At 40.3% G+C, this 71,972-nt stretch overlaps 2 protein-coding genes across 2 annotated transcripts; both read left to right on the top strand.

The window, feature by feature from the left end:
- The first annotated feature begins 16,883 nt into the window (after window positions 1–16,883).
- On the top strand, window positions 16,884–41,705 carry Sec24AB (Protein transport protein Sec24AB). Its single transcript, XM_080286202.1, has 13 exons — window positions 16,884–17,340; window positions 20,546–22,362; window positions 28,044–28,196; window positions 28,920–29,081; window positions 29,546–29,657; window positions 30,429–30,628; window positions 31,279–31,449; window positions 32,880–33,082; window positions 33,468–33,652; window positions 34,310–34,596; window positions 34,795–34,956; window positions 36,830–37,113; window positions 38,544–41,705. The coding sequence occupies exons 1-13, from the start codon at window positions 16,884–16,886 to the stop codon at window positions 38,653–38,655; spliced, it is 4,305 nt and encodes a 1,434-aa protein (XP_080142328.1). The 3' UTR covers window positions 38,656–41,705.
- A 3,176-nt stretch (window positions 41,706–44,881) lies between these two features.
- On the top strand, window positions 44,882–56,113 carry Vps50 (vacuolar protein sorting 50). Its single transcript, XM_080286029.1, has 8 exons — window positions 44,882–46,463; window positions 46,710–46,954; window positions 47,650–47,810; window positions 48,095–48,209; window positions 49,649–49,858; window positions 53,423–53,569; window positions 54,451–54,624; window positions 55,871–56,113. Exons 1-8 carry the CDS (start codon window positions 44,882–44,884, stop codon window positions 56,111–56,113), a joined length of 2,877 nt encoding a protein of 958 aa, XP_080142155.1.
- The last annotated feature ends 15,859 nt before the right edge of the window (window positions 56,114–71,972 follow it).

The raw sequence follows: 71,972 nt of genomic DNA, 5'->3' as shown, positions 1-71,972 counted from the left end.
ATAGTTGTTTTTAGTTGTAAGATTTGTTACTATCTCATACACTAGTTTTAAAAACTTACTGTAAGAATTAGCTAGTTTTCATGGAGTGAGAATGCTTTACAGTACAACATTAACCAAAACACAGTATGTAGATCTGTTTTTTATATATGGTATTATTTTAGATGACATTAATTCCAGTGTAGTGTTAGAAGTTACTGTAGCCTCTCTCTCTCTTGGTAGATGTTTCCTCCTCATACTGAACATATGGTACCAGGTCATTGAGGTAGCTAACCAATTATGTCATCATAAAGAGTTTGTTGCCATTACAATTTTAGTTGGTTGTGTGCATAGAAAGCCCATCCATCCATCATCCAATCTTTTATTATGCCATCAGCCGTGTAGGGGTCCATAGCTAAGCTACTCAGTCTAGACTTTTAAGGTCAGGGTGACCAGCCTCACTCTTTCCTGAGTGGCATTAAGTGAACATGTAACCCCTACCATTCCTTAGATGTAAAACCTTGCAGGTTGCATCAGTTGGAGCACCTTAACCCACTAGACTACCAGGCATCCATTTGAAGTGCTGCACAGTATTCTCTGTTAAAAACTGAATTTTACTTATGCTTGCAAACCAGACTGTGAAATAGAAAGCATTGTGCCTAGTGGTATGAGGTGATATTAGGAGGTACAGTAAATGGATATGTCCTCAGAGACAATTTTTTACAACTGCAGGGTAGTTGTGTTTTGATTATGAATGTCAAATAAGAGTGTCAGATTGAAGTAAGTGTATGTTTTATGCATTTGTGAGCCAATTCAGTGTTATAAATTCGTGCATTATTGGCATAGATAAATTCATTATATACGGTAACATCATTTTTGTCAGCTTATACCAGGGATTGTATGCCATGTGCTTCATTGGTCATATGTGAACAGTTGATTAGTGGTAGGTGGGGACGCTTACCATCCACTCACTTGATGTAGTGCTGCTCTCGGATGACTGCCCATTCCTCTCTTCCTTCTGTCTCTCCCTCCTTCCTCATCTGTCCTTCTTTCCCTCATTCTTTCCTTTTCCTTCTGTCTGTGGGTGACGTCGCTGAGTGAAAAGCCAAATGGTTTCCTGCCCACCATGGTGGGCAGTAACTGTATAACCAGATTATGACGCCTGGTGGTTTAATGGGTAATTAAGGCACTCAAACCGAATTGAGCCTGTGTAGGTTTATATCCAAAGAGTTGTCGGGGTTTATAGCTCACGTAATGCCACTCAGGGATGTGTAAGGCTGGTCATTCATTTTAAATGTCAGGACCAACTTGCCTAGTCCCGGGCTCCCACGCTCCTTATGGGACAACACAATATTAGAAGATGTATGTATGTAATGAATTACTATGACTTTAGCGTTCACGGTCTTGGTATATTTCAGTGGATTCTGCTCAGTATTTTTAGATTTAACTTCAAGGATAGTTTACATCGACTTTTGCATTGCTGTATTTCCTTTTGAATTTTAGCACACATTACTGACATATCATCCCAGTGATGTTAGACTGCATGCTAAGAAACAGCTCCGTGTTCTATTTATAATTCAAGCTGAACTATCAAGGCTTAACTGGAGTGAAATGAAAGTCAAAGTTTTAGGTGTGGGAGTACTGTATGTTGTTTATGTAATGTAAAGTTGTGATATGAGTGTAGTGCATAGGTATAGTATTGTGATTTGTAAAATTTGTAGTGAAGCATATAGTCTGAGGTCAGTCAAAGGAATGCTTTATCAGTGATATGTATTGTGGTACAGCCATTGTGAAGCATAAAGGCTTTATGTTGTAACTGGAGAAACTTGAGTGATGAATGCTTGTATTTTCATAAATTTTCAGCATAAATATCTGTGCATAGTGCAGTGGTATGGTTATGTATGCTTAGCACAGACACTGATAAAATTAAAGATCACTAATCATAAAGTTACTGTACTGTACTTTGTTCATAAATGAATGCAGTACATACCAAGTGCCCTATTAGTTCATGGACACATATAGTGGCTGAGTTTGATGTGCTGTAAAAAGTCTTTGACTTGTGAATTCCATGAGGTCAAGAGCATTTGATTTATGGCTTGGAATATTCACATAAAGATTCTGAAAAGGGACAGTGTCTGGCCTTAACCCCTGAAGCGCGGGTCGTCGCGTTTGCGACGCTCGCAAAAAAGGACATAACGGCGGATCGTCACGTTTGCGATTTGAGTTAATTTTGAATAAACGCGGGCAAGGATGTTCCAGCTGGTTTTTTTTATCAGTACCACCACCCTTTAGCTACAATTAGCATACTTTACCTTTGTACTACTGACCTCCGTTGTTGCCAAGTATCGCGTTTTTCCCCCCTCCCCCCCCCCCCACGGCCCGGCCAGCCTGGCTGTGATATATGGCAGCGCTCTGACTGCTCAGAACTGTAAATCTGCGCTCTCCTCTCACAAGCAGTTCATACTAATAGGAAACGCTTGTTTCCCCAGTTGTCACACTAGCTTTTTTTTGCGCGGTTTGCCCCTGTTTAGCGTCAGTTTACCACAGGCTTTCACAGTGACATTATGGCGAGTTCTAGCTCTTCTGAGTCAGTGCGAGCGGCCGACAGGAACGAGAATAAAGTGACGGGCGTAAAGCAGAATAAAATGCGCTCCGCGGTGATCTTTTGGGAAGTAATATGATTGAAAATAATGTAGTATATGTGTTTTTAGCTGTGAAAATGGAAATGTTTGTTGAGTGACGGGAAGACCGCCGCCGCGCTGCATGTCGGCCGTACACTTCGTTGATTTTAGCCTTATTTTCAGTGCTTATTGTACAAATACGGATTCCAAACTACCTGTACGTTGTAGTATAAAGTTTACTGTGACAGATTGAGGCTGTGGTAGAGGGGAAACCGGGTTGCTGGACGTGTGAAAGTGAAGATTTTGTTACTCAACTTTGCAAATCTCCACAAGTCCTTGGGTAGTCCATGAAGGCTCAACACCTGTCTCTGGAGAAAGCTGAATGTAAGTACTATCTGCCATAAAGAATTATAATGTTCTAGGGTTAATCTCTGATTTTTGGCAAATATTTTCCTACAGGTACTGAGACCGCGATACAACCCCGCCACACGGGAGGGGTTGGCTGTCCACGGCCGCGCTTTAGGGGTTTAAAAAAAAAAAAAAAAAAAAAATCAGCTGTCCCTAGTGCATTAAATTTATGATGCTTAATCATTATTTCATTTGTACGAAGCATATTAACTATATTGTGTTACTTTGTTATACATTGTACAGTTGGTTCCTTATATTTTAATGTGCAGTATGCAATAACACTTTTAATAGTTGAGAAATTAGGGCAGTTTAGGAGGAATATGTACAGATACAAAGGGTATGAACAACACTGTATTCCTGCAGTTTTGCCAGTATCGCATAACATGTAATAATGGGAAAGTCTTAGCTTAAACTGTCAGCTGAGTTCCCTATTGAAGAACTATATTTCTGCCAAGTTCTTAGCCATGTATTTATTTAGTGGTACAGTACCTTCCAGGATTGATGATAATCAACCACCTACTTCCTCTTTATGAATATTATGTTACCAGTGGAGTCATAACCTTGTCAGCCAGGGATATCTTCTCACTTTATTCTTGTATATTCAGCTTAAGGTAGTGGTTACTTTTTTTTTCTTTTTTTTTTACCGTAGGAATTACACACAGTTTTAATAAACCTCGTAGGTTATGAGAGGCTTTTCCAAGGCTAGTAAAAGCTTTTTGTAGTAGCAAGATTAAACTAAAGTGAACATTACCTGCATTCGTGGGGTTAATCCTTGCCAATTTTATGGGGGAAATTGACAGTGATAATAGAAAATATTATACAAATGAGTAAAGATACACACCTGTACTGCAGTGTAGCTGTTCTGTGATGTACTGTTTGAGGTGGTATATTGGAAGGTTGTTACTTATGCAGTCCTATGATATTACTATATGTTAAATACTCTAGATATTAATGTTTTAAGGGTAGTATGATGTTGATATTTTAGTGTACCAGGTATTGTAGTGTTATGTACCAGCCTATTGTGATAAGTATTTTTCAACAAAGTAGAGATAGATTTAACCATGAGGTAGCTTACAATGTTCTGCCATGACCAGTAGTTTACCAGCACTTCCTTGCTGACTATTGTGATGGAAGATGCATCATGAAATATTTTTATCTAGTATCAGTATTGAATGAAAGAGAGAGAGAGAGAGAGAGAAGGCTACTATCTAACAATTGGGAAAGATACAATGCAAGCAAGGAATTATTGGCAAATGTTTGTTCATGGTAGCTCATTGTTTATCATTATCTTTGAAATATGCATGTGGGTTTTTAAAATATCATATCCAGTGACAGTACTTTATGTATGGTACGTAGCCAAAATTTTGTACCATTATGTGTACAACTTCAGCTGCATATCAGATAAGCACAGTGTTGTTTCCACAGTAATATTTTGTTTTATTTTTCAGTCATAAATCATGAAATAATGGTGTTGTATATTAATATCCTTGATGCATGCAAGTGGGCATTTAGTTTGCAGCTTGGGGTGTTGTCCTCCATTGGGTTAACCCCTTTCATTTGATGACATTTTATGTTATTCTTCCTAATGAAAGACAATTATATTCAGCCCCTTGATGTTGGAGGGTTATTCAAAACTGTATCCAACCCATCCAGTTTAGAGAGTCTCGTCTGTCATGAACAAAGTTGTCGAGATAGCATAAAGTTGCAAATGTCATCATATAAGGGACCTTATATGTACTGGGGTATTTTTTTTCTTCACTGTGTGGAACTCTTGCTTCATTTGTGACATTACATGGGATCACCTGAAGTCATGCTTTTAACATTTTTAATTAGATATGTATGGTATATTTTATTAACCATTACTACACTAATTTCATATTATACAAAGTGGACAATTCTAATTATTTTTATTTTTTTGTGTGTTTACATATTATTTATTCTAATAAGCATCTGGTACAGTTGATTTAGTGATTTCCCTTTGTAGATACACAAGGAAAATACTAAAAAGATTTCCACAAATGAAAATGCTTAAGAGGTGGAGCCAGGATTGCTTGGAGCTTGAATGATGTGTGACCCATTTTACTGGCCATAGCGTTGATAGTTCTCCCAGTTTCATTTCTCTTTCCCTAAATTTAGATCTACCTCTTCCATCTCTAAATAGAAATAAGGGTCACGGTGGTGATGATGATGATGATGATGATGATGATGATGTGGTTGCTCATGTTGGAGTAAATCAGTGAGGTCAAATAATCATTACTTTAATCATCATCATCGTCATCATTCCAGTATAGTTTCCTCTCTTCCAATGGGATCAAGAGGATTTAGAAATAGGAAAAAACATATACAGTACATAGATGATTTCCAAGTGAAATGGCTCATGTCTTTATATGCTCACCTTAGCTTTAACATTATTGGTTCTCATCCCATAGATGATTTTATCTACATGTATGCTGTGTCCTCATTAAGGTACCTCTGTGCCACCTGTTTTGTAGAGCCAATCAATTGACTGCCAGGTTTGACAGTGGATGCAACTTTTTTTGTATTTCAGTCACCATTTGTTCTTTATCCATGCAGCTTTTTTTTTTTTTTCCATACTTTGATTTTTCACACACTGACTTGACCCATTGAGCCTGGGGATGCCTTTTTCAAATTATTTTTGCTATCTCCTGATAATTTTATTCTGCTTAGGATAAACGTTTTGAACTGGAGGGGTCAAATATAACATTATTATGGTAAACCCCTTTCACTGAGAGGTCTTTTCTAAGATGTACAGCACTGTCTGGCAGCAGTAAGCACATAATTGAAAAGGGCATCATCTAGATTCAAGGGGTTATTGTGTTAGCACTCTAGTAACTTCCACATAGAGAGAAAGAGTAATTTCTTGCATTAGATCCCAAATTCTTTCCCCAGCTCTTCCCCTCCAGCAAACATCATGTTGCCGCAAGCTAGTGGAAGATGCCTCTGTCAGCTCACACACATACAGTTAGTATATTTAAACAATGTTTTATGATATAATGTAAGATTTATATGTTGCTGAATACCCTGTATGCAAATAGTTTGAATACTTGAAGTTACTTTGCCCTGCATACCATACTGTAAATATTTTTTAAGACATGGAATTTACAAGAGCTGTTCTTTTCAGTTATGTGTGATACTGATGAAAATACAGTAAATGAAAAGAGAGAGAAACAGAATGGAGCTATGGGAAAGTGATACTACTCAGCAGACAGCCATCACATTACTTCCTGTATAGAGAGCAGAGCTTTTTAGAGGGTACAGGTAGTCTGTGGCCAACCATTGCGGTGATCTCAATTTTCAAATAGTTTATACCCCAATGGAGATATTTATGCCTTTCAGTTCTGTGATGTAGCTTTCGTGTTATCCAGCTATCTCCAGGTTGTTTTGTTGACTTTGGAGAAAGCATTTGTACTGATGAGGTGTCTTCTCTAACTGCTTCACAGCTGATTTCTGGTGTTAAAAAAAAAGAAGTGAAATTAACAAGAACAAAATTTGAAATACATCACTGGACTGAAGGGATGTATGATTAGCCGTGCAATGTACGTACATTCTATAGGCTTTTTAGTTGCTGAAAATATTAGCTGTTGGTTTACCAGGTGAAGGCTTTTGAATCATGATTGGTGAATACACATAGTGGACCAGAGCAGAATTCCCATCTCCCAGAGATATTTTAATTTGTTGGATTAGTGGTCCATTGTAACTGTTATAATAATTACTGTACTTTTCTTTTTTTGTTATTGCATGTTGTTTCAGACTGATAATCATGTTTATTCATATATATATATATATATATATATATATATATATATATATATATATATATATATTTAGTACAGTATAGTATGTTTATATAATATAATGTTTGGTAACAGCCTCATGTCTCAGCTATGTGTTGTCATTGGTTGAAATGAAACTGTTATACATGGAAAATCCTTTGCTTATGAATCCTCTAGCATTATGTTAACCAATAACTTGTTGTGGTAAACTGGGACAGTATATACCCTATATATGAGGAAGGGGAGTGTGAGCTGGGAGCAGGACAACATGGAGGCGATTTGTTTGTGGCCATCCGTTATGGGATTACGGCTTCTGGCAATAGACAGATAAATAGATATACCTTGTGTCCTGACTACTTGGTACTGTATAAACAGTATGCTGTTTGGATTATTTTACTGAACTTGAGACTTCTTGAAGTGGAGATGCTTCTTCAACCTTTTTCTCTTTGCCACACCATTGCATCATTATGTCTTTTCTCTTACTACTTTGTTGGTCATTGCTCCTCTGAACTGTGTGCTTGCATCCCTCCACCACTATGCTTGGTGCATAGCACCCATCTGGCAGCAAACACCTTTCCCTTTTCTGTCCAACTTTCTAATGCAAGAGTTAACTGTTACTCCCAGTCCTTCGTGTATGCAACAGGTCAGCTCTGGAACTGTATTCCTTTGTCTGTATTTCCTTAAGGCCATTTCACACTGGATGTGATACTAGCTACATTGTGGATGGGAAGCAACATGGCTTTCATTTGCATATGTTGTTTTGAGTGAGACTGTTCAGACCAGATGCGATGCTTTGTAACGGTTGCAGGCGACATCGCTTGCATAGCTTTCCAGATTGCTGCCTTCGTGATTTTTCTCGGCATAGCTCCCATCATGCATGCGCACGAGAGTGCTTGAGGAGTCAGTTGCTACAGTCTGCCAGTCTGTCCTTCACACTTAGGGACTGCCTGTAGTTTGTATCTTGTTTCTGGATGTTTCATTCAGTCACTGGTAAGACTTCATTAAACTGAGAGGGAGACAGTCTAAAACAGTGCCTGAATTCTTCCTCATCACCTGAAAGTACTTAAAAAAGACAATGGTGTTCCCCCAGCTTTTATCTTTTGTCACTTCTCTTGTATCCATTTCTTTTTAATTTTCTTGGTAATGGCTAGAGTGAGCAGTAATAGCTCCTACTCCTTCCTCCTCCTCAGAGGACCACTCGGTACATACTGTCTTCCATGGCTCCAGTGATACAGCTCATTGCAACATCCGCAACTTAACTCACTGACATCACTTCTGGTGTGAAAAGTCACATCTTAAGCATGGCCAGCATACGACCGCATGGGGTAGTTAGCATTGCATCCAGTGTGAAACGGCCTTAATGCCTATACCTTCACTTGTTTAAATGCAGCATGTCCAGGCATCTTGAAATGAATGGATCTTGAATTTGGATCTCTCTTATTTTGTTTTTATTTCTTCATGCAGGGAACAATCTTGCAGGCATCTAGCTTTTGGTTTCTTCTTCCTTTCATTAAGAAAAAAAAAAAAAAAAAAAAAAGGTGTAAGATGCAATATAATCAGGGAAAAAATGCTAGAGAGTCTTCATTGCAGACGAAAGGATGATCTTTACTGTGCATTTATTTATACAAGGAAGGAGGAGGAACCAAAGGTTAGAAGCCTACAAGATTGTTCCTTCCAAGAAGAAGAAAATAAATAACAGCTTGTTTTGCTCACAGCTAATTCTTGATATGTATAATCTGGCAACTTTATAGATACTGTATGGCTTCCATATATTATTTTTTTTTCTTTTTTTACGGGAGAGATTGGTGTTAAGAACATTTGGCATTTAAAGATAAAAGGACTATAAATGACAATATCCTTTAAAAGCAAGAGGCGATATTGGTAGGTTTGGTACACTAATGGGCTTTACCATTGATTATACAACGTCAGCAAACGTAGCTCCTGTTTATCAGTCCAGGGAAGTGCATGTAGCATAATAAGTACGAATTCAGCATAACTTGTGGCCGACAGTAATCATAGTGGTCTGTTCCTACGTCCCTTTTTCCATTATGTGTATGTCATATTTTGTAGGCGTAGGATACAGCATAGTACCTCTTCTTAAGCAGTTTTTTAATGCCTGTTACACCTAAATATTAACTTGTATGTTATTTCAAACTTGTCAGAAATATTTGCACCAATAACACAGGAGAATATTAAGGGTAGCATACGAAAGAAATTGCCGAAATCGTCCCAAATGTTATTATACAGTAGGTGTATTTCATTTTTAAACTTTTAGAATAAAGTAGATGTGGAGTTTTTCTGATCAGGAATAAGTTCAAACAGTCATACTGCAACCTGCAATGAGTGTATAGCCTACGGATAAAGTGAATGTGTGTGTGAGAATCATTGACCGAGTGCGAGTCCAAGGTCGTATTGTGTAATATATATATATATATATATATATATATATATATATATATATATATATATATATATATATATATATATATATAATTGAAACCTTTAGATTGACTGGCTGTGGTGTGTGGAAGTCAGTGTGACAGTCACCTACACTTGAATTAATTACAGAAAATAGGCTTGTGTAAGATTGGTAGCCACCGTGATCAGTGAGTTACAGGACCCAAGGGCTTAATAGTCAGAAAGGACGTTCGGTCCCAAAGTGCTACATGCTCCAAATGAAGTCCTATAAATAAGCCTAGAAAACGCCCTGTTCCACATACACATGTGTGCAAGGCGTACTTTTGCCAAGGTCGATTACGTGTGACTGAGGAAGGGTGATTGAGGGTATGGTTAATAGTGTCAGATATCATTCATCTTAAATCGACACTGAAATGAGGCAATTTACAAGTAATGAAAGCTGTGCACTCGTTATCATGAGTGCCAAACGATATTTTTATTCCACCAAAAACATATTTACGTATCGACAGTCAGATTGCTGCAAAACACAGACGAGAAGCTGGATGACTACTTTTCAGTCCTAACTGTTTGGTAGAGCACAGATCTCATAATTAGTTTAATAGGCCAGGGTCAGCCTGCCAACTTCAGGGACACTCGGTTGCAGTGCCCGTTATTCGACCCCAGCAATCAGACATTAGTATTTTGTAAATATATGAGGTCCCTGATTATGTCTAGTAACAATGAGGCATCAGTGTAGGGCATGAGGCCACATACAACCATAAAGTAAGGAGAGGTTATGCGAATTTCCCTGGTCCAGCTGAGCACGATGGGTAATGCCACGATGTCCGAGACAGCTCTGATATCACCTTACCAATTTAATTTCCCCCGCCGTAATACTGTACCCTTATAACCTCTTGTATTCTGAGTTCCCATGGCTAGGGTGCTAGATTGTGAAGTATTTTGTAAACTTAGGAGGTATGGAATGTCTAAATAAGGCGTAGGAGGGTAAAAATATGGAGATAAATTAATGTGTGGGTGTATGGCATGTCCACGTGTGACGCCTGCGCACTTCATGCTGAGGTCACTTCCGGCACACAGCTGAGAGTTGTGTTGACGATGGGTCGGTGATGGACAACAGAGATCCTACTCATTCATGTACTCATTTGACCATTTAGCGGATATATAGAACCTAAGATAGTTTCGTAGCACGCTCTTTCATACACGCAAGGTAAGAATTTGAGCTGAAGAGAGTGAAAGTGTTTCATTGTTACTCATAACATCGTACGTCTCGTATGAAGGTTAATTCTTCAGTGATCCTCGCTGGATTCTACGGTTTAATGAATACATTTGACCATTTAGTGAACGTTTAGAGATTCATGTAGGTTCATAGAACCTTCCCCGAAGCACTTGAGTAAATAGTACGAAGTAAAAGCCGAAAGTGGGCTATTCGTACTCGTTACAGTGCCACCCCGAGAAAAGACCCCCTGTTCCCCAGTCTTGCCAGTATCACTAATTTTCACATTCCTCAGCGGTTTTGTTGGTAAATACAGGTGTTGATGGTTTTGTTCAAATAATCTTACGTACTCAAGGCGGAAAATTTGAGATGGATCGACTCAAGGGTCCAGCAGTGTTTGACAGTTCGGGTCAACGTGTATGACAAGTACTTTTTGTTGATGGAAGAAGTAAATTACCTGACCAAAGTCTGCTGGTATCAGTGCTGAGGGATACTGTTTGGTATGTATATTAATGGTGTAATTACTGTAACTTGTTTTTAGGAGCTATGTAATTCATGGTGTGTAGCCTTAGGGTGTGTGCAGTTGTTCTGTACCACACCCAGTTAAAGATAGCAAAACAAAAAGTTCAGATGTGTGCTGTTTTGGTTGGTAGATTTTACTCAGGTGAATTTTTTGTAACTTTAGTTATTCTGTAAGCCAGTTTTTAATGGGTTGGGTGAAAGTCAAGGAGAGCACCTCTTCATGTAGGATAGGTATTTTATAAACCATCTTTAAATGAATTAGGTTAAAGTGTAGGAAAGAGTCCCATCAAAATCAAACCTGGTAATTAGAGTCATCTATCCACCATTCACTCCTTTATTTCCCAGTTAGGAGTGTAGAGGCCCGAGGGTAAATTACTTAGTACCTGCATTTAAGGCAGAAGTGACCTCCTTTGAGCAGTGAACTCCAACAACCCCTCTCATGCAAGTCCTCTTGGGCCATATGCAGTAGAAGCACCATAGCACACCAAACCACTGGGTGTATTTTCACCTTCCTCGTAGCCCTAAACTTGCAAGTGGCCAATATGTAGCCAAGCTTAAAAGTACACCCGAGTAGTTTCATTCTGCTTATGAGTTGCTTCATAATTTTGAAGGCCGTATGAAGTCAGTCTAACAGTCTCCTGAGCTGAATAAGCAGAGAGACAGCAAGTACATAATTAAACAGGACATCATGTCATCGTCAAGTGGGGTTGGTGGAGGATTAGTGCCCCTCCCTGTAAAACAATTAACTCTAAGCCCTTGGCCACCCTGTCTGGGATACATGGCATCTGGCAATGAATGAATCATGTCATCATGATGAAGAGGTTTATGACAATCCATTGAGTATCAGGATTCTTTGTGTTGATATTTTTGTCTGTTGTGAGGGGAAAAAAAAATTACGGTACTCAGGTGTGACCATAGGCTACTTGTGACAGGGTTAAATTAAGGCAGAAGTTATTGAAGGCTGATAACATATCTTTACTGTGATAACCCAAGCTATACTAATGGCCTCCACAGTTTTGCTCTCTGTTCAGTCAAGGTTACTTATGTTGATAGGCACACACTGAAGTAAATCATTGGGTTGTGTTGATAAGTAGCCCTTATGCTGATACAGTATATGCATATTGTTATCGGTTTTACTTTTATGCTTTCATTTTTTTTTTTTTTTTTTGCCTCCTAACTACTCCATTGATTAATGGGAGAGTAGGGTTTACATGGCAAATGTTATGCAGTGATGAAAGGCTTAACCCTGATGACATTTTGACAGGTCTTGAATTAAGCTACAGCATATTATACAGTTGTAAATTTGTATTGTACTACTATACTGGTTAACCCCTAGGCTGTGGCGGCCATAAACATTTCCTATGTCCCTGGTGTGGGAAGAATGGTTTCATCATGTGTTTTGATCCACTTATACCTAACCAAATATGATAACATTTTAGCCAAATAATGTTTACGCTCCACACTAACGATTTTCTACCCACTGCTCAAGCAGAAGCATGCAGTAGGCACGACAAATGACCAAAAATTTCACAATATTTCATGCGTCTCTTTGGGAATGTACGATGCAGTATACCGATTGGCATTTCCGGAATGCTATATGCAGTCGAGGGGTTAAGGTAGCACTTTGGACTGTTGGTTATGATTTGATGAAAGTAGCTATAACCAGATATTCGCACACTTGAGGTTACCAACATTCCCAGTATGCCCCTTGCCATTTTTTAACAAATACAGTATGGCTGGCAAGGGGCATACTGGGAATGTGGGTAGCATTCTTACTCTTCTTCGTCTTATTAAGTGTGATGAACGAGGTTACCAACAATAAAAAAATCACTTCTGTTCCCACTTCAGAACAACCAACATACAATCAGCATGCTGAAACAATCAAGAATTTGTTTGAAACTAATACAAAAACCTATGCTGAATATGGCTATAAGATTCAAAAGAAGATATCTAAAAAGCAAATACATGGGGTTGCCTGTAGGACGGATGTACAATAATCAGATTCACCATTTCAGCCACACATTTATGTTCAGGAACACTTGAACCAAACGCTGGACCCATCTTCAGAAATAAAATTCACTCTGAAGACGAAGGGGAGCTGCAAGGCTTGGTGGATGAGTTTGAGAGAGTGTGTAAGAAACGGAATCTAAAGGTGAATGTAGGGAAGAGTAAAGTGATGGTCTTTTAGAGAGGTGAAGTCCGTGAATGTACAGCGAGGTTGGATGGTGAGGAATTGGAAAATGTGAGTACGTTTAAGTACTTGGGTAGTGTGATGAGTAAGGATGGAGGTTTGGAGGGTGAAGTGCTTGAAAGGGTACAGCAGGGAAGAAAGGTTGCTGGTTCTTTGAAAGCAGTGATAAGAAACAGGGAAGTGAAAAAGTTACTACATGACAGTATTGTGATACCAACTCTAACGTACGGAAGTGAAGCTTGGACGTTGTTGGAAGGACACAAGTCAAGAGTGAGAGCAGTGGAAATGAGTTATTTAAGAGGAGCCTGTGGAGTCACATAGAGAGACAGGCTGACGAATGAGGATATAAAGGAGCGTTGTGGTGTGGATGTGGATGTGATAGGAAGCGTTATGAAGAACACACTGAGGTGGTTTGGCCATGTGGAGAGGATGGAGGGTGAAAGACTGACGAAGAGAGTGTATGTGAGTGAGGTGGAGGGGGAAAGAGGGAGGGGGAGGCCGAGGATGAGATGGAGGGATGGGGTGGAGAGGTATATGAGAGAGGGGGGTGTGAGTTGGGAGCAGGGGAGTGAAATGGCAGGGGACAGGGCGACTTGGAGGGGATTTGTTTGTGGCCACCTCAAACGGGATTGAGGCGTCTGGCAATAGATAGATAGATAGAACATCTAGTCTTGACCAGAAGTAGTGATGATGACATCAGAGGCGATTTCTGTCAAGAACAAAATTATCCTGAGTGTCCCGTTGGAGAAGATGACAGCTATGGACAACAACAAGACGGCGACTTGACCAGAACACCTCTCCCAAACACGTAATCGCCTTCAGTGCCACAAAGCTGAGATGTTCTGTCAGACAAAAAGGTTTCAGCACTAGAAGCAGGATTAAATAGTGTTCTAAATGCCAAGAAATAGTGCATGAGAGGTGTGTGAATAATGGTGATCTGAAGAGAGAAATCGGGTGTAATAACTGTATGATATTTTCACGCATGAATGTTCCCCAGGTCACAGAAAACAGAAATCAGAGGATAACTCAAGTAAGTTGTATATCTGCTCCTCACCTATCACAGCATGTTAGAATTGGATTAAATGCTCAAGCTGTGGAAATTTAACACACACATTGTACACGTAACATAAACCAACCAAAGTACCACACTGTATGACATAGAAATTACTGTATAGAAATTTGTAGTGTGTGTTCTTTTAAGGCTTTACCAAACCACAATGAATATTATATAAATATTCGGTTCAGTACCAGATTTTTCACGTGTGAATGAGGCAAGCCAGACTGAGCAGATTAACCCATTTGAATGCTTCAAGAAAAAAGGATGTACCTGTAATATAATTCACGCAAATGCCAGATCACTCCTCCCAAAACAGTCAGAGCTGAAATTACTCACTTGTAAATGTAATGTGTCTATATCAACCTGTCAGTAGGCACTAACTTAGTACCAGATGAGCTCAAAGAAGCACTAGTAACGCCTCTTTATATAAGAGGTGACAAACTAGATTCAAGTATCTACAGACCAGTTAGTATATATACTCTGCATAGTATTGAAGGTTCTGGAAAGGGCTGTATATACACAAATCATAACCTACCTAAATGAAAATGACATTTTTTATACCGGTACATTTCAGTCAGGCTTCAGTGGGGCATACTCTACAGAAACATGCCTCATTCGCCCTACAAACAAACTGCAAACCATGGGCATAGGATCTGTTGGTTGGTTCAGATCATACCTCAGCAACAGAAAACAAAGAGTAAAAGTTGATGAGTAGAGTCAGAATCAATGAATATAACTTGTGGGGTGCCACAGGGAAGTATTCTTGGTCCACTTGATACTGTTTTTGTGCAATGTCAATGACATGATTCTGAGTGTTAGCTGTAAACTTACAGTATGTTATGTGCAGATGACAGTGTACTTTTTGTATCGGGAAGGGATCCTAAAGTAATATCAGACACTTTATCCAAAAACCTTGAATAAAAAATGGCTTATAGACAGGAGACTATCACCACATATGGGGAAAACAGTCTATATTATTTGGCTGAAAAAAGGAAATTACAAGTAGCGGAGAATTTCCAAATACTGTACGGTAAAGTGCAATTCAGGATTTCGGCAGCACCTGTTGTGAAACATTTAGGACACAGACTGGATACTGCTATGTCTGGGGATGAAATAATGGAGTCAGTAGTAAACAAATCTACCTGTAGATTAAAATTCCTTTACAGACAGGCAGGAAGCTTGCCAACAGCAACAAAGCAGACCCCATGTCAGGCACGTGTACAATGTCACACAGAATGTGCGATATCAGCATGGTACTCTACCCTCAGGAAAATATCAAAACAGAAGCTCCAAGTCCTTCAGAACAAAATAATAAGGTATATACTGAATCTAGAACCTACGGTAGGTCACATGTAGGCTGCCACGAACTATGTGAACTTGGAATGTTGTGGGTAGCAGATAGGGTCAAACAACTGAGACAACACCATCCATCCATCCATCCATTGCCAGACGCCATGTATCCCAGACGGGGTGGCCAAAGGCTTAGAGTTAATTGTTTTACAGGGAGGGGCACTAATCCTCCACCAACCCCACTTGACGTAGGGATGCCAACAGCATCTGGTGTTCCCAGGCGGTCACCCATCCAAGTACTAACCAGACCCAACAATACCTATAAAAACATTTACCGATACAGTATTACGCCTGAATATCTAAGGGAAAATTTTGTAAAACTCTAGGGCTGCTTGCCATAATACGAGAGGCAGAATGTTAAATTTTGATGTCTATCTATCTATCTATCTATAGCCCGACGCCCTAATCCCGCAAAGCTTGGCCGCAGACAAAACGCCTCCAAGTCGCTCTGATGTACCAAGCATTAAAGGTCAAGAATTGTGTAGCGACATTCTTTTATGCAGCAAGCAAAGACTGGAACAGTTTGCCTCACAGTATAAAAGCAAACAGAAACCTTTATTCTGCCAAGAAAAATCTGAAAAGATACGTTCAACAGGCAGCCTCTGCGAGAGATGTTGACGTTCCAGTATTTTTGTACTACCGTACTAGCCATTTCATAGTCAGCTTTAGTTTTAAGTATGTTACCAACAAACAATGTTCATCATTTATTATAGTCATGTGCAAATTAATATAAGCTAAAATTACCTTTGGAATAAGACTAACTACTCCTTCATGCCCCCAGCAAATCCTGATCCCAAAAGAAGGACCTTCATGGAAATAGGCTGTGCCACTGAGGCCTTATTGGGTTATCCATGGCTGATACTTACAAACACTTGTTCAGTGTTTAATGCACCACTCTGTATATGCCGTATTGAATAAAATTATTCTTATTATTATTATTCTTATTCTTATTATTATTACAGTATTATTATTAGTCTCCTCTCTCTCTCTCTCTCTCTCTCTCTCTCTCTCTCTCTTTTATAGGTACTACACACGGCTTATGAAACTATTCAGCACTGCTCATGGTCTATAGCATTAGGTACCACCATTCATTTTTTGTCATAGCAGTGTTTTAGCAGTGAAATTAATCCCTTCAGTCTGAGATATTTATTCTGGCTAATGCCAGATGATTTTATTCATCTTGAGGAGGGGGGGGGAACCCTTCCTGGTAAAAGTTTAGTCAGGATTTTGATGAACTGATGATATACTGGTTTCATACTGTATAAATGTGAGCCATGTGGAATCCTAGTAATTAAATTTATCGCTTAGTTATCATGTATGTCTGTTCCTCAGGATGCAGCAGCCACCACCATCAGTGAATGGCGGGGGTGGGGGTCAGCAGATACGATACCCTGGCCCACCTGCCCCACGACCCTCATTAGCCCCAACATTCCCCACCACCCCTGGCAAGCCTGGGGGATACATGCTGCCAGCTCAGGCCCCCATCAAGCCAGGTGGTCCCATGAATGGTCCACCAGCCGGTCCTCCACCCAGACCCACAATACCTGGGTCAGATGTGAGGCCTCCTCTGGTTAATGGACAGCCAGGTCCCCCTTTAGGTCCCCCTGCCTGGCCTCCTTCACGGCCACCCCCCAGGCCACCAGGAGCATCACCTAGCAGGCCCTACCTTCCCCCACCCTCGGCACAAATTCACAAGCCTCCCACCCCCACCATAGCCACAGCCACCACAGCCTCCTCTGCACCATTACTGAATGGTTATCAGAGACCCTCGCCCCCTATCGTCCTACCAGGTAAACATTCTTGGCTTACCACATTTCATCCATACATCATACTTTTCATTTTACTTTTGAGATTAGTTGTGAACCTGAATGAATTGGGATTGTGCAGCATTGTCCAAACCCTGTATTTTAGGTGCATTATATTTGTGATTGTCATCTGAGTAAAGTTACTAATAACTAAAATAGAATTAGTTTATTTATCATATGTGTGATACATTACAAATATCAAAAGTAATATATTAATAAATTGATTGAAAGAACCTTCGGAATAAGACTGCCTGGAGAACTCTTCTTTCTGCATTAGCCTATGCTGCAAGTAAATAGCTACTCTGTGGTGTTGTTTATTGTAATTTAGCCTCAAGGTTCTTCTGAACTTGGTTGGAGAATTCTTGAAGTCTATTTTAAGAGTACTGTACAGTACATTCAGTTGTGCCAGTATATACAGTATTGTGTTAAAGTATTGTAATATTTGTCATTGAAGAGCCTCAGATTTTTAAAAATACACTGTCCCAGAATGAATATGCGCATCATCAAGTGTTTGTGTAGCTAGCAGATCAACAGATAGTGCAATAGTTGTCATACATACTTGTACAGATATTGGTACTGGTACTACTGTTGGTTGCTTTCCATGTCCTGCTGTTGGTGGGTTCTGTATTTCCTTTAGTTCTCATAGGCTACATGTGTAGCTGAGTTGCTTTCTGTAGTATGCAATCCTCCCTTCTGTTGCTTGTCTCTTGAAGCTGCTTAGTCATGGTCAATATATCATTTATTTTCACACACCCTGAAATTGCATCTGTGTTTAATGCTGCAGACCTCTTTCAAGCCTGCATTAGATTGGATTTGCAGTGAGTACATTGATGACATGTAAAGCATTTATTGACCCTGGCTTTAAGTTTGAGAACCCTTTGACCAGTACCGAGAATTGTAAAATGCTTTCCTGATGGTTAGGGTTGTTTTCAAGATTTGGACACTCAGGCAGTCCATGTGTATAACTCAGTGATCATTCTGTCTATAGCCAAATGCCTTACTTTCGGTGAGGGTGACCGTGAATAGGTCATGTCCATGTCATTCTGCTTTCCGCCATCATGCTGCCAGTTTCCCCAATTAACAGGACAGCTGGTGCAGGAGGGGGGTGTCTCTTCGTGGTGGCACTGAACTAATTTCAGCTTTGTAACCCTTTTATACAAATGCCAGTCATGTCCTTCCTCATCTTCTGAAAGGGAAATGGTGGACTGTAGGAGGGAGACAACTTCCATATACAATCTACTGGGGTCACATTCAGATGAACCTTGGACTACTAACACTAATATGGATACTAATACTAATACTACACCATTTGTTTGGATATAGGCTTGATTATTGGAACTTTTCGGTGACTTATAGGCCTAATGAGGGCCGCCTGTATGCGATTGCAATGAAAAATGAACCGATGGAATGTAATAAAATCTGGTCAAAGGGAAAATGAGAGTGCAACTAATCCTTTGCTTGCTGTGGGTGGGTTCCTACAGAGGCACTATCTAGCCATTCTTCTAGCCAGTCCTCCCGCCAACCCTCTCCCCAGCCCCCTCACAGTCTCACCCCCCAGCTTGACCGTATGGAGAGGCAACCCTCACCCCTCCCTGGCGGCTGGAGTAAGTCCTGCTTGGCTTCTTCCTTCCTCACCCCCATCACAAAATTACCTTGTATTCTTACCTCTCTTTGTATTGCCTGTTGTTGGGTGGCCTTGCCTGAATTTTGTTGCTTCCATCTTCCTTACTGGTACTTTGCATGCTTGCTTGCTGTTGTTACAGTTTTTTACCTTAATTTGGCTCATAATTTCATCCTTTTGCAGCTTATTTCATGCAGCTAAGTGAGAGAAAAAGCTACTGCAATGGTAAGGCTCTGCATCCTTTCTATAGCACTTTTTTGTGACCATCATCGTCTTCTTGTGTTAATCTCTGGTCTAAGGATTGATGGAGAGAGAGCAGTTTTGGGCCAAGTTAAAGTGAAAAGAGCAGACGTTTTTTTGCCTCTTTTTGCATTTTCTGTTGTTAGGTGTCGTCTTATGGACTTCACGGACTTCTTCCATCCAGACCTACTTGCTGTTTTTATTCCTGCAAATTTGAATATTTTTTTTCTCTTTATTTCAGATGGCTGGTTGGCTTACTGATTTTTTGTGTGGGTAAGCACCCAGCCTTCATCTTGAATGCAATTATTGTATGTTAGGGCACTCACGCCTTTGATAAAAACTGTATTTTGTGCCATGGGTTATATTTGTTACTAAAATGCAAGTAGTAATTTTATCTCATTTGTGAGCTTATGCAGCATGGAGGAAAATGTGTTACAGACAGTTTGTGTGTAAAACCAGCACTGCATGTCAGAACATGATCTGCAGACCATTATACCTGCTGTAATATATGACAGATTTACATGTATTTTGCCAGTTGCCTCTACTCAGTCTGGTTCTTACAGTTGGTGTAACTACATTGTGTAAACTGTGCTTTCCAACTCCAGTTTTAGTGAACAGCGCGCTGTGAGAAGAGGTCAGACCCTTTCAGGTCAAAGAAGAATGTTAATACAGAGCATTGTGGGTAAAAGTTTATTGGTCACAAATAAGAGTGAGAAGATTGGAAAGGTTTATCACTAAGTGGCAGAACAAATTTGGTTGATGAAGACCATTCAGGCTGTCCATCAACTTCAGCTTTAGCAAACAGTGTTGATTATGTAAATCCCCACAGCAAGATGGTGTAATTTGATAACTACCTCCAGAGTTTTGACTCTTCTAGAGAGAGATTATTCTGGCTGAAAGGGCTGGATACAGCTTTCATTTACCCTTTCACTGCTTACCCCCTGATCATGATTTAAACTGTCTAGTGCTTGCAAGAATAAACTATAAAATGATCTTGCTCATGTAAATGGAGTAGCTAATACCCTGAATCAAGAAAACAGACTGATTAAAATTTCTCGTATTGACAGTAGGATAGACATCAGCTGTGGGTCTCCATCCGTTTGATGTCAGGGAAATTCCTAAAATTGCTTTTATTATTGAGTATTGGCAGGGTGTTTCCTCCCCCCTCCTTTTTTTTTAATTGCCCTTCCCCTGTAAAAACCCACTGTTGACATAGTAATCATTTCCATTAGATTTTATCCATATGTATTCATGGTACATTGGTTAGGAATTGGTTGCTAGCATTTCATTAATTCAGAGTACTGAGAATGTCTCTTATTCCCCTTCCAGCAACAAGTGGATCTTCCAGCTTGAATGAAGTTCCTTACCCAGTCACATCCCAAGCCAACCCCAGCCATTCCCAAATTGGGGAGGGGAGTTCTAAGATGTCCCCACTTGTGTCTCCGAGGATGTCCCCTGTTCCAGCCACCACAGCCTCAGTCAATGGAGCTCCCACCACTGTGCCTCAATCCTCCAACACTGTGTCCAGTGATTCCCCTACCAAGGACCCGCAGTTAAATGCATCTGTGGTTAGAACTCCCAAACCATCTCCTGCTAATAGTGTTGGTAGTGTGCAGCAGAGTCATTCTAGTAATACATCTGTGGTGGGTAGTGTTCCTGCACCAGTCAGTGGGCATTACTCTGTAGCATCCAGCAATACACAACAGCCTGTGAAGCCCCCTGGTGCAGGTGATGCCCCCCAGAGAAATTCAGATGTTCCTCCTGGTAGTAGTGCAAGTGGTTCTCAGTCCATGGCCACAGTAAACTCAGCAGGATCTCGGATAGTTCCTCCTAGTCCTGTTAACATGTCCTCAGCACCCCAGTCTAGTACAGGGGTTTCCCAAACAGCTACATCTTACAGAGCTCCTGTACCTTCACCTGTTGCTGCCCCAGTGTCCATGGGTTCACGCATGGGTCCCCCTGGAGCATCGTATGCCTCACCAGCATCAGGAAGCTCAATTCCAGTAAGACCCATCCAGTCACCTTCCACGTTTCCAGTCATATCAGGTCCACCCATGCCTAGACCGTTACAACCACCAGTTTCCATGGGTCTTCCTCTGCCATCAGGTGCATCAGTTCAACCCCCGTCAACATTGATGGGACCCCCGTCAACATCGATGGGACCCCCACCAACATCGATGGGACCTCCGCCAACATCGATGGGACCCCCGCCAACTTCGATGGGACCCCCGCCAACTTCGATGGGACCCCCACCAACTTCGATGGGACCCCCGCCAACTTCGATGGGACCCCCACCAACTTCGATGGGACCCCCGCCAACTTCGATGGGACCCCCACCAACTTCGATGGGACCCCCACCAACTTCGATGGGACCCCCACCAACTTCGATAGGGCCTCCACCATCATCGTTAGGGCCTCCGTCGTCATCTGTGGGGACTTCAACCTCATTTGGGGCACCACCAATGATGATGGGTGCACCATCACCATCAGGATTGCCCCAAGCAAGGATGGGTGCTCCACCTACATCTGTGGGTCTCCCACCTTCTTCCTTGCGGCCACCACCACCTGTAATGGGTCCTTCAACATCGATGGGTCTTCCTCCAGCATCGATGGGTCTTCCTCCAGCATCGATGGGTCTTCCTCCAACATCAATAAGACCTCCTCCACCATCAATGGGTCCTCCTCCAACATCAATGGGAGCCCCTCCTACATCAGCTGGATATAGGCCAACAGTTGGGCCGCCACCTACAGGACCTTCCTTGGCATCAACTCATAAAGGACCTATTCAAAAGCAGTTACCTGGGCAGGGGCCCCTGTTGCCCCCACAGCCACACTGTCAACCTCCGTATGGCTCCATTGGTCCAAATATGAACCAGTTATCACAGCATTTAGGGGGATTGTCGGTAACGCATGATGGCTGGAATAAGGGTTGGGGCAGACAGCAAATTGACTTGCTACAGAATCGCCAGATATTGCCTCCTAATGGTGTGGAACCCCCCAAGCCAGTGCTCGCTCAAGAATATCTGCCCAACTGCTCACCAGACATTTTTCGGTGTACTCTAACCAGAGTTCCTGAAACAAAGTCAGTGCTACAGAAGTCACGGCTACCCTTTGGCATACTCATACACCCATTCAAGGATCTAGAAGTAAGTTGTGCATGTCTTTTTTTTTTTTTTTAGGCTATAATAAAATAGATTGTTATAATAATATCAGAGTTTCAAATGCAGTAGAAAATTGGAAAATTCTTCAAGGTTATTTTGTGTGTCAACCCCCCCCATCTGTTATGTCCATCCATCTATCTGTCTGTTGCCAGAAGCCATAATCCCATAAGGGGTGGCCATTTGACCTATGAGTTATTTGTTTTACAGGGAGGGGCACTAACCTTCCACCAACCCACTTGTTGACACGTTGGGAGCATGTATGGTTTGGGTATATGGTTACCACCCAGCGGTTTAAATGGTTTCTTGGCTTACAGGAAACCATTTGGCTTGTCACTCAATTTAAAGCCACCTGTAAAGGAAAGAAGAGCAATAAGAAGTGACAGGAAAGATGGGAGAAATAGGAAGAGAGGAGGGCAGGCACAGAAAAAGAATGATAAAGGCTAAGGAAGAAATAGGTAGCACAACATTAAATGGCTTGTGCAGCCATATTAATCTAGCAGTGTTAGATCAAATATAGATCCCCATGAAGTAACCAGCATTATAGAATGTGCTTCTTCCTACGGAAAAGTGACCAAGCTTCGATTTTGATATCAGTTTCTGCTAGAATGAAAATAATAATGTAACCCAATCTAGCATCTTCACCAAGGGGCTGATGTCGTATAGAAGTCTTACTCCTAGAAAATTAACCCCAGGTGAGTTTTCCTTGTGGTCAGATTTCATTATGATACTGGTACATGATCTGTTCCAATAATTGATGATAATTTCCTACACTAGTGGGGGCAGGGTGGCTCAGAGGTAGAGCGCATGACTTGAGATCGCAAGGTTGAGAGTTCGTGCCCTGCCCGAGTAGCTGCTATGCTGGGAGAGGTAGTGCTTGCCTGTCACCTGGCTTGGCTATATGATCTATCAAGTTCTAGCCCGGGGAATTAATTCCCTTCCTACACCGGTATTTAAATTGTGTTATGTACAGATATGTTATGTGCTGGGGGTGGGGCTGGAGATGTCCTTGTGGTTAGAGTGAGGAATGGTTGGAAGAAGTTCAGGGAGCTGTTGCCTCTCCTGACATTGAGTGGGCTCTGCCTTCATGATAAGGGATCTTTGTGTGCAGCATATGTTAAGAGTGTAATGCTGTATGGTAGTAGGACCAGGGCAGTAAAGGGAGAGGATATTTGCAGGCTCAGACATACAGAAGTGACAGTGATTAGGTGGATGTGCAGTGTGTCCCGGAGTACGAGGCCTAGAGGGGCTAGGCTTACAGTGGGAGATTTGAGGGGTAGGATGGGGCTGGAGTGTTTTGGTGTTGTGATGAGAGGTATATTGAGATGGTTTGGGCATGTGCAGAGGATGGGGGATAATAATTGGGTGCAGAAAATGAGAAGTTTTAATGTTTGGGGTAGATTTGCGAGAAACAGACTGAAAAAGACCAGGGACGTGATCATTGAGTATGACCTCGGGGATAAGGGACTGAATAGGGAAGCTACCAGAGATGGAGCGGTATGGAGAGCTGCCATTAGGTGACCAAGGCTGATACATGCAAGCATGTTGGGACCTTCAGAAACGAACAAAATGAAACAGTGCTGACATGGCAGGAAGAATCAGATTATTCTGAATGAATCTGAAATACGGTAGTTGCAGTATATAGCATCACTCTGACAATACCCAGGTACTTACAGTCAGGTACTGATATTTTGTACTCTGTTAATTGCTAAATGCCCTCACCATTATAAGAGTTTTATTTATTTACATATTTTAATTTTTTTTTTATATACAGTACTTTATACTGTATATGGCAACCAGAGTTGCATTCGGTCCCTGGTAGCTACATATTAGTGTCACTATTGGTACTGTATTTAGAAGTTTATCATCCTAAGTAAGACATCCACATTGTTTTGCTTTACAGTAAAACTTCCTTGTATAGTTTTTAATCATATATAGTCTACTTTGGCCAGTGTAACTGAAAAAGTCCAGAATAACCAGTAATTAGTTGTATTGTACCATACAATTTTTAAGGCTAAAAGCTTAATCAGCTTTGTTGATATGCATATGGATTTCATTCTGCACTGTTTACTGGCTGTATTTTTCTTATGCATTATTGATAATTGACTTACTGTAGAGTATTTTGATGAACTTATTAGATATGCAATCATGAAATGTGAAAGGCAAAGGAATGGTAGGCCATGAAGAAGATAGAAGGATAGGACTGTTTTACTAGTACAGCACACCCTGGTTTTATGATGATGTGTTTGAAAAACTCTATTGCTTAAGAGGTTTTCATCTATCATCCAATCCTGCGTTGCCCCACGAGGAGCGTAAGAGCCCAGGACTTGGCAAGTTGGTCCTGACATTTAAAATAAGAGTTTTTCATATATTGAAATAAATCATAGGTTCAGTGGGGATACATGTTTGACCAAGTGTCATCCACCCAACAGAGTTCAAGAACAGGTTTCCAACCCTACTAAACTGTTGTTATTTCACTTCACATGCTGCTTACTATCAGAATAATTTTAAAATTAGTTTGTAGTGCACCATTACTGGTACAGTAGATTTTTTTTTTTACTTCATTGCCCATCACTTGCTGCTTGAATTCCAGCACCACATTATCGTTCCACCGCTGACACCAGCAACACAGTCAGTAGTGACAGACTTCCAAGCCCATCTTGGAACAAACATATGGCTAAACTTGTGTCTCTACAATTGTATAAGTGAAAATAGTTATCATACATTGATCAGGAGGCTTTGTAGGGATCTTAATGATTGTATAATAAAAAATACTATTCATCATCATCATCATCATCATCATCATCATCGTCATCCAGACTGCCTTTGCCACCCTGGGGCAGGGTGAGGAGTAGCAATGTCCAGACAGCCCAAGTTTGCCAAGTCCAGTGGGCTATGTTTCCATTCACTCATCATTCAAGTCCCCAGAATCCTGGCTGTATCTGATATGCCAAAAGCATTCACTACATTCTGTAGCTTCACATAAATGTATGCAATAGAGTCAATCAAAAATTACTATTGTATATTGAATATAGGTCCTGACTTTTTAGTCATCACATCAGCGGTTCTTGCATACCAGTTCATCATAAAATGAGGGTCTGCTCGTTGTTTGTGGGATGGTGGCTATGAGTGGAGTGGAGGACCTCTGTTGATGAAATCTTTAAGTGTCTGGCAACAATGCATCTGGTGTTATTTGGGTTGATATCCTCTGGCAGTATATAGATGGACCACCTCTCTCTCTCTCTCTCTCTCTCTCTTTCTCTCTTGCTCATTCTCAGTGTGAAAATGATGGTACAGGCTCAGAGGAAGGGGGAGAGGTAAATGAATTGAGAGAGGAGATCCAGTTTGGAAGGAGAGAGGTAAGGCACAGAATGAGCATGTGGTGTCCCCCGGAAGGTGGTCCTATAACTTTGTACACCAACATGCATGATGCTAGAGAGGGACACCTTCCTGTGGGGGCACCAATATTGAGTAATAAAGGCACCCGGTCAAACAAACATCCCTCAGCTCTCTCCTCATCCACCATAAGGAGGATGGTGGGCTGTAGGAGAGGTGCATACTAAGCCCACAGTCCAGTAGGTTCACATTTTAGATGAATCTTCAGGCTATAAGTACATTACTACTACTGTTACCAACATGCATGTTAGTCAGTATACTGTGCAGTACACCAGTTCCCAACTTTGAATGGCACTATGGTAAAAACTAACTACTGAACAGTACCACATGATTTGTGGAGTTTAACATTTATGCAGGTAAATTGCTAACTACTGAACTCTGGCTGTGGTATTGTGGAAGTAATGTAAATGAATTTTTAAATGAAAATCTTAAGATATCAATAATGCAAAATGAAAACTGTGCTGTGCCAGCAGTGCAACTTGCTGTTACTAACAACAGTAGAATTGGGCTGACCTGTGACAAAAATTATCAGTACTGCACTTAAAAATATGACTTACTCTTGTGCAATATATGTCTACCTCTGGGCATAGGTTTAACAGCCTGCTTCTTGAGATGCAGCAGTGCCATACACTTTCACATCTCACCATTTTCGCTCTAATACCCATTGCCCTCAGTTGAATACATGCTAGGGCAGTCTCATCCAGGACTGGCGCATTGATATTAGTTGATGTTTTTATGACATGCTGGTGGGGCTTGTGGAAGATCGATAAAGTCTATTTTAATGAAATTCAAATAATCAAACTGTTCCCTACCCCAGTGCAGAATCAAGCTTTAGTAAATTAAGACAACCAACAGCCTCCCTAACCACTCTGCTACCACCTCCCTAATTACTGTATTGGCTAAGTACTGTAAGGGAACGTATTGAGCTTGTAATTAAGTAGGTGTTGCACTTAATGCTGTGTGGAAATCAAGTTCATTGATGGAAAAACTATTTTGGTGTTAACAGTTTGGATTTATTTGCAGTTGGAAGATTGATCACTGTTGGTTTTCATGAAAGAATTTTCATTGTTCAGTACTGTACTGTGGTACAAGCTGTGCTGTGTACCTTATGCAATTCTGCCTTGAGATTTGTATTTATATAAGGAGGTGGGTGGGATGGTGCTTTAAGGTTCCTTATCAAAACACAGACTATTTTTAAGCTTAGAGAAGTTATGTAGTACCAGTCTTTGGGTGTTGTGAGTCTAAAGGAGGAGGAGGCATGCTACACCATGAAGGTGGATGGATGTTATGGTAGGTGGGGGCGCTCACCATCCACTCACTCGATGTAGTGCTGCTCTCGGGTATCTGCCCTTTCCTCTCCTCCATCCTTCTTTCCTTCCATCCTCTTCTGTCTTTCCTTCATTCTTTCCTTTTCCTTCTGCCTAGGGGTAACTTTACATTCCCTCTTCTTTCTTTCCTTCATTCTTTCCACTTCCTTCTGCCTGTGGGTGACCCTACACTGAGTGACAAGCCAAGCGGTGTCCTGTACACCAGGAAACCATTTTTTTACATAGCTGGGTGGTAACCATATAACCAAATTTAGGCGCCTGGTGGTTTAGTGAGTAATTACAGCGCTCCAATCGGATTGAGCCGGTGAAGGTTTATATCCAAGGGATGATTGGGGTTTATTGCTCACGTAATGCCACTCAGGAATGAGTGAGGCTGGTCACTCTCATCTTAAAATGTTGGGACCAACTTGCCTAGCCCCGGGCTCCTACGCTTCTCATGGGGCAATTAAGGCGTGGATGATGAATGATTGAAAGTATGTGATGTGGGAAAGTGAGATATGAAAGTTAATGAGGGTAGAGAATTAATAGGAAATCAAGTAGATTGGATGAATTACCAGTATGCACAGATCACATGACATAAGTTTAACATGCATATTTTGACAATAGTTGTTGGAGAGACTTCTGGCAGATGTATATATGTAAAACACATGTACTGTATTGTAAAATGTACAATGGAAATTGTTGGTCATGTAAGGTGGAGCCAAGACTTGGATGGGGGAGGGGGGCTTCAACGGAGCATGCTATTGATAGTTTTCATACTTTCATACATTTTCTTTATTTACTGGATCTTACATCACCTTATCCTTAGGTGGGAAAGTCGTGATGGTGATGGTGATGGTGGTGGTTGTGTTGATGTTAGTAAGTGATGGTGTTGGTAATGGTGATGATGGTGTTGGTGGTGGTTTTGTTGCCATTGATGATGATGATGCTTTACCATCCCCCCAGCATCTGCCTGTGGTGAGCTGTAACACCATTGTGCGGTGTCGATCATGTCGGACGTACATCAACCCATTTGTAGTGTTCAAGGGAGAACGACGGTGGGAGTGTAACCTTTGCTTTAGAGTGAATGAACTTCCTGAAGAATTCCAGTATGACCCTGTAAGTAATGTTATTTCTCTGCTTATTTCTTACCATAAATGTCTGTCTATGTGTATCTTTCTATCTATCTATCTGTCTATAGTCAGATGCCTAAATCCTTTAAGGGGTGACCACAGGCGAATCAGCTCCATGTAATTGTGTCCTTTGGCATCAGGCTGTTCTCGCTCCAGCTCACAGCCCTTTCACATAACTGCTTTATCTCATCCTTGATCTGTCCTATCCCCCTCCACCTCACTCACTCTCTCCTGGTCAGTCTTTCATTCTCCATCTTCTCTGTATCTCCAAATTATGTCGAAGTACTTTTCCTAATGCTTTCTAGTTGTGCACTTTGCTTTTGGTATTTTTCATTAGTAACAGATGTTCATCCACATTAATTTAATAGAGGATTTCATTCTGCTCCAGATTATTTTGTATAGCTAGCTCAGTTGTGGAAGAAAAATACCTTAGCTGTACTTTTTTTCATAGCATTTCATAGTAACTAGCACGATACTCTGCTGTAAGTCTCTTATTACAGCTTAACATTCAAGATAGAGAGATAACACTTTGAGGCCAAGTTAAAAATGGACAGAGTCCATGATAGTTTTGATATGGTAATTTCCTCTTACATGCATTTGTTTTGATTTCTAATTATGAAGTTGATAAAGGTGCAGCCAAATATCAGATGATAAATCATTTTGGCTGGGAGGTACTGTAGTTACCGGTACTTATTATTATTTTTTCCAGGTTAGTAGAACATACGGTGATCCTTCAAGAAGACCCGAGGTTAGAGAGGCCACCATAGAATTCATTGCACCCCAAGAGTATATGTTGAGGCCACCACAGCCAGCCACCTACCTTTGGGTGTTGGATGTCTCAAGACAGGCTGTTGATACTGGTTATCTTAAGGTATTTGCCAACCAGTGTTTGTTTATTGAGAATTCAGGATATTACCTGTACTGTAAATATTTGGTAATCCATAAATAGCACTGTTTCTCAGGCTTTTCCTTGGCTTCTGGATCACACTTCACCCCATCCTTTGGTGAAAGAAGAGGTGTGGATGATGATTTATTTAGTTTTATTTATTTATTACCTCTGACAAGGAGGTTATGATTTCACCCCTGTCTGTTTATGTGTTAGTTTGTTGGTTGGTTTGTGAGCAAGATTACACAAAAACTACTGGATGGATTTCCACAAAACTTGGTAGAAGAATGGGCCTTGGCCTAGAATACACCCTATTAAATTTTGGTGGTGATCCGGATAAAGGTGTGGATCCAGGAATTTTTTTTAACTTTCTTTAACATTGCGAGATGGGATGTTGGCGGAGGTATGCGGTACTGAGTGCCATTCTAGTTTGTTTGTTTTTTCCACAGGTTGTGTGTGATACTCTCTTGACGCAACTGGACAAGATCCCTGGTGATAGACGGACGTTGGTTGGCTTCATTACTTTCTCAAATAATGTCCAGTTTTATTTATTGGGAGAAGGTATACTTTTTTTTCCTCTGTCTGTGGGGTGTGTAGTGATAGTGTATTAAATTTGATATTAGTATTGGCACTTTATGCTTTCTTTCAGTTTACAGTACAGTAGTCTCAATTATACGAAATTCATGGGACTTTCAAGACCTTGATTAATCAATTTTTACGTATAGAAGAATATAATACAGTAATATACAGTACTGTCTGTACTGTACCTGTACTTAAAAACACCCTTATCCTCATAGAAGTTGTATATGTAATATCACATAATATACATTCAATGTAATATACCTTATTGTAATACATGCAGCCCATGGCCTGGGTTATGTCTGAGTTAGCCACGAATTTAAGAAGTTTGTCTTTATATTTACTTATACAAAGTGGTAGATCCTACATTATATTCCTTCATCAATTCACTTCTGCGTACTCCTCGTTCTGCTGTATCTTGTTATGTATTTCTGTTTTCTGTTTCAAAGTAAGAACAACTCATTTTCCTCTACACTACCACTTGTTATATTGGTTGTACGATACCCCATCCTTAAGTGATAGGGGGGGAAAAAAAAAAGTCAGGATGATGATGGTGATGACAGTATCGTGTGTGATCAGAAATGGTATCGAGATTGTACTTTATCTGTGCATGATCTTGGCACTGTAGTTGATGATGTGGGATATTTTCATCATTAGATATTGTGTACATTGGTGATAAGTAGTGTTGCAAAATGGTTGTGTAGAATTATGATACTTTGCGTTTTGATTTGGTTTTTGTATTTGTCTTCATAGATCAGAAACATGTTCAGATGCTTGAGGTTGGTGAGATGGATGATGTTTTCGTGCCAAATCCGGAGGACCTTCTCGTGAACCTGGAACAGAGCCGCAACCTGGTGGAAGAACTCTTGGCTACATTACCAGAGGCACACTCGGCCTCTTATCAAACCCAGTCTGCCCTTGGACCTGCACTTCTGGCAGCTTCCAAACTAATAGTTAGTGGCTGATATTTTTTATTGACTTTTTGATTGCTCTACTTTTGTACCAGCAGGATTAATGGGTGTGACTTTGCCCCATCAGTGGGTAGGATTATAGCTCTTTCATGGTAACTAGGTCCATATTTCTGTCCTTTTTAGGCCTATAATTGGAATGTTTTTTGATCTGTCAAGTGGAGCCTAGGTTCCAGGGGTGTGAATGGGAATGTGTGAGCAGACTTTGATTAGTATCTCATTCTATCAAGTTTTTTCTGGCTCTTTTGACCCTACCTCTTCCTTTCTTGGGACGGGAAAGGTCTGAATGATGATGACGATGATGGTTATGTAGCTTATTTCACATAGCTCCGTGGCATTAAGTGAAAATACTGTGCTTCTACATTCTTTCCGTAGCGCTTCACTATTAGCATGTTCTAGTGTTACTTCATTGTTTAAACTAAGCATTCAAAATGGAATTATTGCAATTTTAGATCGAGTATCTCAAGTATATCAAGTTTTATCTGGGTCTCTAGACCCTACCTTACCTAACGTTGGGATGAGGAAGGAGGTCTGAATGATGATGGAGTTACGAAAAAAAGAAGAAGAAATCAAGCTGAAACTAAAGCCCGTGAATTCCATTCGTCACTGGTAATTGTTGACATGTAACATTTCAGGGTCCCATTGGCGGGCGCATCACAGTCATGACCACAACACTGCCCACAGTAGGACCCGGGGCCTTGAAAGCACGAGAGGACCCCAACCAGCGAGCTGGGAAGGACATACAGAATATGGGCCCTGCCACGGACTTCTATAAGAAACTCGCCTTGGATTGCTCAGGACAACAGGTAAGGAAAGAGTGAGTCATTCCCTATTGAAACATTATACCCACATGCAGAATGGGTTGTGAAGAAAGGGAGACCATTTATATGTGATGAGAGAGAGAGTCATCTCTTATTGGAAAACTCTCTCCACACATAGGCTGGGTTGAAAAGAGAACAGTCGTATCTGAGGAGGGTCCAGGTCAAACTGAAACTTGCATATTCTTGGTCAGCATATTCAAATGTGTGTACTTTATAATTTTTTCATTTGGACAGACCATGATTCTAGGGATGTGAAAGAGAGTGTAGCTCATTAATTGGGCAGATTTTGGTTAATTTTGCCTTTTACTTTTCATTTTTATCATCATCATCTGGACCTCGTTTCCCACCCTAGGGCAGGGTGAAGAGTAGCAACGTCCAGACAGCCCAAGTTTGCCCAATCCAATGGGCCACGCTTCCATTCACTCATCATTCAAGCGCCCGGAATCGTGGCTGTATATGATACGCCTAATGCATTCACCACATTCTGTAGCTTCACATAAATGTATCCGGTAAGAGTCAATCCGGATGCTGTCACGTTAAAAAGGGGTGCCAAAATCTCTGATCATGCACTTCTTCTCACAACATTCATCCAGCCAGCTTGATCTCTTGTCAGTCCCCAAGCCTCACTAACTTCCATACCTCTCTTCCTCAAACACTCATCCACCATATCCCTTTACTTACTACAATAAACAAATACTACAATAAAGTTGAACTGTTCAGCTTCAAACTAACACAAAACCAACATTCTATCTTGAAAAGTGTATTTACACAGAGCAAACTATTCAGCTTCAAAATAACACCAAAACCAACATTCTCTCTTGAAAAGTGTATTTACACAGAGCAATCAGAGAAAGATATCATGCCGCGAAGATTTAGGTCAGCGCTAGAGCGGTTGACTCTAGCACGGACATAATCTGCCTGGTCCAGAAACCTGATAGGGTTAAATTGTAATATGCACACAGGATTATTCTCCCTGTAGTGCCACCTTTTTTTATTTTCACTTTTAAAAAATTAGGATTTCTACTACCTTTCCATGTATAGCCTATGGTTTGTTTATTGTAACCAAAAGGTTTTTATATTGTCCTCTGAAGAGAAAAGTTTATTAATTTATTTCTGTGAATAGCTGATCAGCAGATATATTTAACCATTTCATATGGGGGGGGAAACACATATGGGAGGTTTTATGTGAGGATTGCAGGGGCTTGAATAATACTGTTTGTGAAGGAGTTTCAGACCCATTTCACTGGGTGTGCTATTGATGCGTCTTCCAATTTTATACCTTATTCCTTGTTTTCTGACTCAGGCTCATTCCCCTTCCTTAAGTGGGAAAAAGGCAAGATGATGATGATATGAGATACAGTTAACTTTCTTCTTCTTTTTCCAGGTTACAGTTAACTTTCTTCTTCTTTTTCCAGGTTGCGGTGGATTTGTTTGCACTGAATGCTCAGTATATAGACCTGGCCACACTAACAGGCATGAGCAAATTCTCAGGGGGCTGCATCCACCACTTCCCTAATTTCCATGTTACCCGGAACCCTGCGTCTGTCACACCTTTTGTCAACTGCCTCTCTCGATATATTACCAGAAAGATTGGTTTTGAAGCTGTTATGAGAATAAGGTTGGCACTCTTTTTATTTTGGGTTTCCCTCAGTTCGGCAGAATTGTCAGACATAGATGAGAATATACTGTAGCAGGTTGTTAAGTTATCCTCTTTTACCTTGTCTGCTGTCAAGTCCACATTAAATTACAAAGCAGTAGCCTGTTCAGTTCCCATGATACCTTCATATTTTACATGACCGACTGTATAGACAGTTACAATATTTTGTAACATATCCTTGGCATATAAGAAAAACTGCCTTCACATGACTGACAGTGAGAAAGTTGATGATCTTATTTAAGCACTTTTGGCTTTTAGTGTCATTTTGTATTTTATGTGCTGAAGAACTTATTTAGTGCTCAGTTCTCCAGATTTGTGTGCTGTATAGCCCCTTCTTGCATTACAGAGCAACAAGAGGTCTGGCAATCACCAATTTCCATGGCAACTTCTTTGTACGATCAACGGACCTGCTGTCACTACCTAATATAAACCCGGATGCTGGATTTGGAATGCAGGTCAACATTGAAGAGCCATTACATAGTATTCGTACAGCGTGCTTCCAGGCTGCCCTTCTGTATACATCCAGCAGAGGTACATACACACTTAATTTATAATTTGCATCAGATCATACATGTATTATTCGACAGGATTTCATCTTGTACAGTAATTGATGGTAGAAGGTTGGCAACCATCAACACGGGCGATACCACCACGAGAGTGAAGTGGGGCTACAAGTTTGGTAATTGGTCATATAATTGTCACTTTTTAGGCAGAAAACTCCATCACAGTTAAGTAGAATTGCAGTCGAAGCCGAGACTCTAAAGTTTTTACTAATTTCATTACTTGTCTGTGAAAGCATTTCAGGGAGACTTTTAAAGCCTTAGGGGGCAAGATGCTACTAGTGAGCTGAATGGAATTATCTTTAACTGAAACAGGAAGGGGTAATTTTTCTCAGTTCATTATTGTGAATTGGTTGAATTGACTGTAGCTGATAGATAGTACTGGTATAAAGTGCATGAATGCCGATGTGTGTGCTTGTGAGGTGAAGTTGGAGCTACGAGGGCCTGAATGATGAGTGAATGAGAGTGTGGCCTATTCAGTTGGGCGGATTTTAGTTAGTTTCTCGTATCTTTTTTTTTTTTCCCCCCTAGCTTTCAGGATCCAACCCCACCCCATCCTGGGATGGGGAAAGAAGTATGGATGTTGATGATTGACAATGGGTTTTTGAAACTGATGCTGTTGTTGCAGGTGAGCGGCGTATCCGAGTACACACGCTGTGCCTGCCAGTGTCACCAAATCAGCATGAAATAGTGACGGCAGGGGACCAGCAGGCTATAATAGGATTGCTAACTAAGATGGGAGTGGACCGATGCCTTTCATCCTCCTTGTCTGATGCCAGAGATGCCCTGGTCAATGCCTGTGTTGATGCCTTTACTGCCTACAGGATGGGCCTCTCCAGCCCAGCTCATGGTGCCCTGGAGGCTCCACCAGCACTCACACTCATGCCACTCTATATCCTTGCTGTTGTCAAGTCTGTAAGTACTGTACTGTAATTGTTTTAAGACTGCTTTAAATAACACAACACTGTACTGTCATCATTGTCATTTTTGTCATATGTCAACAGGGGCAGAGTACCAACCATTTCTTATTCTGGGAGGCTCAGTATATATATATGTATAACTTTAAACTGTGGCATTGTATCATACTGAAAGTTGTCATGCATTTCCTTTCAGATTGCTTTCAGAGGCGGCCTTAGCACAAAGTTAGATGATCGTCTGTTTGCCATGTGTGAGCTGAAGACACTGCCCCTGAGACACCTTATGACATTCATATATCCAGACTTGTATGCCATCCACACACTCTCAGAGAAGGGTGCAATCAACATTGATGACCAGGTAAGTCCCATACAAGTAATTCACAATTGTGTTCTTTGCATGATAAGAGTTCAGTCACCATAACTTGGCAGAGATTTTTAAAATTTTGCAACACCATCACCCTAAATGTCGTTACTGAGCAGCCACGCCCTGGGCTCTTACACTCCTATTTATATGCAGGAAAATGGAATTGGATGTTGTTGTTGTTTGCATTTTTAATTTCAGAAATGCAGTGGAAGAATAAGACTATACAATGTTTTTTATCCTCCTGATTCGAAACTTGTGACTTGTATTCTATTTTAATGTTAATCTTTTGCAACAGATCAACTCAGGATGGAAGGATAGCAGTTTTAGGGGAAGTTAAAGTGGACAGAGTATATTAAAACAGCAGTTATTTCTCCCTCTTTAAGTACTACCTTATGTGAGGTTTTTCAGTAAATGCATCTGTTACATGTATTGAGGACTTGCTTTATTGGTAAATTGTTTAATGAGATTATTCTTAGTGCTGAGTAAAGTTATCTGGCATCAGCAGAATGAAATTATCAGGCGTGCCTTAACCAGTGAATCGGTTTGTTGAGATCAGTATTAATCCATGTAGAATATCATTGTCAAGTTCTTTCTGGCTTTGTGAACTGTACCTCACACCACCTTGGGATGGGAAAGATCTGGATGGTGATGATACTAAAAAGGTTTCCCTAAGCAGAACAACATAGGTATTAGCAAGAATGAAGATTTCAAATGTGCCTCGACTACAAGAAGGGATAAGAGAACTCCTCATATTGATTGAAATATCTCTTTGTAGGTGGTCCCCCCAAAGGAGTACAAGGATAGGCATACCCCAGTTTAACAATGCAATTGGTTAAGTCAAAACCCATCGAATGGCGGGGTATCGTATGTTGGGGTAGATTTATCATGTAATGTATTGGGATGCGTTCGTGAGCCTTGGGTTTCCCTCCCAACCAAGTCCTAAACCCACCCAATTGAGTCCAAAAAAAGTATAAAGCCGATCTAAATGGCCTAACAGCCGTAAAAGAAGCCAACCTAAGCCTGAAACCAGTGCCCGTCTCACTAGTACCCAGTCAAGGTCACTGGAGAATGTGATCTCTGACTCTTATTCAAACTCGGTAGAGAAGCAACAGCATTGTATACAATTCCACCATCGGACGGTCTTGGGACAGTGAAATAAGCATCTGTTATGCATAGTAATAATGTATGAATGACGCAGAATTGTCCAAGGTGCGAATTGTTGTGATGGAGAATCGTTAATGTTTTGACGAGGAATGCGATCAATGATGCGATCGTGATAGCCTTTTCAACGGTCCCTCTTTGTCATTTATGTTACTGTTCTGGTTGCTGAGCTCCTTTATTTACTTCTCTCTTACATTCCAACATTTATTTAGGAATTCCTTTGTATTTTCAAGGCATTTTTCCTTGAATAGCTTGAATGTAAACACGTGATTTATTGATGTCACAGTTTTCATCAGTGCATGTAATATTTACTCTAAGGGTTTCATAATTATTAATATTTGTTTAAAATTATTATTATGTACTCCATGATAGGTTAGATGACAGTTCAGTGGTCAAACATGAAATAATCTTCATCGAGTTGCCTGGTTGTCCACACTGTTTTATACCTCGTCTGATGGGCGAGTATCCGTTCCCTGAATGACAGTTTTCACTCCATCTATGACTCAAACATTAATCTAAGTCTAAAAACAGAAATCTAAGGTGGTAAAAAAAATCAAAACCCAGCGTAAAACTGTGGGTAGGCCTACGATAGGTGGGATAAGGTGGTATTTCTACCCCCATCAGCGTTCCGGGGTATCACATCGTGGGGTATTGTAAATCGGGGTTTTGCCTGTATTGGTGATAGTTACTGACATGTCTGTTGTAGGTGGTGCCCCAGCCATCTCGGCTTCATCTGTCAGCTGAGCGACTTGAACGCTCTGGGTCATACCTTATGGACACAGGGCCAACGATCTACATCTATGTGCGGTCAGGGGTATCACCATCGTGGGTGGAGGCAACATTAGGAGTGCCCAGCTATGCAGTCATACCTCAGCCCCTCTATGAAGATGCCCTCCCAGCCCTTGACACCACAGAGTCTGTACTCCTGAGGAACTTTGTGGCACATCTCCAAAGGAACAAGCCTTACCATGCCCCTGTTGTTGTCCTTAAGTAAGTAAATTTATGTAGCTGCATGGTAGATGGGGATGCTAATTGCTTTACTCAAACACAAATATATACTGAACCATTCATTTAAATACCCTATTAATACTGCACATACATCACTGTTGTCATGCAAACTCTTTACACCATCAGCAGTTTTCCAGCCACACTTTAAATTTGTAAAGCCTTCAGTGATTATTCCCAATTCACCTTGTCACATGTTCTTTCCACAGTTATAAATGCCATAAGTAATTGTTGCATGCAGTGTCTTACTGGAATTATATACATAAACAAGTGGTACCGGGCACAACCAAGCTCACCCGACAGCAGTTATTTTATTGCTGTTAAGTACTGGCTTGTTTCTGCCATTTAGTGTCAGTCTAAGGTAATGGGGCAAATGTTTTCAAGTTACACCCTCTGAAAATCCATGATCTTGCATTTGACCTTTCAGGGTCACTCAAGGTCAAAGGTCATGCTGCCAAATGAAAGCCCATATGAGACTTCCTATATCTTGGTAATAGTCATTATCAAACTATCTATCTATTGCCAGACGCCTCAATCCCGTTTGGGGTGGCCACAAACAAATCGCCTCCAAGTCACCCTGTCCCCCGCCATTTCACTGCCCTGCTCCCAACTCACACCCCCCTCTCTCATATACCTCTCCACCCCATCCCTCTATCTCATCCTCAGCCTCTCCCTCCCTCTTCCCCCCTCCACCTCACTCACATACACTCTCTTCGTCAGTCTTTCACCCTCCATCATTATCTCTATCTTTAACAAGTTTCACGTTATAGCCCCATGAATGTCCATGACCTCGAGTTTGACTTTTCAAGGTCACTTATGGTCAAAGGTCAGGGTAGGAATTAAAAACCCATATGGGATTTCCTGTATGTTGATAATAGTAAATATCTTTCAATCTTCAACCAGTTTAGAGTTATAGCCCCCTGAATATCTGTGACCTGAAGTTTGACCTTTCAAGTTCATTCAAGGTCAAAGGTCTTGGTACCAAGTGAAAGCCCATATTATGAGTTCCTGTATGTTTTTAATAGTAAATATCTCTATCTTCAACCTTTTTCAAATTATAGCCGTCTGAAAATCCATGACCTGGATTTTGACCTTTCAGAGTCACTTGATTGCCTCCAAAACTTAATCACTTTCTTTGGGGACCAGTGCCCACTTATCCTGAAAGTTTTGTGTAATTTCATTCAGCTGTTTTTCCATAATGTTGCTAACAAACAAACAAAGAAACTCGACCAATAACAATGCCTTGTCAGACTCCGTCCGGGCGAGGTAAAAACCCTCTATAATCTTGACTTTGCCTTTTAACAGCAGTAAGTGGTTTTATGTACTCTGTAATCTTGACTTTGCCTTTTAACAGCAGTAAGTGGTTTTATGTAGTAATGTATTTTAAATCTTATATTTCATCCTCTTTCCCCCAGGGAGGACAACCCTACTCGAATGTTGTTTATCCAGCACTTGGTTGATGACAGAACAGAAGGGGCCCATTCCTATGTTGAATTTCTACAATTTCTCAAGACACAAATTAAGTAGGGAATTATTTAATCTTAGGAAGCATATTATGAAGTGCAATTTTGAAATGTTTATGTTTATAGCCATACTATGGGAAATTATTTACTGTGAATGGTATATGATAATTAATGTTTCAACCTTAAGTGAGAATGGCAGTTGTGAACATTAGTTCATAATTGCATTAGCATAGGAGGCCATCTAGCACCCTTCCTTAGTGATTTCTTTTGCATACAGCACCTTACTATTCTCCTGCAAGTTTTTTATTCTGTATATCAGTAGAGTTGGAATAGATAACATGATAGATATTATTAACAAATACAAAATTAAACTGATAAGGAAGAGGTGACAGGGAACCTCCTCAGCCAACAAAATATGAATTATTGTGTTTGTAGCTTTGGAATTTTCCATTTCCCATTGTCTTATTCAGGCATTGCTATGTATTTGCAGATAGATTGGTTCCTGTGATGTCTGCTGTGAACACAATTAAGTAACAGTGGAGCTCTCGTATAGCAGTTATCACTGATTAAAGTCTATTCTGAATTGGAATTACTAGACCACAGCTCACACTCTTCGTCACTGCCCATACGGCCTTACTTTGACTTCATCACCTGCACATATAATTCTAATTGGCAATGGACTACGGTTGCAGGTTTGTTCGTTCGTTTTATGTATGAGGCTCCAACATGCTTGCATGCGTCTGTCTTGGTCACCAAATGGTGGCTTTCCATGCTGCTCGATCTCTGGCAGCCTCCCTATTCAGTCCCTTATCCCTGAGGTCACACTCAACGACCTCGTCCCAGGTCTTTTTCGGTCAGCCTCTCACAACCCTACCCCTAATGTTAACACTTCTTACTTTCTGTACCCGGTTGTCATCCCCCATCCTCTCCACTTGCCCAGACCAGCTCAGTCTACCTCTCCTCATGACAACACCAATATGCTCCAGCCCCATCTTACCTCTTTAACTCTTTTAAAGTGAAAGAGTGTGAACGAGTGTGAGTTGTGGCCAAGGTTAAGTTTAATTTTGAAATGGACTTCTGGGATCCAAATTCAGCCAGACTCTTTAAATATTTCAGGGATATGTGATAGAAAGCACTGTATCATATAGAAATAATAATCTGCATTGTATTTCTTTACTCCCTCAGAATGTAGGTTTTGTATACTGGTGTGCTACATTGCAAATTTTATAAGGTAAGGTGGATGAACTTTTTATAGCCGAATAAAATCCATAATTCAGTTTTATTATAAGAAATCCATGCCAAAGAAATGTATGATAAATTCCCAGTGATACCATAAGTAGTTCCAGTCAGTGATAATGTATTTTTTTATGCATTTTTTTTTATTATTTCTTGCTACCATCAGACTTTTTATTATTATTATATTTTTTAAATAGTTTGGAGGAGGGCCCCTATAGTAAAAAGAGATAATAAAGGGTATACCTGATCCCTCCAGTTTGAAAAGTCTCTTGTACGTTGGAGAAGAATAGTCTGATGGTTGCCAGAAATAAGAAGAAAAATGCATAACCCTGTCGAAGGCTGTTAAAACAGAGTGGTTCAAGGTTTTGGCATACCGGTACAGTCAATCTTGGAGACTGATGTAACCTGTGAGACAACTTTCGCACATATAGTACAGTTGCAGACAAGACCATTCCACTTTTTGGTCAAACTGTTAGAAACACTGGTGTAATACTCTGAAAAGCCAGTTGGGATCCAAAGATTTCATCGGTGAGTTTCATATGTCATTGCTCACTTTCTTTGTTATTTATTGTAAGAAAGTGAATTTATATCTATGTCTGCGGTTGTAATTATGTAGGTGTTTTTATTTGGGAAATTTGGTAACCTGTTTGTATCTGGGAATATGGTAGCTGTTATCAGACATTTCACAAGGTAACATGTTGAAATAGAGAAAATGATGATAGTTATAAGGAAGTGATTGTTACCCTGTTTATTTTACATTGTTGAAAGTTTGTTCATATAGTTTACACAAATCTGAACAACAAAAAATGGAAACTTCGCCAGTACCGACATATGTACTGTTTATATTGCACCATCTGATTGTGCCATGGAGTTTACATTTGAGAGTAAAGAAATTGTTGCTCTCAGTTGTAACTGTGTGAAAGCTATAAATTTACTTTCTTGGTCACAATTATAGATCTTTGAATATTGCGATTGTTATTAATAATTATTGGCTGCATGTAATTTTTGTAAATGAAATTGTGAATAACTGTGACTCATGAGAACAGTATTTTATAAAAGTGGCTTTTGTTAGTAGTATCAGGCTCCTGTGACTCACTTTCATTTGGCTAAAATTGTCTGTAGTTAGCTGGGATAGAATACAAGAGTTGTCCCAACCTTGAGAGAGTTAATGGTAACAGTATTAGCACTGTAAGGTTTTCATACTCACTTTCAAGTGAGTAAAATCATTTGGCATCACCCAGAATGAAATACAAGAGAGGAATAGGTTAATACACCGCTCAGCACATGACCTGGATATACTGTAAGTTGAGATTTATTGTCCATGTAATGTTCAGGAGTGATTCAACTAAGTTCATCTTGTATGTTGCAAAGGAAAATGAAACAAAAAAATATATATATAAAAATTAAAAGTAAATAAATAACTACCAAACTCCTCATGGGGCAATGTAGGACTGTATGTCGGACGGACGGACTACCAAATTACCCCCATTGAGGTGTAGGGGTCCAAATCAAGGCTACTGTAGTCCAGTACATTAAACAGTAGATGACCATCCTACCTACCTTGATGGTAATACAAGATTGTCAGCTCTTGGGAATAGAGCCTGTATACATACCTAGACTATCACTGACTGGGGTGCTCTAACCAGGCAGTTATAAGGCTCCTCTTATTAATGACATGGGCATGGAATACTGCAGTATTTTGGACCGAGTTGTCATGAAAACTGAAATATACAGTTTTGGTTGCCAGTTACATGGGGCAGATTAGCTATCCAGCATACACTGTACACTTGGGATCTCTGCATATTGCTTAAGGTGGAAATAAAGTTTAAAATTTAATGGTACATATCTACTGTCTTTGTCGTAAAAGAATATACAGTAGGCTATATATATACTGTAATACTGATAGAGAGAGAGAATCAGAAGTCCTAGTGAGTAATGAACAGGGTGACTAGGAGTGGCAGAGGATGTGTGGATCAAATATTTGCAGTGAGACAGATAGTGGAGAAGCCTTGTGAGGAGGACTTTAAGGTGTTTATAGCATTTATGGATCTGGAAAAGGCATACGACAAAGTAGACAGAGAAGGATTGTGGAAGGTTTTGTGCATGTATGATGTAGGTGGTAAAACTGCTAGGTGCTGTCAAGGGTTTTTATAATGGTAGTGAGGCATGTGTAAAGGTAAATGGGTGTTGAAGTGAATGGTTCACGATGAATGTGGTCATGTGACAAGGTTGTGTGATGTCCCCATGGTTGTTCAAATTTTATGTGGATGGGGTGATGTGAGAAGTAAAAATACGTAATGGAGAGAGGGATGGCATTGGTATTGAGTGGCAATGGATGGAATATCTCAAATTTGTTTTATGCTGATGTTGCAGTGCTACATGCAAATACCGAACAAGGGCTTGGTAAACTAGTGCAGAGTTTTGCTGATGTCTGTGAGCATCGTGCCTTGAGATTAAATGTATAAAAGAGGAAAGTGATGGCAATCGAGAGAGAAGGTGACTCCCAACGTAATGTTACAGTGAATGGAGAGAGACTGGAATTGGTGAGAGAGTTCAAATACCTGGGTGCAGTTAGAGAAAAGAGGAAAATGTGCAAAAGAAGTGGAAAGTAGAGTGACAGAAAGAAGGAAAATAGCTAGTTCTATGAAGACCTTGATAAGTAATACACACACACACACACACACACACTGTATTTTGTGTTGCTCAAGTTTTATTTGTAAAAATGTATTTCATATTACAGGTATATTTAGTATGGTATAATTTGCTTTGTAGATATTTTGATTTATTTCATGTAGAAAGCCATCATATGAGGTGTGAATAAAACAGTTTACTGGCTCAGTCATAAGTTTTATGAATCTACTGTAGTGTTACTCAGAGTTCACTTAGTCATCAGTTACAGCAGTCCCTCCAGTAGCTTGTAATTTGCTGTAATACCACAGCATTTTAGCACCTTGTGTGAACATTGCTTTCAAAACTGTTGAAGGATCAGTAAGCTCTTCTCTTATTTTAACCGTATTGTTATACAGTAGTTTTGATTAGCCTAGGGTTGTCAGGAGTAAGAAGATACTAGAGAGGGATGACTTCACTTAATGATATGACTGGGTGGTTCTGTTGGTTAGTTATACATGTCAGTCAACTCCCTGATTGGTAACTGAAGGAAAAGGGAAGCTTTAACCTACATCAGGTACACATCCAGATGAGCCTTGGGCCACAGCAACAACAAGAGTATGTAACTCAATGGGAAGGGTAGGTGTATTTCAGGTTGGCTGTATAGAAGACCTTTTGTGTGGCCTTGTTAGTCACTCTGGCTAAAGGAACTACGACAAAAGAGATTATCAGAAACTAAGGCAATTTGTCTTGCTAGTTTTTAGTTGTGGATTTTTACTTCAAGTCTGTTTAGATGTTTGCGAGAGCTGTACTGCTGAGCTTCCTTATGTACTTGACCTGAACATAAGACTTGTGTATGTGGTTCATATTCAGTTACATTTTTATATCTACAGTTTATACAAGAAAGATTGCATTTGAGAATATATAATAGCTTTGCAAGTGTTTGGGCGTACTTGTAGTTAAAGGACTATATTGTACACAGATTATAATTTGTGTGTAAGAGTGTACTATATTACTGTATATAAACTTTTTAGTTAATGTCATATAAAGTATTGGTTCATAAATAAAATAAAGGAGATAGGGATATTGTGTTGTATGTGGATTATGAAGTTTATTTCTGCTGGGTTTATCAGGTATGTATGTTGAAACCTTTTCCAAGTGGTCAGACAGATCCAGCTGTTGCCCGTTGTATATTTTCAAATTTGTGATCAAGGCGATGACTGCACAATAAAATATTATACATCATCTTGTGCTCTTATTTCCAAAGGCTTTTCTGGTATCAGAATGCTCATTGCCATTACCCAGTACAGTTTCTTGCCCATGTTAAGTGTGTAGTACCCAGTGGGTCCTTTTTCACACAGTGTCCAGTTTAACATGTCTGTCATCATCATGTGGATTTCAAGAAACACTGTTGACACTGCAGTCCTGTGCTCTACCTTTGGAGGAGGAGGACTGTTTCTCTTGAGAGCTGCTGTCTGGGCTTCAGCGACAGGGTGCAAATGTGTTGCATGATAGACTAGAGAGGGGGAGAGAAGTTTGAACCACCCAGTGAAGTAACCAAGGCACCTTGATGAAACGGATGTTTGTCACCATAGTAGAAAATGATTGACAATCTCTTCAACATTGTTCCATCACCACAGGTTCTCAGCCAACCCCAGCCAACATAAATTGCCCACACGACTTACGACCCAAGGCTGTAATGGTGGTATGGGGGGGAGAGGAAAAGAAACCATAATGAACAACATCTTCCCCAGAAATTTCTGGAAGATGCAATATTGTCATCCACAGCCACACCCCTTAAGCCTAGAGGGGATGACTATGAACCAATCACCTCCATGTCATCCTGTCCTTCGCCATCAGGCTGTCTTCCATCAGTCTCACCTACAAATTTCACATATGATTATATAATTAATAATTTCTATTTAGATCCTTCTTAACCAGTTGCGTTGGTACATACGGCATAATGTCTACCTTTGCAGGTTAATATAGTCTCAATTATTTGCTTTTGAGTTGGGGGGGGGAAGTAATAAGTCTCATGTCACACCGCCACCCCTCCCTCCAATTCCCACCAATCTGGCTAATTTTCTCTGAAATATAATACATTTGCGTAGTGTTTGGGTAAAGTTGAGTATGTTTGAGTCAGTTGTGTTCCTAATGTCACAGTAAAGTGTTGCCAGATGCTAATAGTTTAATTCCAAGCGGGCGTCTTTACTTATGTCTTAAAGTAGTTAGGTTATACGAGTTAACCTGTGTTGTAGTAAATATCACATGTAATTATGATTATGCTATAAATTTAGCAAAACATGGTTTACTAATCTTCTTCCTTAAAGGGTCTTTTATTATCAAGAAAACAGGGCTTGAAGTTAGGTGTAGTTGGTAAAACTGCAATAACAACACGGGCAAGGTGTAAAATAAGGTCCATCGTATTTCACACTCATGTCAGCGCTATGGACATCAAGGAGAAGTTCAGGTCGTTTATTGACAAGCAGAAGATATCGCTCAAGACACCAACATCACCTGTACAGGGAGCAGAGTTTGTAACGTCAGATGAGTTTGAGGGTCGGACGGCGGTGACGGCTCAGCTGCATAGAAAGTCCAGCCTACTCAATGACCATATCCTTACACCAGAAGCAGAGCAAGCCATTATTAATGATATTGAGTCCATTTATTTTGAGTGTGGGAATGTAGATGTCAGTGAACATGAGTTACGGAAGCTTCCCGAGATAGCTGATGTTCATGTTATAAATGGCCTAAGATCCAGGCTAAGAAAGCAGCAGGCCATTGTATCAAGGAGAGTGTCTGATTTAATTATGCAGAAGCAAGGACAGTGTAGCGAGGAAATGGAACGGGTGACTGAGCTGCAAAAGGAGGTCATAAAGGAAGTTGGACTTTGTGTTGAGGGTCGAAAAAAGTTAGCTCAAGGAAGAACACAATTTACCTCTGCAAGTTTAGGAATTTTGGCCAATTACAGTAAACGACAAAAGATTTCTAGTGTGATAAGATCCCTTAGAATGATACGAACATTACAAATGACTGATGTACAGTTACAGAACTTGCTTAAAGCTGAGGACTACCCGGGGGCAATACAGTTATTGCTCGAGTGTCAAAAGGCTGCAGCCACCTTCAAGCACTTCACATGCATTTCTGAATTAAGCACCAAACTCCAGGATACTTTAGAGGGGACAGAGGAGCAGTTAGATGTGGCACTGGCAAGAGTTGTAGCAAATTTCAATGCATCAAATTATGAAAAACTACAGATTGCTTACGGGCTTTTGGGGAAGACGCAAACATTAATGGACCAATTGCATATGCACATAACCTCACACATTCACAACTCTGCCTTTACAATAGTACTAGGGTATGTGGAGCTTTACAATAGCGCTGCAGGGGGAAATAACTCCACTGCAAGCTCGTCATTCTCAAAGCTCCAATATTCAGAACTGTGTAAATATGTCAATGAAGAGAGCCTACTACCTTGTCTGTTGGATCTGAGTAAGAGCATGTGGAATATCTTAAAGAGTTACAGGAATATAATCACTTGGCATGAGAACAATGAGAAGGTATCGGGAGAGAAAATGTCAGAAATTGAGCAAAATAATGAACTGGCCACATTTAGAAAATACACAAAGCAAAAATTGGAACATGGGTTATACAGAATATGGCAGGACGTGCAGGCAAAAGTCCGAACGTTTATCCTGGCATCAGATCTCTCGCATTTCAAGTTCGATGACTTTTTGAGGATTCTGGATGTCATGAATAAATTGATTGATGTTGGTGAATGCTTCTGTGGTAGCAAGTCGGAGACCCTACGAGAATCCATTAAAAAACAGTCAATAAATTATTTCCGCAACCATCATCGGGCCCGTATGGATGAGCTGCACATGTTTTTGGAGAATGAGGGGTGGGAGGCTTGTCCTGTGAAATCAACATTCTCTATACACCAGTTGATGGAGTTTAGGTTTCTCAAGGGCAGAGAGACAAATCTGACACGTCTCACCTCGCCAGTAAATTCACCATCCAAGAAGCAGGGTAAGATTACAAAGAAAATCGCAGTCAGCCATCAGTATAAGTTGAAGATTCATTAAGAAATATCACACATTACTCTGTTCAATTGGTAATGTACAATGGGGGTGAAAATTTTATAATCAGACCTATAGGTAGCAATGGAAATTTAACACTTGGTTTTTTCTGTACTGTAATATATCATGCACCTAGTGGCAAAAAAGGACGTCAAAGGTTAGTAATACATGCAAGTCTAATTCTTATTCTTCTTAGGTAATGGAGGTGAGAAGAAGGATGTGTTTGAGCAGTACGGTGATGAGGGTTCTCCATTTGACTTGGCAATGGAGGAGTCAGTGGAGGAGGATATTATGGCCAGTGAAGATGTGGATGATGCTGCGACCCTCACTGATGATGATAGTGATGATGACCTTCCTGAGGAACTGAAGAGAGACTATGTGGATGAGCAGACTGGCGAAACTCCACACCCGCATCCTAAACGGAAAGTGGACCATAGCAAGGTAAACTAGAACAACCTTTGCATTGGTTCTGTGAAACTGAATAACTTGTTTGATGTCATTATCATCACGATCATCATCATCATCATCATTATTGCCCAGAGGTCTTTTCAAGACCCTCAAATCCTTGAATAGTGAATGAGTGAGATATGATAAGATATACATTCGGTTATTTCTCCTATCACATTTTTTTGTACTCTCAGGAGCACATCCTCATCTTTAAATGGGAAAAGAGATATGGATGATGATGATGATGGCAGTGATGATATTGTCAGTCAAATGTATTCACTTCAAGATTGCAATATAAACATCATCCTTATCATTGAAAATAATGTGAATAAAATGTACAGTATAAAGAATTCATTGTACTTAAACCCTTGGATAAATGAGACTTTTTGTATGCTGTGTACTGTACTATATCTTCTAGTCAGGTGCAAGTAACAAGACCATTGTTGATATGAGAAATACTTAATGACAAAACTCTTCTCAACAGTTGCCTATACTGTACTCGTTTTCAGTGCAGCCACCGTGTGTTGGAAGGTTCACAGGAGGGTGCAAGGCATTAATGATTTTTTTTTTTTTTTTTAATGCATGCTCCCTTAATCATGAACACAGTCTTAACCGTATTGCATCTAATTGGGAAAGCATTGTAAGATGATGGTGATTATGATGATATTCATTTATTTATTTTTTTACAGACTCCCATAGTGACCAATACAACACTGACCATCTTGCGTCTGATTGGGAAATACCTGCAGATGATGCGCCTTTTACAGCCAATAGCCTTGGATGTGATGATCTGTCTCAGCCACCTATTTGACTACTACCTCTATGCTGTCTTTACCTTCTTTGGTGTCAGGTAAGCACTTAGATGTACGGTTAAGTTTAGAAATTCCTGGTTCAGAGGTTTGAACTGTTAGATGTTCTAGATATAGAGGGAATGCTTAGCCCCTAGACCCTGGGAAATGACAGTGGAGAGTGAAAGTGTATTGCACACATACTGTCACTCAGGGGAGGCCAGTGATAATTTTTGTCCAAATTTTCTGGGCTGGGTGGCCTAGCACCCAGCTCCTATGCTCCTGATGGGGTAGTAAAGGTTTATTGCTGCTTTATATGTATTTAGTGTTGACTTATATGCCACAGGGGTGAGCTTGAGCAGCAGTTGAGTCGGCATCTGAGGACATCACTGAAGAGGATTGAAGACACCCTTATTCTCTCTCCTGACCTCCCTCATGATGACCCAGCCAACCAGGATAAGGTCAGCTTGTGTCTTTGTATATAACTGTGGAAATTCACTATCATAAGCATCTTCCTCATCACCCTTATCCTCATCCTCATCCTTCTTCCCCAGCTACTGGTGGGGTAAGGTAGAATACAAAAACAAGGGAAAGAACAAATGCTAGTAGGAGAATTATCAAAAGCATGGTCAGTAAAATGGGTCACGTAATCATTCACACATCATTTATTCCTTCATAATCTTGGCATCATCTCAGAAGCCTGACAAGTTGTCTTTTTTTTTTCCTCTTCTTCTTTTTAATAACTACTTTACATACACCAGCCAAAGAGAGGTTGTCTGTTGACTGTAAAGTTAAGGAAGGAGTTCCAGCTTTCTGTAATGTTTTTCCCAACCTGTCTCCCATAACCATACCTTATAAAACTGGTTTGCAGTGGCTTTTTTCACACTTGCGCTACTTTTTACCCAGAAGTCATTCTACTACTGCTTCTGTCATTAGTGCTGTACAATGTAGCTATGTATATAGTTATATATAAAAAGGTTAATTTATCAAGGGCTGGTGGCAGTACTGCCAAAGAAGAGTTAGAGTGGCCATGTGCAATTTGCAACAAGGGTGTGGGAAGTAATTCCATCTTGTGTAGTGTTTGTGATAAGTGGATGCAAAAGAGATGTAGTGGTATCGGAGGTAGACTGCGAGATAATGCTAATTTCACGTGTGCTGTGTGTCAGGGAGAGCATGTTGAGATTGCCAAGGCGTGAGAGGATTGAACTTGTTGGTGAGTCTCTGAGTGTGTGGAAGAGTTTTGTTACCGGTATTTGAGAGACATGTTATGTGCTGGAGGTGGGTCAGGAGCTAGCTCTGTGGCTAGGGTGAGGAGTGGTTGAAAGAAGTTCAGTGAGCTGTTGCCTTTCCTGACATTGATAGGGCTCTTCCTCCATGCTAAGGGATCTTTGTATGCAGCATATGTTAAGAGTGTAATGCTGTATGTAGTGAGACATGGGCACTAAAGGAAGAGGATTTTTGCAAGCTCAAACTTACAGAAATGGAAATGATTAGGTGGACGTGCAGTGCATCCCTGAGTGCGAGGCCTGGGGGGGGCTAGGTTTACGATGCAAGAGTTGAGAGGTAGGATGGGACTGTAGCGTATTGGTGTTGTGATGAGGAGAGGTGGATTGAGATGGTTTGGGCATGTGGAGAGGATGGGGGATGACAACTGGGTGCAGAAAGTCAGAAGTGCTAATGTTAAGGGTAGGGTTGCGAGAGGTGGAGTGAAAAAGACCTGGGACAAGGTCATTGAGTGTGACCTCAGGGATGAGGGACAGTATAGGGAAGCTGCCAGAGATTGAGCAGCATGGAGAGCCGCCATTAGGTGACCAAGGCCGATGTTTGCAAGCATGTTGGAGCCTTCAAAAATGAACAAAACGAATATATAAAACAGGTTAATTTCATTTGCTCTTTAAAGGTTCCGTGCCCATCATTGTCCCCTGTGGTGGACCTGACATCGCCTGAAAGCATGTACGGTCTGGGTGTACGAGTGGCTGCAGTAGAAAGTTTGGGTTTTCTGGCATTGCAGTTAGAGTCCCTACATCCACACTTGGAGCCCCTCATACCACCACAGCGACGTACCATCCTGCATCAGTTCTACACATCCACCGTCAAAGCAACACCAGAGGTTCGTAGTTGGATTTAAGAAATATGCAGCAGAACTGTTATTGGTGGGATAGTGGTGGTTATGGATGGGTTAAATTTTTTTAGATGTAGAGTGGAACTGATATTGGTGGGATAATGGTTAGTGGTTGAGTTAGAGGTATAACTGGTGGGGTAGTGGTGGATCTGACATCCTGGGAGTGGTGGGGATGGAAAATTTAGGCTTCCTGACACTGTAATGGAGGCCTAGCATCAACAGCTCCCTCATACCACCACAGTGGTGAACCATCCTGCATCTGTTTTACACATCTACATTAAAGCTGTTCCTGAGGTTTGTCCTTGAAACGGAAGTGTTTATGGTAAGGCAGTGATATTTTAGTTCCCCCACTTCAGCTTGTTAAAGTCTTTTGTCTTTTATAGAATTTCCCATAACTCAGTGGCAGAAAGAGAGAGTACAATCGCCTCAAGAAGTAATGAGAGCGTTTCAGATTGGACACACTACACTGCCATGCATTCCATGAAAACTTAGTGAATACAGTATAATGTAAAAAATTCTCCATTTCATCACATATTGAAAAAACAAAACAAAAACATAGTATATCACTCTAAGAATTATGAGAAATAAATAACATGAGGAAGTGATATAGGCTGTTACAAACAAACCTGTAATACATTTTCCCGATTTGAATGTGTAATGTATTACCTCGTGCGTGGTGCACAGTATATCTCTGTGCTCCTCGTGTATTTATGCTTCAGGATTTCAAATACAGATGGTATGGTTTCGAAGGCCAACTTGGAAAAATTCTTGTGAATGCTATATGCTACATTCTTTTCAGATGCTATGGTGATGATATAGAAACAATACGGATGTTACAAAAATGAAATTATTCGTAGTAAGGATAACTTACGCTACCCAAGGCAGCAGCTAGACTTTTCTGCCTTTTATTCCTTATCTCCCCCTCGCATATAATAATTGTACAGTAATTATCTGTTTTATTCCCTATTGATGTAAAATTATTTTAAATTGCAAGGAGGTATGTCAGATTATACCTTTTTCTCTTACACTAGGCAGTAAAGAGGACTAAAACATGGGCTTACACACTCGTGTGGTACAAAAGCACATACAGTAAAACCTCAATATAACGGACTTCAGTAGACCAGAATTCGCTTTTTATCGGACTCGAGGAGCTACTGGACTAAATTCCTATATATTGGAAAAAGTCTGATAAAGCCAGAAGCAGTCTGGACTGCCTGACCACTTCAGCTATGTTCACCACAGTAAGGTAAATAAAGGACATGTTTATCAGTGTACAGTACAGTATTATTATGTATATAATACCATTTAATTAATGTAGTGAAGTTATAACACAGTACAATACCGCAGTGGTAGTCAAAACAGTTTAAAAACCGTTCATGCGATCCAGACTAATGTCTGATATATCAGAAAAAGCCCGATTTAGCAGGGGGAAGTCTGGATGTCACTTTTATTGGAATCTTGCATTTTTCAGAAGAGTTTGGGGCCCCAATTAGTCTGTTATAGTGAGGTCTTACTGTACAGTAATTGTTCAGTATTTTAAGGTGTAATATCCTTCTTTTTAAATGAACTGCTATGCCCTGCCTAACTGAAAATGCTGATTTGGGAGTTTTGAACTCGGTGATATGTTTATTGCATTTTATCACCTTGCCAGTTGTTCAGGCACCGAGGATACTAGACTGTGACACAAGAGAGCATTCTCCAAGGAGCTCTGACTCCGGCAAATTTGTGAGGTTCTTGTATATTTCATTCATCGATAGTTCTCAGGCTTATACTAAGCTTTCCAGAGATTTTTCTTTGTGGAAAAATGGCTAAATGCGGTGTAATAGCTGCCTGTCTGCAAGTAAAATTTGTCTCCATTCGTGCTTATTGATCGAGCTATGTAAAATAGCCTGCTAACATACGTTGCATTCCAGGTGTCTGTCGTTGTCAATGGAGTCAACAAAAACGGAAATAAATGACTTGTAAATTATTCATTAATACCTGTATTCTAGCAGTAAGTATCTTATAAATAAAAATGACTGATTTTCATTGTTTAATGAAGACCTTTTCTTTTCAGTCTTACGCTACCAGAAGTAATTGCACGTTACCATACTAGAATTAAACTCCGCAACTTATTCCTGACTGTCCTTGAGTGATAGTTCTAACGTTTCAGTTAGTTCCGTTTAGGATTTCTTATTATAGTAACTAACGAACTGTTTCCTACAATTTTGAAATGTACCGGTATAAGTACTTTGTCATTTACTTATTGTTTTCTTTTACAGTTTTACATAATAGGTGTCATCTTGCAAAGATATAAGGAAGTCAATATGCATCATCGCTGACTGAAATCTTCTGGATACTCTGCTGTCACTTCTTTGGCTGGCTGTACATGAGTTCCTACAGACTTTCAGTGGGACTTCTTTTATGACTGTCACCATATTTTAGTGTTAGTCTCTGTTATGGCTCAACATTAAAGAAAGAGAGAGAGAGAGCAGTTTTAGCCAAGTTGAAATGGACGTAGTACAATACGGTATACTGTAGTGGTGGGATAGAACCGTTACTGCTGGGGTAGTGTGATGTTGATGATGGTACAGTCTAGAACTCTTACTGTTGGGATACTATTGTTTGTGGTTAGATTAGAGATCTTATTAGAATTACCTAAAGTGAAGTTAGAAGCAAAAGCACACACACACACACACACACACACACACACACACACACACACACACACACACACACACACACACACACACACACACACACACACACACACACACACACACACACACACACACACACACACACACACACACACACACACACACACACACACACACACACACACACACACACACACACACACACACACACACACACACACACACACACACACACACACACACACACACACACACACACACACACACACACACACACACACACACACACACACACACACACACACACACACACACACACACACACACACACACACACACACACACACACACACACACACACACACACACACACACACACACACACACACACACACACACACACACACACACACACACACACACACACACACACACACACACACACACACACACACACACACACACACACACACACACACACACACACACACACACACACACACACACACACACACACACACACACACACACACACACACACACACACACACACACACACACACACACACACACACACACACACACACACACACACACACACACACACACACACACACACACACACGAAATAAGTTTTTCAAAGGAAGAGTCAATAGAAGAGCCATCCATGTTGAAAAGTGTAAGAATAAAAACTTGTAGTTGTGGCCTTAGGCTTATCTGAACATGAACTGTCTAGCAGGCTGAAGTTTCCCTCTTTCAGTAGCTTGGGAATAGGGAGGGAGTTGTGAGATGTCTGTATAACTGGGCAGTAGAACTGCCCAGTTATATTGATACCACTGAGGGAAGGCATCTCACTCAGCACTGAGAATAAGTAAACGCAGTGACAGAAGTTCATAATGTGTCTGTTTTGTAGATTCGTCGTCATGTGTACTCAGCAGTGGCAGCTCAGGTGATTGACTATGAGGGAATCATGAGCCGCATGTCAACAGTTCGCTGGGACATCAATGACCTCATGAGCCAACACAGTCAGTACGTTGATGTCTTGCTCAGGCAACTCCAGGTAAGAGATCTTTCCATTCTATTTGAACTTCTGTTTATATATAAGACTGAAATACTTAAGTCTCTCTTCCTTATTTAGTAAAGTAATTGGGGCGCCCACCATCCACTCACTCGATTTAATGTTGCTCTTGGGTGACTGCCCTTTCCTCTCTTCTGTCCTTCTTTCGTTCCTTTCTCTTCTGTCTTTCTTTCCTTCATTCTTTCCTGCTTCATTCTTTCCTCGTCCCTCTGTGTACGGGTGACTCTTCACTGAGTGACAAGCCAAATGGTTTCCTGTACACCAGAAAACTATTTACTTCCCTGGGTGGCAACCATGTAACCAAAATTGTGGCACCTGGTGGTTTAGCGGGTAATTAAGGCACTCCAGTCAGATTGAGCCTGTGCAGATTTATATTCAAGGGTGGTTAGGGTTTTTTGCTCACGTAATGCCACTCAGGGATGAGTGAGGCTGGTCACTTTCATCTTAAATGTCAGGACCAACTTGCCCAGCCCCAGGCTCCTGCGCTTCTCATGGGATAACACAGGATTGGATGATGATGATGAATTCAGTACATGTCAGCTATACTCAGTTCAGTTTAACCAGGTGTAAAAATTGCCATTTCTGCAACTTGAAGGTGGAACTGTAACAAGAGAGTAACAATGGAATATGGAACTGGTCCTGAAGAATTTCTGTGGAAAGGATCTTGAACCGTATTATTATGTTATCTTGCCACAGAGCTACAGGAAGTGGGCTTCAGAAGAACAAAATTCTCTGCTGAGTTGAAATGAATGAACTATACTGTAAGCAAATATACAGTGCACTTCTTTTTAGCATGTCCTTTCATAGAAAAATGGAACCAGAGATAAATAAACTTTACCCCTTAACCAAGCTTCATGATGCAGGTTCTAAGCATGAGGGTGGAGGAGTTAAGCAGAGTTTCCCCATTGCCAAGCGAGGCATACCGAGCGCTGTGGGAGTGTGTTGTGAGGAGCACCAACCACACACTGCTGGAGGGATTTGCATCTGCTCGCAAGTGCACCAATGAGGGAAGGTCACTCATGCAGTTAGATTACCAGGTGAGCAGTTGGTTTGTTTTCACATGATGGAACTAGGCTACTCCCGCAGCTTGATTACTAAGTCATGGTTGTGTTTTTCAGCCAGCCTTGATTATGAAGTTGGAATGCATATCCCTGGTTACTGTTCATATCAAACCACCAATCTGACCACACTTGGCCATCAAATAAACTGAAAGCAATTAGGGATCTTTGTCATGTTTGAACAATGTGCTGCAGTATGTAATTTTGAATCCATCTCCTAATGTACCAGTGAGGGAAGATTGCATAATTATGTAATTAGCTTGAAGGTGATTACAGTATTGTGTAACTTTACTGGGATGGTTTACAGTAGTCATGTGTAAAGAATGGAGAATGAGAGATGGACTAGGAGAGTATATGTGAGTGAAGTGGACAGGGAGTGGGTAGGGGGAGACCGATGATGAGGTGAAGAGATAGAGTGGAGAGATATTGTGTATGTATTAGTTGGTATGAGCAGGAGGGAGGGCAGCTGAATGGGTGACATGGAGGCAGTTTATTTGTGGCCACCCCTTCTGGAACATAGGCAGCTTGTATTTACTCAGCCTCTTTCCTATCAGTATATAGGTGGAGTGATAGAACACATGCCAAGGGGTTGCTGAGAGTATATACTAGGGAATCTGAGTGGAAGAGTTGATATGGGTCCTGCTCTTGATGTAATGAGTCATTTTGGTGTCCCATGGAAAAACAATAATGGATGATGACTTAGGGATTTGTGTCGGAAAAAGATATATGTAAGTACGGTACAGGTGTTTCATATTTCACACACAAACATACATTTATGTGAAGCTACAGAATGTGGTGAAAGTTTTTGGCATATCAGAGAGAGCCAGGATTCCGGGGGCTTGAAGAATGAGTGAATGGAACCGTGGCCTATTAGATTAAGCAGACTTGGGCTGTCTGGACATTGCTACTCCTCACCCTGCCCTAGGGTGGGAAAGGAGGTCTGGATGATGATGAGATGATGATGATGATGATGATGATGATGATGATGAATGTACCTGGTATAGAGAGACTGGTGAGAAAGTTAAATGAAGCGTGGTTGATAATGAACATACAGAAAGCAGAAAGAGGGGAAGATGCATGGGATTTATAGTGTCAGAATTGAGAGAAGATGGTACAAAAGTTTTTCTTATCATCATACTGTAGTACACAAAGTAAAACTGAGAGGTGCATGGAAGAAAAGATGACATAAGAAGGATTTACTTTACTGGTATTGTTGTTGTTACAGCAATTCCTGATGAAACTGGAGTGCCTAACATGGGTGCGACCGCTTCCTGACAAGTCTCTGGTGGAGGCATTTATTAAGGCCTACTACTTGCCTGAAAGTGCCCTGGAGGAGTGGGTGAGGCAGAGTGGAGGTGACTACTCCCCACGTCATCTAACAGCCCTCACTGCCACCATGACACATATCAGTAAGCGTGCCAGGCAGAGGATTGCTGTCATGGTTGAAGAGGGTGGGAAAAAGACTTAACATTGGACATATAGGTGGTTGAATTTGAAAGTGTATATGCATGGGTGAGGCGGGATGGGGATCCTTGCAACCCTCACTGCTACCAGGATGTACATCAGTAAGCACACTAGACAGAAGACTGCTGTCATTGTTGAAGAAGATGAATAAAATGCATCACCTCTGGATAAATACATGACAGAAATTTAAGGTTTCTGAAGCAGAGGTAGAGGACTTCCCCCTGTGGCACCTCACTGCCCACATTGACTCCATGATGTGTATCGGTAAGCAAGCTGGGCAGAGAATTGCTGTCTCGTTGAAGTGTGTAAAAAAAAAAAAAAAAAAAGTTGGATTAAAGCATAGGTGGTTGCAGTTGTACGTCTTCAGTTACTGCTAGCTTGACTTATAAATAAATCTGCCAAGCAGAGAATTGCTGTTGAAGAGGGTAGGAAAGACTGAAGTTCCTGGATGAAGAGGATGGAAAAAGTCCATGACAGAGCAGGGTGGGAAAAATTCTTACAGATATGTTGTCAAGACTGCGAGGTCTTAGGTGTATTGATACTCCTAGTTTCTGATGGTCATATATAGAATAATTTCAAGCATTAGATGTGGTGTGCCTACATGCCATATTGCAGAGTGCATTCAGCAGTGGGGCAGAGAAGCCAAATGCACCTCACCTTTTTCATGGGTTTGACAAATGGCTGTCATAAATTAGGGGCATGACTACTTGTGGTTATCAGTTTTATTAATGTGGCTGTTAACTCTTTCAAGCATATATATTTTGTTTCCTTCTTCCCTCAAGCATATATGCCTTCTTTTCTTCTCTCAAGCATAGGCTATGTCTTTTTTTTTTTTCTTTTCTTGCTATCACTAGTTGACTTTATTCAGTTTAGACAAAAATTAACTAGTGGTTTTACTGATTCCCTTCATTACAAAAGGTCTGCTCTAAGGTGAATTCTCTAAAATTGGCTGGAGGTAGCAAGAGTAAACTAATAAAGCATTTTATCTGATTCAGAGGTTAAACTTTGGTTATATAGATGCTTGACTTTGAATGTGTGAGCATGTATATATGTGTATAACTGAATGTGTGTGCTTGTATACATGTCTCTGTATTTGTATCTGAATGTGTGTACAGTACATATTCATATGCTGATATGAAGATATGTTTTAATGTATTTTTTTATACATGTTAGTACTGAATATGAATATTGTTGTATAAACATGTATGTAATATATACATACATATACATTAGTGGAAGTGTGTTGTGTGTGTGAAAATGAAAGTTTAATTCAGATTCGATAATTTTTTCAGATACAGATTAATGTGGAAGGAAAACAGAGAACCATAATCCCTTACAGCATAATCAAGAAAGTCTGTGAGAGATTTTTGCACTGTGTATAATTGTCCATTCCATTTCTGTGAAAACTGCAGATTTGTTAATGTTGAAAAATACTGTAGAATGATATTAAGATTTGATGCACTATTTTTTAATGTAGGGATGCAATATTTTGCTGTATTGTTCAGCATTCACTAATTATGGTGTATATTGAGTAGTTTTATGTCCTGAACAATTCCATTTTAAGTATTTTTTTAGTAATTTACATATTAGGTGTACACTAATTTACTATAAATGCTGCAATTCATACTATAAGTACTGTAATACTAAGCTGGTTTGCAGGTATGCAGCTGGCTATACCAGGTGCAGTATTTGCCCTAGTCAGAATCCCCTTATCTCAAGTCTAGGATGAAGGCATCAGTATATGAACATAGTTTCATGTGTGTATAGTCAAGGACATTAGCTGGCTTAGTATTCCACCGTGTCTACTTGAAACTTAGTGTAGAGTAGCTATGTCTGTCACTTGCCTCCCTGGTGCATCACATCACAGTGCACCAAGCCTCCTTCAGCTTGGAACGGTTAGTCAGCAGAGGAAAATGTGTGGTAGAAGAGATGAAATATTAGGCAAACTTTTATCCTTGATTGAATACACACCAGACACACCTATGCTTGTCAGATATTTCTGCTTGTAGTAGAAGGTGTAAGTTGTTCATGAGCTCTAGTTAATAACCCTCCTGTGTCACATTTCACTACCTTGTTTTCATCTTCCATATGCTTCACATGTCTTTTTCATAATATATTTTGAAACTTTATGATTTGTCTTCCCTATCATTATTCCTGCAGTTGCTCTTTTGTGACTGATTCTTTTCAATGTATCCCTTTCTCATCCATTCCCTCGTCTTTTCTGCTTCTCTTTCCCTTCCCAGTTCCTTGTCCTCAGCATATCCCCACCCTATCCCTTTCTGTCTGTCTGTCTATCTGTCTGTCTGTCTCTGTCTGTCTGTCTGTCTGTCTGTCTGTCTCTCTCTCTCTCTCTCTCTCTCTCTCTCTCTCTCCATCCCCTCACTATCCCTCCTTCCTCTTACCATCCCTTGTTACTCATGAATTCCCTTTCATCTATGTTTGTTAATTTTTCTCCTCCCCCTTTATTACCCTTTCTATATTTCCTCTCTCTTTCATTTCCCCTTTTGTATTTGTCCTTTCTTTATAATTTCACTGTTTCCCTTCTTTCTCTGTTTCTTTCCTCTGTCTGTCATTTTCCCTCTGTATTTCCTTTCTCTTTCTGTATTTCTGTGTCCCTCCTGTTCCCCTCTCTTTATTTTTCCTCTCTTTCTGCTTTTTCCATCGCTTTCATTCCTCTTATCATCGCCACACTTCCGTTTGCATCAACTTTGGCTTTACATAGTGCTTAACACACACTCAGGTATAGGAATCTCATGGCTCAGTATTTTAATATTCATGGATGAGTTATGTCAGTTACCCACAGCTTTACTGATATAGCCGTGTCACGATGAGAGTTATAAGTTTAAAAATTTTTTATGTTGTAGCAAGCTTAAAATACAGTAAGATCTGCTTAAGTTGGATTAATTGGGGATGATGTTTGTCTGTCTTATCTGAACACCTGACTTGTCTGTGATAACCCCATCTCTAGGGAAAAGTAGAACATTTTTGCTATTAAAAAATATATTGAAAAATTCAGTTAAACCCCTCCTACATGGCTATTTCAAGAAGATTTTCAGTTTTTCTTATAGAATGGTTATATCCCTAGCAAATAAGAATAAAAGTGACAAGAAGTATAAGACTTATTATATTATTAAACTTAAATAGTAAGTTTATGTATGTGTGTATTTACAGTACATTTATGCCTCTGGTAGTTCACTTTACCTCATGAGTGGGACTTAATGTGATGTATTCATGTTGTCACCCAGACTACAACTGAATGTGGGTGGCAACAACTGATCACTCACAAGTCATAAACAAGCCGAAATTGCATCCAGTTTATGGGAGTTTCCGACTTAAAGAAGTTTGATTTAAGGAGGTCTTACTGTAATCATACTGAAGGGTGAACTGATTTTCAATTATCATTACAAGAAGTGTGTCTTTTAACCTACACCGTGGAAATGTTAAAAGGAAAAATTATTTGAGTATTTATTATTTAGAAATTCTCACAGGTGCTGTGTGACTGTTGTGTGTGTATTTGTTAGATGCATTTTTGAGATTATTGTGAAGTGTGTGATATGTATGCGTAATTTGAATCCAAATTTAGTTCATTCATTAACAGAACAATACTTTAGCTGCATCCTTTTTAGTGCACTTGGTTTGGGTCTAAAATAAGTAATTTCTCAGAGTGCATTTGTCCACCCACATATCAACACCAAACTTCCAACAAAGCCTCACGTTTCACTTCTCGGACACTAATACCCATTTTCTTTGTTGTGATATGGTAGGGATATCTATGTATTTTAAGGGAAAGGGGCTTAGAGGCTTTGTGGATAATTATGGAAGAGCAAAGAAATGTGTTTACAAAATTCAGGCATAATTATAGCACAAATAGATGGATGTGCAGTGTGTCCCTATATGCAAGGCGTGGGGGGGCTAGGTTTATGATGGAAGAGTTGAGAGGTAGGATGGGACTGGAATATATTGGTGTTGTAATGAAGGGAGGTGGATTGAGGTGGTTTGGGCATGTGGAGAGGCTGGAGGAGGATGATTGGGTGCAGAAAGTGAGAAATGTTAATATTAGGGGTGGGGCTGTGAGGGGTAGACCAAAAAAAGGCCTGAAACGAGGTCATTAATTGAGACCTCATGGTTAAGGGACTGAACAGGGAGGCTGCCAGAGATTGAGTAGCATGGAGAGCCACCATTAGGCCAACACATGCATGTTGGAGCCTTAAAAAAAAAAAAAAAAAAAAACAGTGGTAGAGCTCTGGAAACTGCAGATGTGCCATGCTTCCGTCTAATGTGTGGCCAGAGGTTATTTTCTGTCATGTTAAATGCCATGAGGGACATAGGATGATCTGTGGCTTAAATGATATGGGCATAAGTCTTGTATTAGGCCTTCCCACACCTCTGGTCCTCCAGCGCCTCCAAATGGGTAATAAGGAATTAACTGTTTACCATTTTACAGATTCAGAGACTTTTTCTGCAATAGCTGGATTTTGAAACCAGTTATGTAATCCACAGTCCACTTCTTGTACGTCTAGCCACTGCTGCCATCCTCTTTTTTTTTTTTTTTTTTTTTTTTATATAGCGAGCAGTTGTAGGCTGTGTAGATGCTAAAGCATTTCTGCCACTGGAATGGAAAACAGTAGGATACTTAGATGCGCTTTCTAGTGCAATAAAATTCTCCCCTAGATTGTAAGAAGGGGAGTGCTTTTGCCTTTATTATATGTACTGCTGAGAGTGTGAATTATCATGTAAGTCTTAGTGAATTATATCTTTTACTCTAGCTTGGCCAAAAACTGCCACCTCTTCATCTTGAATTCTGAGTTCAAACAAGAGATTAACACTAGAACATGGTGCTAGTTAAGAATTAAGTGCATTGGAAAGGATATAGATGTATAGCGTTATTCTGACACTAAGCAGTGTGAAACATTCTGCAAAAGGACAAAACTCTGGACTAGGGTCAAGTAAAAAAAGATTAATACAGTAGTTCCAGGAGTTGTCCACACCACTGGAAAAAATGGATGAATGGAGCATAATATCCCAATGAAAACTTAATCTATGGAAGAAATTATGCCCATATACTGAAATTGTTTATGTATTGTTTTGATAGAACACTTTTGATCCAGGTTGAACCCTATTTTGGCTAAAACTTGGATCCTCACAGTGGACTACCAGTCAATCAAAATCCTGTAGGGATGGCCATAAACAAATTGCCTCCATGTCATCTTGTCTTCCTCCATCAGGTGTCCTTCCCTCAATCTCATACTACTGTCATTCATAATACAGTACCTCTTCACTCCATCCATCCATCTCGTCCTTAATTTTCCTCTTCCCTTTCACTTTGCCCACATACACTTAACAATAAATATAGCTTCAGTTTGTGGATATAATTTCTTCCTTTTGGCAAAGTGATATCAAGACAGTTTATGCATAGGTTTGTTATACTCATCTCACCTTAACTTGGCTCAGATATTCATCCTTTTGCAGCGTATTTGATGTATCTCACTGGTGGAAAAAAATAATTCTACTACACTATATCCTTTTTATGGCACTCCATCATGAGCAGCATCATATTCTGTGTTAACTGTCTGCTTCACCTTAACATTCAACGAAGAGAGATTACAATTTTAGACCAAGTTAAAATAAACAGAGTAGCCTATAGTTAATACCTGTCAGCTCAGAAGTGCACATTCCAGTGAAGGCCAGTTCACACTGATCAACACCTTTCAGTGCATTTTGTTCCAGTCCATAGACAACATTAATCCACTTTTCTTTCTTTTTTTTTTTTTTTTTTTTTTTTTTCCACAGATAGGCATTTTGAACAGCAGAACATTGATAAGAGCCTTAATAATAATCTTCCTCAGTATGAGAGGCCTTTCATAACTAGAATGTAATCATGTGGTAGCAGCAAGAGAAAGGACATCACCCGGATTCAAGAGGTTAATATATTACAAGCAGTCTCACTATGGGGGTACTGAAAAGGAAACATGACATAATTTTTATTTATTTATGTATGTACAGGTGTACAAAAAAGTATCGTTACTCAGGGGTCTGATAGATATGTAACGAACACCATGATGGCTGCTGTTTCCGAGGGGTTGATACATTCATATCAATGCATTTATTACCCCAAACACAGGAAATGCCTCTTATATCCAATGCATAACCAACATTGTTGGATATGCAGGGGTACCAACAGTTTCCTAGCCCCCTGCCTGTTTTTCCTTAACCATTGTCGTTGTTATATTGTTTGGCACAACGTCGTAACGATACTTTTTTGTACAGTTGTACAGTGTGTGGATTGAGATAATAGCTGGAAGATGAACGTTCCATTTCATTGGTTCACATTCTGGACTTGCATTTCTTAACTTCACCTTCATTATGTGTGGGAATGAGAAACAGAATGCACAGAGCTTGATCTAATGATATGGGATTCTAAAGTTTATCCTGACCTACATGGTTGGACTGATTGTGTTTGAACATGTTTGATTCAAACCTCAATTTGAACAGGCCTTGATACTGTACTTTCTTATTTTATGTTCTTTCGGTATAAAATTATTAAAGAATGATTGGTTTATTATGTTTTTATGAGATTAAAAAACATATTGAGTTTGATCTTATTGGAGTAAAGTTAATTCAGGCATTAATAACTACAGTATGGACATTAAACTTTAGGTAACCTTCACGAGTCCAAGTCAGTTGCATAAAATCGAAATGTAATGGAAAACAATGTAGGTGAAATATTTCAGGCCTTCCAAGTTTGTATTTGTCCACGCTTATTGTTATGAGATAGGCAGATGGTAAAAATAGTTGGCTATATAAACTTCTTGTAGTACTGATATGTTCAGATGGCCTTCACATACCATACGGTAATTGTATGCATATAAGTAGCTGTTGAGGGAGAAAACATAATAGTATTTGTAATATTCATATTTTCTTTATCATTAATCTTTAAAATAAAAATTTATATATTCTCTACAGTGTACTCTTTATGCATTAGATTTCCTGTACCTGATATAGTGTAGTATACCTTCCCATTCTTACAACTTTCCTAACTTTACAGCCTCTCTAGCCTAACCACCTTCCTGACCTGACTCCCCTTTAACTTTGAAAAGGAGGATGCAGGTATAGGCCCAGACTGCACTGGATCAAGACTAAATTGGTTGACCACAATAACAGTACAGTAATAATTTCAGCAGGGTAGCAGTATGGAGCACTGCCACCCACCATCACTTCAGCACACACATACACACACAGAAATATTCCTCAGCACCTTCCCGATTCTTCTAAAAGAGGATGTTGGACTGCAGATTAAGTCAACTTTAGTCTATAGTCCACCGAGTTTACGTTTCAGATGAACCTTGACACAATCCTACCACGGTACTGTTATACCACACTAGTTTTTTTGTTTTTTTTTCCTCCAGAAAACATACAGTAGTTGTTTTTCATAATGACGTCCTACTCATGTTTATTACATTTCTTTCAAGAGGATGCGATACACCCAGCATCCTCCATTTTACGGCTACCAATAGTTTGGTTTGTCGATATTATGATTCGGCTATTATCTCGATAGTTTGCGTGTAATTTGAAATAAAGTCTATATGTAGAGAGGAAGATTGCAACGAAAATCTTCAGTAACTCAAATTAACAAAATATACTACAAACAATGCGACATTTTATTCATCAACCAATCATACATTCGGAGCGACGCTTGGGCAGGCAGTGGACGAAGACAACATTGGAACATATTCAAAATGGAGGTACTGTACACGTGAAGTGTGTGTGCATCAGTTTTCCATCTCCCTCGGGTCTTCTACGCTTCTGGCCTGTTTATTCTTCCTCAAAGGTGAGTAACTGTGTCACTGATGCTTTAGAAATAGTTATTATGCCACTCTTACCAGCATAGAATTCTAAGTTTATGTGTTGACCTCAGTGTCTTTGCGTTTAGAACGGATACCATGATTAATTCTTCATACCTTCATACCGAGTAGTCTGGCTGAAAGGCTTGCGCCTGTATGCCAGGTTCCTTTACACTATTGTGATCTAATTTGTCCACACGCAACATTTTCTGGCAGCTGAACACATTCTAGGTTTCTGTCTCTATAATACAGAACGTCTGGGCAATATGATGAACGGGGATGAATAAAAAGAGATAAATGTTATTTGGTTATCCTCGGAAATGACGCCGAGCCAAGCAATAGGTCGGAAAAAGTCGGAGATTGTGTATGCTTGAATTGTGTCAGTTTTCACCTCCGTTGGATTTCTGAGTGTCTCTCTGGATTGATTCGTCATTTACTGTGAGTGCCGGTGTCACTGATGCTGTATGAATGCGTATTATACCATTCTTTTGATCATTAGGTTTATGTGCGTCTTTTTTTCGATGTGATGTTTAGAACTGTAGTACTTTAAAATAAAGTTTTATGCTGATGATCTTACAGAGTATGAAATATTTTGCCCACCAGATGCGAATTATTGCTCATAGTTGAGATTGCTTTTATATGATATTTAAAATGTTTAAGAAAGGCAGGTAGGCTGCTGGGTATTGTGTATGTGCGAATTATGTGCTCCAGTTTTTACCCCCGTTTGGTTTGAGTCTTCGTGTTATATATGTTCTTCCTGCATACAGGCGTCACTGATGTTTTAGAAATGGCTTTTACATCACCGTTTAGCACAGGGTTGTTTATGTGCAAGTATGTGTATCTAGCTGTTTTGGCGTACCGTACATTTAGAAGTGGAATACCTGCATACTTTGATGAATTTTGATATACAGTAGGCCTACTGGATAGTGTTATTCATGTGTTCTTCCATATCAGGAAATCGTAATTTGCTCGCTTGAAGATAAGTATTGTGCCTATTCATGTTGCAGCCAGTCTGATAGGTGTTTAGGAAGGGGAAGTGTAGGTTATAGTTTATAAGGAAGGTAATGGAGCAGGGAAGGAGAACATTCGTACGGTGTGCAGATGAAAGACAACTAACGAGCAGCTGCTTCTCGTAACCAACATCACAGGAAAAACAGAGATGGTGTAGATATTCCTGTCTCTTGTTCTTGCTGAAAAAAAAAGTAAAAATCCATTACAATCTTCAACTCTTAGGATTAATTTTTCTTTAAGATTTTTTATATACTTACCATAAGTCAAAGCCCAATCAATTTTGAGATTTGTTTATTCAGAATCCTCTTTTTCAGTCAACAATGCAAGCTTCAACTGAACTCTTGGAAAATAGACACTGGCAAGGAACATAAAATGACAAATACTGTGTGTGTGTGTGTGTGTGTGTGTGTGTGTGTGTGTGTGTGTGTGTGTGTGTACGCGGGCGCGTTCGTAAGTTACCATCCATAGACACCTGCAACACCCAGGGGGACATATGGTGACAGGGCCAGAGAGAGTTGAGGAATGGCAGAGGGCAGTTAAGGTGGGGATGTGAGATACCCGAAGAAAAGTCGCTGGCCGCAGTGGGCATGAAACCTGCGTCGGCCCGGCCCTTGCAGTCAGACACGTTACAAATCACGCTATGGTCATCGCCACAGAGTGCATAGTTTCCGAAAATACTTCAGTTGCCCATGAACAGATATTAGTTTTCTTTGGACTTTTGGCTGTTTGTAGCATAAGCTTGTGCACTAGCTGTTTACGTCAAAAATTTCTTTGGCCTAAGAGCATGAGTATTTTTTAGATGGTAACAAACCTTTCACCATATGCTGTATACTCGTGTACGTTCGGGAACTTACGCTCACTTACCCAGACAGTTCAGCAGATTTCGTCCCAGTCCACTCTAATGCGAAAATCCATACTCGAAATATAATGTGTATTGCACAAGAATAATCTTCAGTATCATTTACATGGGGCCGAGTAATCATCTCTAAACTGTTTTTTAGGGTACAAGTATAATTTGTCGCTGTATCTGCATTACGAGTAGGCTATTGTGAGAAGCCGCATGACAGACTCATGGTAAATCTGCTTATTAGAGAAATTGACTGGCCTAGGAATTATATAGCCTTTGGGATCTCTTGGTTACAGGAAGAGAACAAACTTGAATTGCAAAGAAAGTATTCAAGATATTAGATTACATTTATTCCTTACAGGAGCGTCCGCAGGATTTTTTTGTAAGGGGGGGGGGCAAAATGAAAGAAAATATACATATATGTGCGGTCATGGGCGTCCGGAGAGGGGGACCGGGAAAGTTCCAAACACACTTTGGAATTCCAAGGGGGACAGTTGCCCCCCTTGCCCCCCCTTCCGGACGCCTATGGTTCCGTAACTTGGTTTCCTATATAATTTCAAGTGTTTGGTAATCGAATAATACTGTTTTTTGTCGTGGAAAAGTTATATCTTGTATGATTATTATTTAGCAGCTTTTTATTTATTTATTTATATTTTTCTGTTTTCATCTGTCAGTGGAAACTACATATAAACATGTCTGGCTACACATTCTTACCCTTTTTCTGTGCAGTGCAGGAGCTAACCAGTAGCCCCACTATTCCATAGCCTTTTTGCAAGTGGTAAGCTTAGAAACTGTCTTCCTCAGTCTGTCTCGCCCACTGCCTATAACCTCCAATTAAATGACCTCCAGCCTTTAAATCGCGAAACCTTGACGCATCTCGAAAATAAATGAGTCGATTTTTTTTTTTTTTTAAGGAACAAATTTTTGCAGCTCTTAGCTATGGTTTCATCATATATATATATATATATATATATATATATATATATATATATATATATATATATAAGAACCGCATCAGAAGGATATAATATTGTGGGCAATATGCTCGTATCCAGACAACCCAAGTATTCAGCTGGCCGACAAAACCTGCCCGATAACAGCAATGAGAGAGAGAGGCTGGAAGTGGACTGCCCTCACCTGCCCGAGCAGCCCGACTTCCTTCCTGATCCTTGAGTGGCTGCCTGGGTACGATAACCACATTTATTTCCCCATAATCCAAAATGCATTATAAAACTAACGTTATACGGATTCCTGCCAACTTTTCCTTATAATTACGCTACATTCAAACACCCTTTCCCCAAATCATCCCCCAGATTATGATCTCTCACAAATGAGCTAAATCGCCCAGAAAATGGAATTAGGGGAAACGAAGTGTATCCTACTCCCGCCAGCCCCCATCACCATCATCTCCCGCCCACCTGCCTACTAAAATGACGCTTTCTTTTCTTTTGCATCTCGGCCGAATAGTGGATTTCAGACTAACATAATTATCGCCCTTATGGCCGTAGGGGATAAATGTGGATTTTCCTTGCGCTGGCAAGGATCGTGGGCAGTAATCTGGAGGAGGTAATGATGAAAGCAGAAAGGGTAGGGGCAGTTGAGATTTAGAGGGAGGGAGGGAGAGAGAGAGAGAGAGAGAGAGAGAGAGAGAGAGATTTTACCTTATGGTTTAATCTCTCTCTCTCTCTCTCTCTCTCTCGCTCTCTCTCGTGCTCTCTCTCTCTCTCTTTCTCTCTCTCTCTCTCTCAAAAAGAAAAATGTTTAATTCTCAAAGGAAATGTGTTCAAAGGGTCATCCAGGGGTCAGATCTCTCTCTCTCTCTCTCTCTCTCTCTCTCTCTCTCTCTCTCTCTCTCTCTCTCTCTCTCTCTCTCTCCCCATTCACGTCAGGTCATATTGTCTGTAGCCTTCCCGGAAATTGTCGGTACCCTGTTGTTGATTGTATTATTCTTGTTCTTCCGTTCCCTCATTCAGGCTTCTCATGAAAATCGGCGAGTTTATCGATTGTATATGCTCTGACGTGTTTGTATGTATGTATGCATGCAATGACGTTGGCATTGTGTAAGCTATGTAGGCTATGTATATTTAGTATGTATAAATATGGATGTATGTTTGAGTGTTGAGCTTGTATGTTTGCATGTATCCAAATTCCGAATCTTTATAAGGGTCCAAATACCTTGCAGTCGGAAAAAAAACAAAAACACTCAACATTGTAAAGAAAAGCACGTGGTTCAAACCAAGACGAATATAATTTAACTAACATGACAGAAAGCTTAAAAAGTCATTTGAGAGAAATTAAATCATAACGTTTAGATGACTTTAAAAGCATACCGAGTAAGTTAAAGGTCATTTAGGTAAGTACCGTACTGTCATCCGAGATTTAATTTACAGCACGTTCTTTCATTAGTCCCAACCACGTCAGTGTGATACCGTATTTTTAAATCTTTCAGTGTGATAATTTTAATTTTATTCAGACTTGTTCTTTTACACTAACTTGCCGTAGATTTTCGTCCCATTGCAGTTAATTTCACATAGTTCAGTGGAGGAAAAAGGCAACACTACTGCTGTGCATCCTTTCCGTAGCAATTGCTAACAAACATCTTATGTAATTGTTAATCTGCGCTTGCAACCCAATATTTAAAACAGAGATGGCAGTTTTTAGGCCAGGTTAGAATGAAAAGAGTACAATGACAAACGACTTCATTTACCTCAAAATTCACGTAGCTAAGGTGTTGGTGCAAATATTAACTATATATTTCCTAAGGTTCGTATTATTTGAAAAAAAGATGATGACACAAAGGCGTCCCGTTTTTTTTTTTTCTTTTATTCATAATTTTGAAAACTATGTACAATAATCATTTTACGCAGCTGTATGGCAGGGAGAGAGTCTTGAGATGTTTGTATAACCCAGCAGTCGTGATACACAATTATGTCGGTTCCACCACATGAAGATGTCTCTCTAGCACCGACAGCAAGCTTAAAAGAAAAATAAAAAAGTTCTGCCTTGTTGCTGGATGCTCTTTATACCATGGCAGGCAGGCTAACTCTATCTATTGTGCACAAAGATCCCATAAACGACTGGTAGAAATTAGTTACATGTTTACACCTTGGCGCATGCAGCCTTCAATAATAGACCTTGTGTTCCAAAGACAAGTGGTTCTGTATAAGTAGGATAGCGAAGACTCAAGTGGTAATTTTTTTTACATTGCGGATATTTGAGGCTGAACACTTGAGTATTTATTTATTCATTTATTTTTTTTTTTTTTTTAGCTAGTCCCTTTTTATTTTAGCGGTCCCATGTATGAGATTATCACATACTACCATCAAACTCAAGAGGGCGTCACAGCGTAGAATTAATGTTTGTGGCGACGGGACTTCATTCTGGCATGCCTGAGATAGCCTGTGGGTTTTCTGAGTCTATATTAAAGCGAGAGAACACCAGGGTCATTTTCATTGAGTTTGTTGCTATGGCCCCAGGTTCATCTTATCGTGAACTCGGTGGACTACAGGCTCTATTCTCGTTTTTTTTTTTTTTTTTTTTTTTTTTTTTAAAGCAAGAGCCAAAGAATATGTTTGCAGTTGTCCTGCTTCAGAATACTATCATCCTTTCTGGGGACAGGGAGTTAGTTGGACATTATATACAACCAGACACTGGAGTCAAGAAGTTGTATCAGTGTCACCACAAACTTAAGTGTCCCTCTCCGGCATCTTTGTGTACCTTTAATTGCGTATATATGTGGGCGTTTAGGTATACTCATACTCCTTCATTTATGAAACTGGTTTACTCTGTGTGTGTGTGTGTGTGTGTGTGTGTGTGTGTGTGTGTGTGTGTGTGTGTGTGTGTGTTTCCCTTATTGAGTACTTCCCATAGCCTGTGACCTCCAGTGTTTTCTCTGGAATGGACGACTTTTTGCAGGTAGATTGCCTTTAATTCTTTCCATTTTCTTTACAAAAAAGGGAAAAAATCATAGTTGCGACATAATGATTCTGTTTCTGATAATATAGTAATTCACTTTTATGGAGAATTAATAACTGTAAAGAAATAATTAACTCATAATCTGGACAATTCTAGTATCTTATTCTAGCCAACGCGAGATGAGTTTATTCAGCTAAGAGTGAGCTGCAAGTACCTGAGAGCGTTAATACTGTCACCCTTAATTCTCTCACAATCGGAACAACTCTAGTATTTTATCATAGTTAACGTCTGTGGATTTTATTCAGATGATTGTGTCACACGAGCCTGTGAGGGTTAAGATCCTTTATGAATATTTGGGTCCTGACGCGGTACACCAGCACGCAGTGTTACTGATATAATCGGATGGCTCCACTGCCCGGATACACAACCGTCCATCAAATCTCTTCCTATCTCCCGAAAGGAGGATAGTGAACTGTAGAAGGGCGGCTTAGCATACAGTCCACCGGACTCACGTTTCACTTGAGCCAGGGGCAACAACAACAATATCTACAATTACAAGATTAATCATCATCATCATCATCTTCATCATTATCATCATCATCAGGAACAACAACAACAACAGTAATAATAACAACAACACACATGAGTATTTGCCTTGACCTTAACTTGGGAGCAAAGATATCAAGCCAGCATTACCAAACTCGCTTGACAGAAGGTCCTCTAGGAAACGTGAGTAGCAAACGTGTAACCAAGGTCTTGCGTGTAACAGGGGTCCATGGGTCGTTCGTCCAAATGTAAATAAACCCGCGTGCTTTGCTTGAGATAAACTCTGCCACGTGCTTGTTACGTCCCTCTCAAAACAAGGTGATGGGACTGTGACTGTACTAACTTAGGTTGCACAATTAAGAACACCAAATGCAAAATGAAGGAATGCTTTCAGAATGATGATGAAGAATGTGTTACAGAGAGAAAAGGGAAGTGAAAAGGCAGAAGACAATCGCAGTTGCGTGCTTGCCCCGCCCCTCTAAAATGTGATGGGACTTTGCCTTTATATTACTCGAGAGTGCGAAATTCAGAATGAGAGGTGCAAGCTGAAAGAGTAATTTGTGAATGGCTGTGAAGAATGTGTTGTGTAGAGAGAAAATGAGAATGGATATGAAGGAGAAAAAGACGAAGTGTGAGGATGGCTATGAAGGGAAGCTTAAGGAGAAGGACGAGATGAAGTTGAAAGGGAGAGAGGAAGTAGAAGAGATGGCGAGAGGAAGAAAAGAGCAAGAGGAAGTAGAAGACAGAGGAAGTACGGTAGAAGTGAGGAAGCAGATAGGTGCAGGTGTGCGGATTTGAATTTCCATCCTAACAGTTCCCCAAAATATGTACGCTTACTATTCCCCTCCATACATTTTGAAACGCTAAACGTAATATTACACAAATATTATCCACTAGTTTGTCGTGTATATGAATAATTGGTGTCTGTTTCTGATATCTGTAGATGATTTTATTTAGTTTAGGATAGACTTTTCGAACTGATTAACCATTTCAGCACTAACTTTCCTATTTAAGCTTTCTATCCCTCTTCCCTTCTGTCTTTTTCTTCCCTCTTCTTCTATTCTGTTTTTCCCAATTTCTTCTCTTTTTCCCTCTTCTTCTCCCTTGCTTTTTCATTTTTTCTATTTTCCCCTCCTCATCTCCCTTTTCCGTCTTTTCCGTCTTTCTTTTCCCTTGCTTTTCCTGTCTAGTTTTTCTTTCCATCTCCCCTTCTCCTTTTCCTCCACCATCCTTCTCCCTTTCTGTTTGCCCTTCTTTTCTCTTTTTCCTTCCTTCCTTCCCTCCATCCTTTTCTCCCTCACTCCCACCCTCTCACCCTCTTACCCAGAGGTCACTGTACCCTGTTTCCGTACCACATACATATTCCCGCCAAATGTATATCATGAGCCAGTATTTTCTAATTCTCTCTCTCTCTCTCTCTCTCTCTCTCTCCTGGACCGAGCGAGTTACATAATTCCAACGAGGTGATCTTGCTTAATGTTATGTCTTACTCAGTTGAAAGAAGTAAGATAAAAGGATAGAAGAGAGAGAGAGAGAGAGGGGGGGGGGCTGGTGTAGTGTGGCGTGTAGGGGAGGGAAATAAAGAGTCACATACCGGACGTTAGCTGCCCTCTCACCCCTTTCTCTACTCGCTTTCTGTGTGTGTGTGCGTGTGTGTGTGTGTGTGTGTGTGTGTGTGTGTGTGTGTGTGTCATAATACACCA

Source organism: Coenobita brevimanus, chromosome 110 (assembly GCF_032717465.1).
Source record: "Coenobita brevimanus isolate Jiangsu-jjx chromosome 110, ASM3271746v2, whole genome shotgun sequence".
Lineage (NCBI taxonomy): Eukaryota > Metazoa > Arthropoda > Malacostraca > Decapoda > Coenobitidae > Coenobita > Coenobita brevimanus.
The sequence above is the reverse complement of the archived record's forward strand: the minus strand, read 5'-3'. Positions and strand labels throughout refer to the sequence as shown.

What these genes read in the sequence shown, in the direction of transcription:
- Vps50 (XM_080286029.1), top strand. Translation starts at nt 44,882, where the DNA reads ATGGACATCAAGGAGAAGTTCAGGTCGTTTATTGACAAGCAGAAGATA. An exon ending in CCGTCAAAGCAACACCAGAG is followed by an intron (nt 49,859 to 53,422) that starts GTTCGTAGTTGG and finishes TCTGTTTTGTAG; the next exon opens with ATTCGTCGTCATGTGTACTC. An exon ending in TCATGCAGTTAGATTACCAG is followed by an intron (nt 54,625 to 55,870) that starts GTGAGCAGTTGG and finishes TTGTTGTTACAG; the next exon opens with CAATTCCTGATGAAACTGGA.
- Sec24AB (XM_080286202.1), top strand. Translation starts at nt 16,884, where the DNA reads ATGCAGCAGCCACCACCATCAGTGAATGGCGGGGGTGGGGGTCAGCAG. An exon ending in TTGATACTGGTTATCTTAAG is followed by an intron (nt 29,082 to 29,545) that starts GTATTTGCCAAC and finishes TTTTTTCCACAG; the next exon opens with GTTGTGTGTGATACTCTCTT. An exon ending in GTTTTATTTATTGGGAGAAG is followed by an intron (nt 29,658 to 30,428) that starts GTATACTTTTTT and finishes TTGTCTTCATAG; the next exon opens with ATCAGAAACATGTTCAGATG.